Source organism: Mytilus californianus, unplaced genomic scaffold, assembly GCF_021869535.1.
Source record: "Mytilus californianus isolate M0D057914Y unplaced genomic scaffold, xbMytCali1.0.p SCAF_2, whole genome shotgun sequence".
Taxonomy (NCBI): domain Eukaryota; kingdom Metazoa; phylum Mollusca; class Bivalvia; order Mytilida; family Mytilidae; genus Mytilus; species Mytilus californianus.
Genome location: NW_026262668.1, coordinates 14270216 through 14342304, shown reverse-complemented (window position 1 = coordinate 14342304; position 72089 = coordinate 14270216). Strand labels below are relative to the sequence as shown.

Genomic DNA, 72089 nt, shown 5'->3' with positions numbered 1-72089 from the left:
GTTTTTATCGTGAAACTTTTGTTTTTTTTAATGACTTACTTCATCAAAACGAAATGGTTGATTCTGAGCGTGTCTTATAAGTTTTAATTCGAACTCTTAAAGTTGTAGGTTTTCTTGTTACACTTGAAATAAGTCTTTCACTTATGTTACACTTTTTTGTAGTTGACCAACATTCACTTGTACAATGTGGTGATAAAATATGTAAACACGGTGATGAGGTTAGTATTGGATTCAGCTAGCTATGATTACATAAATCGTAAAAATATTTCAAACTGCAAGTCATTGAAACATTCGAAATTCTATTGAACTGATCATATAGATTTCATTTTACGGGCCAAAAAAATCATTACAAAGCAACACCATTAATAACTCATTTGTAAAGTAGTTAAATTGTATGTTGCTGTTTATCATATTTGTTTTTATTGTTTATTGTTTTATACATAAATCAGGCCGTTAGTTGTCTCGTTTGAATTATTTTCCTTATTTTAGTCGGGAACTTTTATAGCTCCTTAATCAATATGGGCTTTGGTCATTGTTGACGGCTTAACGGTGACCTAACGTTTCTAATTTGTACGTCACTTAGTTTTTAGTGGAAAGTTGTCATATTTACAATTATACCACATCTTTTTTTTTCATATTATCTTAGATACAGATCATGATAGGAAAAGTCATAAACATTATTATCATCAAGTCTTATATTGTGATTGTTTTATAACTACCTCAAAAACAAATGTGTTACAATGTATCGGGATATTTTGATATTACGCCTGATGAATTTGTTTAACATACAGCTATTGATTATTCATATCTGCAAAGTGTAACACTGAGATTTCGTGATACACTGATTTATAAATATGAAAAAAATACATACCGAGGGTGATTCAAATAAAGGAAGTCCTTGAAACCTGACAAAAAGGTACGCTCGACTTTAGCCATAGAGGCGAAAAATACCAAGGAGACATTCAAACTCATAATAAAATAAACTGATAACGTTATGGCAAAAAGATCAAAAGACAAACAATAGTATACAGTATATAAATCACAATATAGGTAACTAAAGGCTGAGTAATACGAATCCTATCAAAAACCGGGGTGATCTCAAGTGCTCCGGAAGGGTACGCAGATCTTGTTTAACATTTTGGCATCTGTCGTTTATATCAACCAGCGAAACAAATGGAAAGCAAACTAATGTATTCCTGACTTGGTACAGGCACGTGACAAAAGCTCTAGCATGAAACAAGTTTGCAATAACTTACTATATTGCATCAGATTTTGTTAAGACCACTGGTCTACGTCAAATAGAATTAAATACCGATTATGCGTATTGGCACTGAAAAATATCACATACAAGTGACGATATGTTCTTTTGTATCTGATTGAAAGTTTTTTATTGGCATGATACCAAATCTTCTTATCTTTATATCTATAAGTAGATTTTTTGTCGATTGAGCACAACGAATAGATTTGAAAAGGCTTAACATTTTCTCGAGCAGCGGATATTTAAAAATATAAATGTACTTACGTAATTGATTGCAGTTTTAATTTTTTCTTTGAACGTCTGGTACCTTTGCAACAAAACAAATACCTAACCTTTACGGAAAAATATATATAATGTCAATTGATAAGATGAAGTAACGTGACCTCTGGAAGGATAAACAGTTCCTGTTCGTCTTGTTAATCATTGCAAGTAAAAATTGAAAATATGGTTTGGGTTGTGGTTTCAACATATAACACTCTTGGTTCCATAGCATTTTTGTGAGCAGCACCCTTATATCAATGAAAATATAATAGAAAACGTAAGCCATAGAATATCAAATTTAATGGTTTAAATATGTTCCACTTGAGGTCTTTGTTTAGTAAACTTCATACAAGTCATTTTAGGAGTAGGGTTCTTTTCCAAAGACGTCAATTTAGTTTGATCCTTGCTTTAATCTGTTCTAAATTCAGTCCTAAAAGGTTTCCCTTGGCTAGAAAGTGCTGGTTCTGATAGGTATGTATACAAAATTTCTGTTTACTAGTAATTTTGGCAAGGCCCTAATTTTTAATTGTTTGTTATTATGAACATTATTCTTTCAGATATGCAAACATGATGTTGACAGAGAAGGACGACTTCATTCACACTGTATGCCGGAACATGAAGCCGCAGTAAGATATTCTAATGTGAATGCCATTTATTTTTCGCGGTACCAGTTTTCTTGAAGCTTTTGTAGAGAGGTAAAATAGCAAAAAATACTGAAATCCAAGGACAATTCAAAACGGAAAATCCTTTATCAAATGGCAAAATCAAAAGCTCAAACACATCAAACGAATGAAAAAATGAAACACAGTTGTCATATTCCTGACGTGGTACAGGCATTTCCTTATGTAGAATTTAAAAGATTTTTTAATGAACCCTTTAAATTTTGTTTGGCCGATACCACAAACAAAACACGATAATAAGTTTCTGAGAATAGTAATCAATCCACAGTAAATACAGCAGTATATAGGTTCGACCTTGTTAACATGTATGAACACAACACGTTATAAATTATATGCATCCGATTAACTTCCACCGGGAACACTCAAAGCCGAATATTTGAAAGCGAAAGATTTATAAAAACCGAAATATGTCAAATCCATCTACGGTCAACTTTGCCTGGGGATTTGGAACCTTAGCTTCTATATGATTTATCAATTTAAAAACGTACAATCTAAGAAACGTATGTTATGAATCATGTCAGTACCAATTTATCGATTAGACAGCTGAGCTGATGATAGCCTCAGGGACTGATAGTCTGTCGGCAGCGGTATCGACCCAGTGCTATAAAAAAAATGAATATGACAATCTATAAAATTTTTGAGTCAGAAGCGCTTTTCTAGATATATCCTCACCAGTAACAGTCAAAGCCGAATATTGGAACGCCTGGATTATTGCTTGACCACATAATCGTGTTCACCTTGCTTCGCATATATATATATATATATATGTTTTTATATTTGATGTATATATATATTTGATGCGGCGGCACGGTAATTAACATTATCATCCTTTACGACAGAAAAAAATAGCTGATCTGAATGGTACACCATCTACTTGCCACTATACATCATGTACTGTGTTACAAGCCTAGATAAAGCCGACGAGGAAAGGCATTACATCGACCACCTAAAGCTATAATATAATGAAGCCTAGGTAGTCGAGTGGTCTAGGGCGCTGGACACGGAGCAGGCGGTGTTGCCACGATGTCACAGACGCAAGGGTTCGAATCCCGCTGAGGGAAGAACAAAAATTTGCTAACGTAAATTTGAAGATCTAACATTGTTGGGCTGAATTTGAGACAAATTATATATATATATGGTGTTAGCCCTGTATAACCACATGTTATCCGAAGGAGAATGTCTGTCATCAAGTAGTCACATGTTTAGACGTGTATCTTGCATTAATTTGTAGGATCCTTTACAATAGATATTTCAGCTGATCTGTAACAATTCCATCTTCATGCCTTATATATCATGTACTGTATTACGACGCTAGATTAAAACTGACGAGGAAAGGTAACACCCTGCCACCGAAATCTTTATTATTGTGAAGCCTAGGTGATTGAGTGGTCTAGCGCGTCGGATACAGTGCAGGCGGTTTGGTGTCACGATATCTCAGTAGCATGAGATCGAATCCCGGCGAGGGAAGAACAACAAATTTGCGAAAGCAAATTTACTGATCTAACATGTTTGGGCTGATGTTTAGACGAGTTGTATATATATATACAAGTTTAGATTGAAAACAACGTTCAAACCATGATTGCGTTGGATAAAAACCGCAATTTTTATACGTGTGCATGCAAAACAAATTTCTTGGTAGATGGGTCGAAAAATATATGTAGGACTCTAAAGTGCGATGGTACTCTAAAGTGCGATGGTCACGATAAAGTACAATGGTCTACGCTAAAGTACGATGGTGTCTCACGCTAAAGTGCGATGGTTTTTTGTTTGCTAACGTACGATGGTATATCACGCTAAAGTGCAATGGACCAATAGGGTAAGGTTCGAGGGATTAAAACGTTAAAGTACATGGATGTTGAAAAATAGTCTTTTAGCAAAATCTAGTATGCTAAGGTATAACATATAATTTACCTGTAGGTTAAAGTGATTGTTTCTAAATTTAGAAGACCGACCACGTAATAATTGCTAAAAAGATAATTAAGGTGTCACAAAATACTTTATTTCCTGTAATTGAATTTTTAAAAATCGGGCGTATTAAATATTTGGATAATTGGTGTAGCTTGCCGTTCACACAGTCTATCACTAATGTGAACATCTTCTCTTACAGTCGTCATCGTAAATTACAAATACAAAATTCGTTCATTGTCGGAATATGTATAACATTTATTTGTGTAAGCTTTAATTTGAATGAGAGAGAAAGACGATGTTCGCCGAGCTTTCTCCTTTTTCGTAGCGATTACAAATACATGTTATATTTTCCTACAATGTACAAACTAATGTTTTAGCCGACAATTTATAATTTACGCTTAAAACATGTACCTTTATTTACCGACGTTACTTTTGAATAAAATCGACAATATTTTAACGGGGACCGAAAAGTAAACTGCAACGTAAACAATGATTTAAAATTAATGTATTCATTCGCTTCCAATAGAAGCAGGATATAGGACACCTATGCGTATACTATTTTGTATCTATATAGTAAAATGGTCGGTTTAAAATTTGTCAATCAAATATTCTTAATTTATTTTCCGGCATATTCATTTTTGGTTTGTATAAACGACTGTTAACGTCATAATCCAACTACGTTTCTTACGTCTATACTTTCGCGGACCATCGGACTTTAGCGTATGGAGGCATCGCACTTTAGCGCATACCATCGCACTTTAGCGTGACCATCGTACTTTAGCGTCCCCATCGCACTTTAGAGTCCTACATATATATATTTATAATTACTCTAAATATCAGCACAACAATGTTAAATCTGCAAATTTGCGGAAGCAAATTTTTGTTCTTCCCTCGCCGGGATTCGAACTCATGGGATATCGTGACAACACCACCTGCACTGTGTCCAGCGCTCTAGACCACTCGGCAACCTGGACTGAACTAAAAATTCAGCTTTCGGTGGCCTAGTGTTATCTTTCTTTGTCAGTAGAATTTAGAGTTGTAACACAGTACAAGATATATTAGGCATGAAATTGGAAATTGATTGCAGATTAGCTAAATTATCTGTCGTAAAGGATCGTAAGATGCAGTCACAGAAATAATTATTTGATAAGTACGTCTAAACAAGTGACAACTCTACGACAGATCCATCCATCCATTGGATCACCAGTGAAGGTGATGCACGACTAAAAGCACATATCATATTCATAATTAATATTTATATATTATTATATAACTCTGTTTTTGTAGCATCACGACCACAACTTACAGTTTGGATGTACAACTCTACCTACAGAACATCATCCTTGCTATTGTAGAAATGATGTGTGTAACAATAATTTATACAATAACCTTTACCAACAAAATCATGGTGACTATTACATTTATACTATTTTCAGCTATAGATAAAATAAACATTCAATATGTGGCATATAACGTTTATCAGGATGCTAAATAAGTTGAAATCGTTTGTCTCAATAAAACAATATTAGGTACTTGGCAAACTAAAACGCTTGTCTTACAAGTTTGAGATATAGTCAGATTGCAAACATATGTATTTTCCTAATCCTTCTTTTATAAAGCGCCCAATTAGCATTACTTATCCCTTTTGTTTAAGCGCTGTTCGGCTACGTTACAAAACTGTAGTCAATCGAAAATGAAACAAGAAGGTAAACTATTGCTGATTCTGCATACAAGGTACATATACTTCGTTGCTCAATAAATATTCCTTCTATTTCAAATGTTCTTGTCATTTATCTTTACAACTGCCCAGTGAATTTAATGGAATATGATGTACAAGGTATTTCTGTTTCTGGATCGTAAATGAAGGTTATCACAGGATAAACCACTCATCGTAAAGCCTCTCACAACGTTTGTCTAATAAGTCACATACTGTAAAAGAGATAACATAGACCCCGTAGAATTGAAATTAAAGACAAACTAATTATGATGCTTACTCACCAGAATAAAATATTTCGAAATAGATACACGATGCTTTTAAAAATACGACAATCTGTACCAGAACACCGATGCTAAAAAATTCGACCAAGAAGAGACAAATCAAGACAAAAAACAGAAACCGAGGGAATATCGGTAATGATTTATAAAAAGAGACAAAGAAATCGATGGGCTAGATAAGGGCCAAATCAAAACGACAAAAATGACAAACAACAAAACAAAGCATTTCACGGAAAACCAACTACTGCGCAACACGAACCCAACAAAAACAGTGTTCAATTCAGGGGCTCAATAGGGTTAGCAGTTCCTACTGTACATAGTGTATCTGTCGTGTTCATGATGCAGGTAAATTACAGTTGCATTCGGTAATTCACAACTGAATATTAGAGAACAGAATTAAATGAACGACAGTTGGTCATCTTCGGCACAAATACTTCATAATTGACAACCATTGAAGGTAGCGATGAGACCAACGTTAACTGTTCCACTTGTTTGCTGCAATAGGTTGTCAATAAGCAGTAACTCTATATCAAGAAAATAATCACTCTTATATGAAAAAAAAAATCAAGGACAATGCTGATCGATGAAACAACGAACGAAGAATAGAGGAAGGGACATTTCATATGGAAAATTGAACTTTTGTTTCGTCTTCTGATATTTCATGATTGTGTTCTTGAAAACCAATTAAAAGTGAACGACAATTAATTTATTTTTATCACATCATTTATTTTCTTTTGTTGTTCTAAGAAAGGCACAAAAGAAGTTTACCATCCAAGCGTCTAGAACTACCGTCAATAATGAGATATCATTACACAGAACTCCTGTTTTGTTTTATCGTGCATGAAGAAATCAGAGATAACTTTTGTTCCATTTTATTTCATTTTAGAATTTTTAACATCACAGTACTTTTCATCGGTTACTTTTTGTGTTATAAGCGAATCCTTTAAACCATAACTTATATCTTTTACTGGTACATATACTATGTATAATTGGAATGAGTTTAAATTGTTAGAATATAATGTGTCAGTGAATTGTTACTATCATTAGCTGACACTGTAGAAACAATGCAGTCAACTAGAAAACGTAGTTGTTGCATTGTAACAATACGAATTGTATAGGTCAAATTATGTTGTTTTTTTTTCAGTTCAAGTTCATAACCAAGAATTGCTTTGTGGAGATCATGTCTGTCATGGGCATCAGGTATCTGATAATACATTTTTAAAATTACACTACTACTGCTAATACTGATTATAACAATGCAAGCCAAATAATTTTTTCTGCCAATTCATATGTGCGACACTCATCATCAATAGACTAACGCGAATATAAATTGTCGAGAGTATATTAAAAAAAATAAAATGTTATATGAAAACACCAACAAAGTAGAATTTTGTAAACTTCAACTACTGCTAAAGAAGCTACAAAAGAAAAACGGAATGAAATAATGGGAATACATTCCAACGAGAAAAAAAAACAATGTCCTAATGTTTACTAAATCAATAAAACACATATGGTGGTCAGCCAGTTATGATATCCCAAACTTAGGAAAGACATTTACATGTACATTTTGTAAACAGCACAAAATAAAACAATCGTTTAAAAAGAACTTGACATTAAGCTTAAGTACCAAAGCACTACTAACCTTACTTTTTGGTCTTGTGTGGACAAGACGCACGTCTGGCGTATTGAATTTTAAGCCTAGTACCTTCTGCTAGCTATTATTCGTGTGTTTCTTTGTCCTATATGTTCTCCAATTTATTTGTATTGTGGTCCTGTCATGTGATGTTGTCGTTTTGGTGTTGTATTTGACGTTGCCATAAAAGCGGGATGTTTGGCATGCTTCAAAACCAGGTTCAACCCACCATTTTTTTCTTAAAATGTCCTGTACCAAGTCAGAAAAATGACCATTGTTATATTATAGTTCGTTTCTGTGTGTGTTACATTTTAATGTTGTGTTTTTGTTGTGTCGTTGTTCTCCTCTTATATTTGATGCGTTTCCCTCAGTTTTAGTTTGTAACCCGGATTTGTTTTTATCTCTATCGATTTATGAGTTTCGAACAGCGGTATACTACTGTTGCCTTTATTTAGACGAGTAACTATAACTACATCATTCCCAGAAAGATAGTTTAAACATTTTTGCATGTAAAATTATAAAAAGAAAAATCATATGCTCAATTATGCCATTTGCAGAGATGTGTAATAGAAGAGAATTGGGAAAAACATTTACATTTAAGATGTGAAGACCATAAAGATGTAAGTATCCATATATACAAAAATGATATACCTTAACAACAATATATACCAAACAAAAACAGCTTTCGGGACAAACCCAAAAGCAACAAAGACATGAAAAAAAGACAACGATACAATCTATATAACAGGAAATGAAATATCCTTTGTGAAATTCTATCACATTAGAACAACCAAAACAAATTATGGACACTTTTGCCCTTTATTTCTCTTTTCTAATTTTTTCTTCTTACCTCGGTGTGAAGCACTTAGTTTCATTTGATATTCATGCCATCTTGAAATTATTACTTATCAAATATCCTTTTTTTGTTGTGCCTTTTGATGTAGCTTACGTAATATTGTCTAGAATGAGATATAGGAATGGAAACACGTCCCGGACAGGGTAAGATATTAAATACGGAAAATAAGGATTAGGATTACAGTATTTGTATTCCAGAACAGATCAATCATAATTGCTTCATTTTATGATTCTGTGAAACACCCCGTACCTTTGTAGAACAATTAAGCTTGGTCTTTCATGTGTTTCATATGTATTTTAGCCTTGGAATTATATCCAAGAAAGATACTTATGCAACTGTTACACATGAAATCCTAATTTACTAAAAAAAAAACTGATTTAATTGCACATTTCATAAATGAATTATTCGGTTAGCAATCACTTTGTAAGTTTTTTTCTTATTTTCAGCATGACACACCACATTGTTTACCAAATCTATTAAGCATTGGCAAACGCTGTTTTTGCGACACAAGAACTTGTGTTGACCACACTCTTATTTCGCTTGTTTCAGGTATTTAATAATGCTATTAATATAACGTGTGTATTTTAAGAGGGATGAAAGATACCAAAGGGACATTTAAAGAATGCTTCAGTCGTCTTAAATTTGTTTTATCTGCAAGTGAAATTGAGAATGGAAACGGGGAATGTGCCAAAGAGACAACAACCCGAACACCCAGAGGCGGGCTTCAGCTGGTCCCTTAATATTAATGTATACTAGTTCAACCAAAAAATACGTCAAACTAAACTCCGAAACATAAATGAACCAAAATAAAACGAATTTGCAATTAAAATCACATCAAAGTAATATGACAAATTAATACAAATTGCGGTTGAATACAAACCAAAGCATAAGCAATTGAGTCCTTAATTCACAAATAAATTCTTAATCTTCTGATGATAAATGTCCGACTAAATCATCATTTCATTAGTGCTACGATCACTATCACAAATCAGTTGATTTACATTATTTCTGAACGTAATTATGATGTTTTGACTGCTTCATAGATCTAACATATTCGCTTTGTTAATCTGAATTGGTCAGTTTTGTCATGTTTCTCGCATAGACGCATACAACAGTATCGGAGGCAATATTATTTTACCTAGGTTAAAATCTCATTAAATTGTTTGCTGGATTATTCATGCATAAAGGTAGGTGCGTAGCCTGTGACACTCCTTATCACACTTCATTTGAATTTTAGTCAATTTATTTTCAGTCACTATTACACGTGGCTTCTGAATAATCGTTTCATTTGTTAAAAAGGATCGTGAGATACCAAGGAGATTTAAAAAAGTAACCTCATAATTCGAGATAACCTATCGTCGCCATGACAAAAAAAAACCGAAAAGACAAACAAGTACACAAACCACTCCAAAAAAACGATAGATTGCGCTAAACTAGCCCAACCATAAATCGAGGATGGTTTTATATGTACTTGGCACGGGAAAGCAGATCCTGGTCCACCTGTCATGTACCTTCAATGTTGATCATGATGAGTACAAATTGTGTTATTCTCATTCGGTAATGTCACAATCGAGGAAAAGTGGACCGGATTTTTACCGAGATTAGAACTTGGATATCCAATTTTGCACTTTCTTCAAGATATATAAGGAAATCGATCAACTACATGTGTTTTGTATACTTTATATTTAACTGACACTTTAATTTGCTAAGGGATTTCTGTAGTTGTTTTGTCTGTTTTCTCTGAAAATAAAGGAAATAAAACGCACCAGATTATATCGAATAAAGATAACAAAACAGAAAATAGTATAAATCATATATTTGTTTTATTCCGCACCGGATACTTAATATATCGATGTATATATTATAGGACATGAAGTTACAGGTCTTATTTGTGATCATAGAGAACATGTTTGTCATCCACACGAGGTAATAATATATTCATATTGATGTACTTTTAATGCATTCATATCTCAAAGCAATCTACATATTTCAGTAAAAGTATATAACATAGATTTTAAGAAGCTAAACTTTACTTTATTACAGCAATTACTTATTAGAATTTTAAAGAGGGTATTTGTTGATACTGTGTTTATATGTGTAATGATTTCGTAATGAACATAATTTACGTCACTGGTTCAGGAAAAATATTTACAACGTTAGAACATGAAAAAGTTGTGTTGCAAATTTGATAACACTGTCACTGTTAAATAATTCCAAATAAAAGTACAAACATAATATGGACTTCTTCTTTAAGGCACATGATAACTTTCCTTAATAACTTTTTTTCAGTAGTATTTATGATTTGAGATATTTTTTGTGTTTCTGTTTATTTAAGAGTAATTTAGGATATTATGTAAGCTACAGTTCAAGTTAAAAATAGTTATTGAAATAAGTTTTACAGAGGCTTTGATCAACTGTGTGCAAAAACTCAGTACACTGATTCCCTCGTTTTTTGTTTTTTGTCTTGATTTGTTGTTTTAATCGATTTATGGGATTTGAACACGGTAATTCAGACCATTCAGGACGCTTTTTCGACACAAAGTAAATGCGTTTACAAAAAGAGAAAATAATCCTGGTTGACTTGAGGTTGAACATACATGTAGCATAGAAAGAGTACAAAACAAAATGATGCACGTCGGGTCCCCTTGACAACGACTCATACACGTATGACTGATATCTAAATTAAAAGTTATTTGAAGAATTAAAATCTAAGTAGCGGAAAGGTCGGTACTGAGTATGTCCTAAGCCTTTGTGATTATAGTAAACTGTGTTATATTTTAGGTGTGCGAAATCTTCCATGAACATAATGGCCATTTTAGAAAACATTGTGCGGATCGACACCATGATGTAAGTACTATGCATATATTAGCCTAAAGTCATAACTGGTAATACGATTTATATTGATTATATGCATATATGTATTTGGCTATTTGTAGGTCCCTTTTTGTCATATAGCTCTTCATGTGTTTCAGTCTTATACATCATTGGCTTTCCAATGTCAAGAAAAGCGCTGCGGACGCACGAAATTAATCAAATGTTATTTCCATTGACATTTACATAACCTCTTATACCATGTATTTACATAACCTAACATAACCAAATACACATGCTACATCTTATCAGATATTATTCCTCAATTCTAACCTATTCAAATGAATACTGGTAATAGATAACATTAAGAATAAACTGAATATCCGAGAACACATTTGATGTGCCACAGAGTTTTGAATATTGTATGATGTAATATAATTTGAAATAATAAAGAATGAGAAATGTGTAAAGTACATGTTAAAAATGATCCTTTGAGTTATTTTGTCGACTGTTGATATTACCTTCTACATAATAGATAGCACAATGTTTGTGATCCAAAAGAGAAGATACTAAAGTCATTCGAAAATAATAATTCTAATAAAAACAGACAACACCATATCAGTAAATAAAAAAAACGACGAACGGATAAAAAAACAAAACATAGACTCAACAAAACACCGAGGGTAAACTCATGTGCCCGAGAAGGGTAAGTTGTTTGTGTTCTGCGTGTGACACTCGTCTTGTTCCTCCAGCAAGTTAAAATCAGATAATAAGTAGCTTTTAGTAACGCCAAAACTGATAAAATGAGTACGGGATCGTGGTTACGACAAATTAAAACTAAAATATTTTATGTATTATATTTTTTTAGTTACATAAATGTCAGCATTTGCCTTATTTTGAACAACGCTGCTTCTGTACTACACAGGAATGTGTTTTTGGTCAATTTACTGGTATATACATATATTTATTTATTCTATTACTCTATTGCCATTTATTATTGTAGAAGCATACCCTATCTCCTTATTTTTATCGCCGCGATATAGCCTTTTTGTGCTGATGCGGTGTAAAGCAATCCCCAATCAATCAATCAACCTTATTCTTATTTGTTGACATTGTTATGCTTTAAGAGAAGGGACAACCTGTATACTAGTAATATATGTATATATGAAAAATATCTAAGGAACTTGTTATAACGGTTTCAACTCTCATCATTTCTACTTGCATTTTCACTACTTACATTGATCTTCAAATATAACTTACGTGCACGAAACATATTTTATAATCTATTTTCAGTTTCATATAGGTTTGTATATGACAAGCAACAAATAAAATAAATTAAAATAATTCCACACGAGAATCAAAATTACACTTAACGATTCAGACGAATTATGTTTAATATGAAGTCGCAATCGTTAATTTGTGTTACCGTTACATACCGGGAGTAAACTGGATGTTCGTTTGTTGGAAGACTTGAGCTACGAATTTTATTAAAATTGATGTCTTGTTTCACCTGCATAATTGGTTTTGTTCACGTTGAAAATTTAATCTGAAGCGCTTTTTTGGATTTACCTTCATCAAGAACGCAAATCAACCTTATTTAAGTGACACTTAAATCTCATATATTTGATTAACTAATGCGACAGCAGTTTACCGACGATGAGATCTCGTAAATCGATTTAAGGAAAAATTGAGGGAATCTCATGAACTCCAAAGGGAAAAACAAGAATAACGAAAGGTCCAGACCGGGTGTGTCGACAGCCTAAGTAAGCGTATCCTGCTATTAATGCATACATCACTGGCCATGGAAATTCACACTCAAGTCAAAATGTCACAATCGGGAATAGTTAGCTTAAAATCATAAAAGGAACTAAGATTTGTTTTACCGAAAAGAACGACGATATAATACAAACGCAAAACATTATTTTTTCTCATCGATAACTTGTATTCCCTTAATTGGTACAACAATAGTACCAAATAATTACCAAATATCCTGCTTAACTCATGCTTTTGTTCATGTATCTAAATTTAATGTAAATTTACTGCATATGATCTTCATGAAACAAATTCTTCGTCGTCATATTGCCTTCGTATGTTGATGTAAGTAATTGAGATGTGTTTTCAATTGAAACATAACCAACCGTCATCTAGAGACCAATACAAGTTATGCAATCAACAGTATCAAATTATCTACATAAAATATAAGGATTTAAATCATCCCGTATGTGCTGAATGAACTATCTTGAAGCTGACAATGATCTTCAATGAATCATAATTCCGTTTCCATTAAGGTTTGACGAAACAGAATCATTGCTGAGGTGCCTGACATATCACAAGAGGCTGAGCAAAATGTTATGTGGTACCGACTGTTTGAAATCTAATGTTGTTTTCTTTGTAACTTGACATGTGATATTTGTACTTGTTATTGCATTTTCATATTTCTACATGTATATCTGATAACCTTGCTCTTTTAGCACAAACAACCGTTCAACCAACAACCGTTCTGCCAACAACTGCAATGCAAACGAACGCTCCCACCACAGCCACAATTACCAATTCACCATCACCAGCAGCACAAACAACAAACCAACCAACAGCTGCACAAACAAACACACCAACAACAGCTATGCTATCAAACGCATCTGTAACAGCTATGCCATCGAACGCCTCAACAATAGCTATGCCATCGAACGCTACGACAACACTGATGTCAAACTTAACAACAATTGTACCATGTATGTGTTTTACTCTAAAAAAATATTCTTAAACTTCCAAAGAGTTTTAGTTTGCAAAAACAGATTTTAATGTAGGGTTTTTGATATTTAAACTGTCCTCCTAAAAAAATTTCAGCATACTAAGAGTACTAGTTTACAAAAACAGATTTTCCTGTAGGGTTGATGATATTTAAACTGTTAGGATTTTCTTCAGTATAATTAGCGTCTGTATAAGTAATAAGTAGTACCAAGGGCTGCAGAAGTATTACCTCTCAATGCATTTCAACAACCAGATTTAAAACCAAATCAAATCTAAGATTTCATAGATGACAACGGATATGTTCCAATTGTCGTAACTACAATCCGTTTCCTTTTCCCCGAATGTGAACTACCGAATTAGACTTATCATTGGGTTTTGTACTAACATGAACAACCAGACGAGTACCGCATGTGGAGCAGGATCTACTTACCCTTCCAGAGCACCTGAGATCATCCCCTGTCTTTGGTGGGATTCGTGTTGCTCAATCTTTGGTTTTCTATGTTGTGTTTTGTGTACTGTTGATGAATTTTATTTTCACACCATGCATTCAAAGCTGATTATTTTGTAGCTACTACCCAGTCTTGTTCTGACGATGAAGATGCCAATTTTTCTTGCGTTATGTACGAGATGATGTACAGTCTGTGTACTGCTGCTACAGGAACCTTACATGCCATTGCACACAAAAGATGTCGAGCGTATTGTAACATATGTACTAGTAAGAACGTTTTTTTTTAATATTTAGTTCACTTTCAAACCAATATATAGTTATTTGATTTTTAAAATGATTTACTGGTGTCGATCTTGCCATTATCACATAATACCGTAATTTTTCCGTGTCAGTTTTGTTTTTATATAATTGAGTAAAACATTTCGAATTTGATTACCTGGTATATGTTCTTATTTGGTGATTGTTATGAGATGTCGGAAATCCCCGTCTTATATTTCGCAAACTGTAAGACTTACAAGACATTTTTGTTTTTGCTGTTAACGAAAAGTAATTTGTTGTAAACGTCAATGAGGCAGTATCCTAGCAACACGAAAAATAAACATGGTGAAAAAAAAACATTTTGACAGTAATATCGAGATAGTAAAAAGGATTTTTTTTTCATGTTTACACAATTATTCAACATTTTTGTTTCATTCAAAGTTTGCAATTTTTCAATTGTGAATTTTAATGCATTTCCATGTGCCTCAATTTCAAAGGCGGCAGCAAAAATACATATCTCCAGGTTGAAATGATAATCTGAGGCTTGCGTTTCCTGACATGGAATATTTTTTTTTAAAATAGTTGTTGTTTACAATAAAGCTGTATAAACAAGTGTTCTTAACCGTAAAGATGAAGTCATCTTTTTGAACGTTTTACTAACACCTTCATTATTGGCCATTATGTAATGTCTTTTGAAATTGTGATATTTTATTTACTTTGGCGTTGTCCATTTTCTAAAACTTATTAACTGTGCTATGATATGTGTGTTAACACATTTGATTTGAAATATATATTAAATATTTTATGGAAATTATACAATATATAAATTAATTTTACAAATGTATACGTAACATCATTTTTGTTTTCAATTACAGGTGGTAGCACATCTGGAACAGTCAGCGGTAAGGCTAATTTTAGTAAAATTAACTAAACATTTTAAAGGTAAAGAATTAAGTTGCCATGCATAAAGTCCGACAGTGTATGTCCTAAAGGGATGGAGATCAAAGAAAAGCCTGAAAGTATTGACACAAAGAAAAACAACCTATGATAAAACAATAAAGAAATATACATTTCATTTAAATATAAGGACAGGTTCATTTACGGTAAATAAAGGGACTAAATGAACATCCACTAGAATGTACCTGTGAGTATAAAGGACACTTTTAATAGTTATATATTTATAGATAAAGCCTATTACAACGAGATAACAGATATGGCAACCTCCTTCAAAAAGCTATCGAATCCAGCATTATTTTAGTAAGAAAAAAATCAGGGGCCTATAGTTCAGTGTTTGTCGTTGGTTTTCTGTCATTCATGTTTTACCTTAATTGTCCTCACAATTTTAGCGCAGATTTGACCCAATATTTATGCTACAACAAAACCCGTATCAAAATCTTTTATCAAAATAAAATGTGGGATAGGCTTTATATCATCGAGAGTGTCAAATATGAAGTCTGAAGTTTGAATGCCCCTTTGGTATCTTTCGGCTCTTTTTCGATATCATTGTTTGATCTTGTATGTATGTTTTGTTATTGCGATGGGCAAGATTAAACAGAAAAGGGATTTAGAATTCAAAATACTAATGTTACTCGGCATTAAGTCAGGAACCTCGTTGAAATGGTTGTCTTTTATCATATTTTAATGTTTTATTTTGTTATTTTTAAAATTTAACGTTGATAGCAAATATTTGCTAATCCTTTTACATTATTCACAACTTTTATTAGACTCGGAGGCATTTAGAGCTTAACATAGGATATCTGTCCCTTGTATATACCCGTATGATTAGCATCTTTTGTTTGTGTAGTTGGATTTTTTTCACTTAAGTTGATCCATACTCCATTTTCGAATGTTGAATGTTACCAATTACAGAGCGCTCGATACCTGTATCTCAAATAATCTATATCTGGTACGCTCGGAAAAAAGTTTTAATAATCAAATATGTTACACATTTAGCCTACCAAGGAACTATAAACAACTGTCATACAAGTGGGAGGTTTGGTTAGCTATAAAACCAGTTATACCAACAATTTTCATCGCAAAATGTCTGTACAAAGTCAGTTATATGATAGTTGTATTCCATTCGTTCCGTACTGTTTGTTAATGTTAAAAAACCATCCAAAACCCTCTATGGTTAGATTTGCAGGATAGAGTATTAAGATATGATAAAACACTTGTAACCTTAACTATTAAATCCTACAGGTTATATTTTAAAACTTTTTGATTACCGAAACTAGTTAAATTAGTTTATTGTATATACTTTATTTAACAGTTAGCCTTCCAACACAGCTGACCTGTATAGATCATGACGTAAGATGTGTTCAGTATCAAGCCAATATCTGTAGTTCTACTGTATCCCAGACTTATGTCATCTCCACATGTGCAAAGACATGCAACAAATGTGCTGAATATTTTGGTAAGTTTATTTTTAGAATTATACAGAGAATTGAAGGACTCTTTCTAGTTGAATTTACATTTTTGCTTTTAAAACATGAAAGAATAAAAAAATACCAAGCTCATAAAACTTGTTTATCGTACATGTGATATCGAATTCACCAAAACAGAAACCAAACGGGAAAATAAAAATATAAATTAATTACCTTTCACATGCAATAACTGAATTAAATATTTGACTCAGAAAGATCATACACGTATTATCATAAAACATGATTATTCATGAATATGCAAATTAGTTATACCATGATTTTATATCAAGTGGAGTTAGTGAAGGGGAAACAAAATTGACAAGAGATAGAAACTGAAAATGAAACAAGATGTCCATAAACAAGCGGCTTTTTTATATTTGAATCCACGCACGAACAATTGAACAAACAAAACGTCGTGAGAGAACACGTAACAACAGGTAACAACAGGTAACACGAGTCGTATAAAGCATCAAAATTACGAAAAGAAAAATTCCAAGACTTTTATCAATTCAATAAATCAATGAAATTCGTATTGTTGAAATACATCCAGGAATAAAGAAAATGCATATGGATGATAAATACTTCTGTATATAGATGTATTGCTCTGATTCGTGATCATTGGAATTTGTTCCCAGGGGCTGATCCAGCTTTTTTGAAAGGGGGCGTTATTTCATAAAATTGAAGAAATATTGTTGGACAATTATATGCTGACAAATGTTTCCCAATCAAAGGGGGCGTACGCCTTCTACGCTTCTTCCTGAATTCGCCACTGGTCATTTAGAACTTATTTCTGAAATATCCCTATGAATATGAACATAATATTTTTTTTTTATTTCACAGCATCGTTGCAGAGTAAGTAGTTAGTTCATGTTTCTTCACTTTGATGCCACAAAAAAAACCCTTCAAATTATGTTTAACTTAAAATCATTGATAAGGAGTCGAATAACTATTGTGCCTTCTTGTATTTTTTTTTATCAATTTAAGATAATAACAATGTTTCCCCTTTAATCCAAAAGGCCTTGGGTTGCAAGAAATATTTTATAAATTAAAGAAGCGATGAGTATACGTCTATGTAACTGCAACAAAACACATTTTGATTTATGGTCATTTATCGTTATGATGTTCTCTGTCTTTTCCAATTCTGGTTTGTGATTTCACATTGATATTTTCTCACTGTTTTGTATCTCTACTGATACAAACACGTACATGACCCATGATATATATTTTTGCATTCTCTCTTTTATTCGTACTGATGTGTTGGCTTACAAACTATTATCTGAAATTGCTCATGATAAGCAAAAAACATGTCTCATTACATAATATCATAAACTGGGAAATGAGCAAGGAATTGAGACTACGAAAAATACAACAAACTTCGTTTTTTTATTTAAACAAATGAAAGTTTATTGTTCAGGTTAAATATTTTGAAAACAAAGCAAAGATTTAAAATTGTTATTTTATTTCGTTGATTTATTAAACATATACTTTATCGTTATTGTTAACGAATGATATGATTTGCTTGCGCAAAACAAGTAACATTTGTATGTTTAACATATTGTGTTTGTATTTTACTATTTTATAGCCCCAACAACAACAGCTCGACCAGCTGCTCAACCAGTAACAACAGCAGCAGGTTAGTTTTGTAACAGTTCCTCAAGTTAGTACACATATATTTTCCTTCACGTTTTGTTGAAGGGCATTTGAAAGTCACCTTTAAAATTGCATTTTTTATAACATTGAAGAATATTGTTATGAAACTCCTCGAAGAATAGGGAAATCCTAGAAATTTTATTTTTGACCTGCAGTAAAAATAATATAAGAAATAACATGTCTTATTAACCATGACATCATAAACAATACTTGTTTTGTATCACGGAACATTCCTTTGAATCTAGGTGACTTTGTTATAATTTTTAAACATCTTGTATGAAAAATTTCTTTTGCTTGATTCTACCATACTTATTCGACCATTTACATCCAGATGGCTTTTACTATTATGTACACATGGTTTACAAAACAAAACGATTTGGTGAAAATTTTGATTATCTAATAAATCATAATTGGTTTTGTTTATTGTTCAGACCGTACTGATTATAAGAAATATGTGAATGACTATTGCCTATTCGGACGATACGACCTTATCTTCTTTGAAACACATTTGAAAATGACATGTGTAAAAAAAAAGGCAAAACGTGCTTTGCAGGCAGATTTGACCTAAATTATGAAAATTGCATTCCATAAACTTCTAATCCATTTAAACCTTAATCAGACGACCTACAAAAATAGAAAATAAAATGGAATACAGATATTGTTTTCTTTTACATCTATAGCTTATCAGGCTCAAAGGACCAGTGTAATAATAATTAATTCCTTAAAATCTGTTTAAGATACATGTAGGTGAAAGCCTTTGCTATCATACAAGAAACTTTAAACTTCTAATAAAGGTTATCAATCAAACTATTAATTTTACCTTTATTTCATGACAGCTCCCCAAACACGTTCTATAACATGTAATACATGTGGAGATTTTGACCAGTTGATTCCCTGCTACAGTAGAGACGTTTACGGAAACAGTTCTACCTCAGTATGTCCTTCTGGATATGACTATTGTATGACAGATGTTTATCAAGATACCAATGGCAATACAGATGTATTTAAAAGGTACTATCTTTCTTTTGAATCAACTCTTATGTTTGTTGTTTGGCTGTTGTAGCGCTATTAAACTTATTAAAAGCTATCTTTATAATAAATACCAAATTATCTCTTCTTAGCATTTTTGGTATTCGAGTTGAAATAAAGGTATGTTAAATTTAGATACAAAAGTGATCTCATGCATTAGATCACTTTTGTATTGGTTCTTTCACAGTAAACTCACAGAAAACGGCATGTTTTATAAGAAATGAAATGAATAAAAGAACAAGAACAAAATTACATTTCAACCTCAACAATATAAAAAAATAAGCTGTAAAATAGTATGTGAAGTATTTTATCACTAAGTATAAATATGTTGTGAATTCAAAGAGACAAACATTTTAATACAACTGCAAATAACACTGCCGAAAGCCTGATTTAGGAGAGTCATATGATCGTCGTGGTACAATGTAAATATTTCGTTTTTGTTATCATTTTTATAGAGGTTTTTTTTGAAAATTATACAAACTGGTTAGAAATAAGTTTATAAATATAAGGTTTTGAAAACCAAAGATAAAAATAAATACACTGGAGCATTTGTAAGAACGATCTAAGCTTTTAATTGTAAAACATCTGTTCACTTGTTATACATATTTTATTATCATAAAATATTATTTTGTATAACATTTTATAATACTAAAATATGTATAACAAGTAAACAGATGTTTTACAATTAAAAGCTTAGATCATTCTTACTAATGCTTCAGTGTATTTATTTTTATCTTTGGTTTTCAAAACCTTATATTTATAAACTTATTTTTAACCAGTTTGTATAATTTTCAAATCTTCAAATTTTACTATCTTGGGTGGATAAATATCGTAATCAACAGGTTATATGGTAGAATCCATATTTACATTACATGGTGAAGATTTTTTTCTATTATATTATTGCTAAAAAGAAATTAAAACAACATACCTGAAGTGAATTGTATACGTGTAATTGTTCTTTTTAGGTGTGTAACAAAACAAGTATGCGACTCAAAATGGACAAATGATTCTGCCAATTATAACTATTGTTCGCAATACGGGGTTGTTAACAATCCAAATGCACATGAATGCCACTTTTGTTGCACAGGAGATCTCTGTAATACCAACATGAAGCCTTTATCTTCTTCGTTAGTAAAATAACCTTGAAGAAAAAGATATATATGAACATTATATCTCAAATAAATTATTTTTCATACATTACCTTTGATCTGTTATTTCTTATAGTTTAAACGACTGTCTATTTCTAAATTAAGAATATATTTTTTGTAATTGAAAGCTTGTTCTGAAGATTGTCATTTAGAAGCAAGGCATAAAGAAAAAAAGACAGAAATTCAAATTATCCGTTCATCAATTAAGAAAGTAATACGATACAAAGTTCCAAACTTTCTCTAGCAATATTTACCTTAGATGATTGTTCTTTTTTGGTCCTTGTTGGTCATATAGGTCATAACGTTTTCAAGCACTTATGTTTCATTGGCTTTCATTTTTTTGGATTTGAGCGTTACTGATAAAGGTAAATCCAGAAAAGTCCTTTGAACGGAACTTATATATCGAGTGTTATTTTCAAAGTCCAGAAAACTTAAGGGTGTGAATAAAAACAATACGCAATGATATATATATATATATATATTAAAAATACATTTTACAGTTTAGCATAACGTATGTAATGACAGTACCCTGGGATAATTCTGTTCTATGAATACATCCTAGCGCTTTGTCGGGTACATGCTGCATTATCTTTATTTCTTCTCTCTGCTGTGCTGCGCTGTGCTGTGCTTTGTTTTTTTTTTTTCTTCTTTTCTATCAAAATAAGAAGATATGGTATGACTGCAATAAGACAACTCTCCATTTCAGATAAAATGACGTAGAAGGTTGGCAACTATAGGTCTTCAACAATGAGCAAAACCCATACCGCATATTTTTTGTTATTATAAAATCCACATGCATCCAGTCATCCCATATTGTCTGATAGAACATATACTGTTTTATTTTTTCTGCAATTAAAGCTTGGGATGGTCATCTTAAGATGCATTATTTTAAAAGAATAAAAATAAAAATTATTCAAGCATATACTGATATATTAATTTTTCGAACCCTTCATCAATAGATATGCCATCATTCGGGGTTCAATCATCAATTTTATGTTATAGTCTTAAACTTGATCTAGTAAGCATGTCTCCTACACTTCTATGTTTTCCATAGGCAACTATTGCTTCAACTTTGAACACTTCTGCACATTCGTCGTCAAACTGCAATAAAGGCCAATATTTCATGATACATTTTTTTTTTACTTTTCCCTATATATGAATTATATTTAATTATAAAAATTAAAGGAATATTTTCTTTTTTTCTTCAAATGTATATTTGTTTTTGTGAGGTTGTTTTCAACATTAAATTCTTTAGGAAGAAATGATAATTCAAGCTTTGTTAAATTGATATAATTTTCCATAGTATGGCACGTAGAAACAGGTTTATATCATGTGTTGCTACGAGATGGCTGAAGATCAGTTTTTTCTTTGCTGAACATATTTCGACATCGTAGTTTTCTTGCAATTTCATCATATTTTTTAAGTATAGACAATTTTACTTGATGACTCTGGTATAGATTTCAAGCCTTTCGCCAACGGAATATATTTCTGATTTGATAGTTGGCATTTTGATAGATTAACTACATCCTTTTTTGCATGTGCAGCTTTTTCTGCATATTATTTTCATTCCGTCCTTTTTTATTGTAGAATCGGAATTTTTGCTTTTTAGTATTTCTTTTAAGACGACGTGTCATTATTGAGTTCACATTTAGTGATGCTCTTATCTACGTGCCTTTATTGAACTTACATTTAATGGCTGAAGAATATTAAGGTTTACACATGACATAAACCTTGAAAAGAGATCCGTCAACATTTACGTGGGTTGATAGGGGATATAAGATTGCAATTATTCGCTTTGGTTATGTTTTTATGAGTTACATTATATTATTGCGTGGATTTATTTTCAAAATATATCTGGCCATAAAGTATTTTCAACTTGATTGCAATTGTGGTTAACGTTGCAAGGGACGCTTCAGCTGTCGTGGGACCCAGTATCGCTATGTTTGTAGTTGATATGTATTTAATTCCCTCAGTTTTTTCACTCGGTTTGATTGCATCGATAACCTACTGGTGCCTCTTATTTTTTCAGTCCAATTTTTTTATGGTGCTAATTGATTACCAATCTCATTCCATCATTCTTTCATATATTGCATGTGTTAATTTTAAATTTACCGTGTATGTTTTGAAGATCAAATACTTCTTGCCAAAATGGATATTACAGTATTGTATAAGGGCTAAGAAATCTGGGTAGTTATTCCAGATAGATAAATTTAGTGCGTAAAATGTTTTTGACTAGGTATTGATAGGAATAAAGAATTTGATAGGGTAAGTGTTTCATTACTGTTATTTTTTCCATTTGTGTTTTCCAAATTTCTTAAGTATTTTCGATTTCTTGGGATGATAGTTTAAATTTTCAATTTCATTAGATATACGGAGAAATTTATCCCAAGAAGTGTAAATATGCTGGGACCTCTCTAATCACCACTTATCACATAGAATTTTGGCTAAACGTTTTCGTCCCACTCCAAACAATATTTGTCTTGTCTAAATGTATATTTAATATGGTCGTATAAACCTGCAAATTTGTCCAGAGTACAGATAGATGCATCCGAAGACTCATCAAGTATAAGAGAGAATTATCGTGTGCAAACTGTGAAATGAGATACTCTTAGTCATATTTAGTGATTCCTTTAATTCGGTCATGATTATTTCGTATGAGTATATCAAGAATTTCTGCACATACTGAAAATATATACAGCATCTTATAATCTAAATAAACCTCTAAAAGATGGAAATTTTATGTTACTGCAGATTAAATTGTAGTATAACAAGTCATGGTCCGATGTTTGATAGTTGGTCCGAAATTGAATAAGTCCAATCAGCTTTTAATAAATATCCAAGAAAAAGAGTCGAACGCCTTTTCAAATCAATAAAAAAGATAAATCAGGCATTTTCTTCTGAATACAATAACATATCATATATTAATCTTGTATTCTCACCAATATATCGTTAATATATACATCTCGTTTCATTACTATTATAAGAAGTGACACGATAGACTTAATCGCTCTACAATACAGCTAGACCTGAGTTTCGTGTGTTTAAAAGACTCATAGGTCGCCAGGTATTCATATATTGTCTTGATTTACCCCCTTTGGTATACAAGTGATTATTTCCCTTTTTAGAGATACTGACATTTCACCCATATCATACCCATAGTTGATTGACCGTAGAACAAATTTACCAAAATTTGTGGAAAAATTCACTGATATATTCATCTGTTCCCGGACTTTTTTTTATGTTCCATTCTTTTAATTGCTGCTGTAAATTCAGAATAAGATATTTTCCCCATCAAGATATCTCGAATCTCATTTTTTAGTTTTGGAACTCCTCAATTTAGAATTACCTTATTTAAATCAATATTTTCGATTGTTTCTTCTTTTAAGATATCACTTTTCGGCATCTGTTAAAACATGTGCTTGATTATTTATACAAAGACCTTCATTATTGATTGTTTTTTTAACAAATTATTTGTTTCTAAATTGAGGAAATATTTTGAGGATCTTTCTCCTTCCTGTACCTGTTGCATTTTTGAACGTACATAAATATTTACATCGCATTTTTCTTCGTCCTTAACATTCATAGTTCAGATTGTGTTGGTGATGAAATTGCCAAGAGTCTCTTTGAATTTGATGCGACTGTTATAAAAGTGAGAGTTAGCTAGCTTTAAAACCAGGTTTAATCCACCATTTTCTACTTAAGAAAATGTCTGTACCAAGTCAGGAATATGACAGATGTTAGTCATTTGTTTGATGTGTTTGAGCTTTTGATTTTGCCATTTGATTAGGGACTTTCCTTTTTGAATTTTCCTCGGAGTTCGGTATTTTTGTGATTTTACTTTTTTTTTTGTTTAGTATATTTTCTGCGTAGAACTCTCGGAAGGGATCAATTAGAATTTTTTTCTTTCGCAGATTATTAACTTTTTAAATAGTTGCAAGTACATTAATCTAGTGCTTGATTTAGGTCAATTCAATTTGATAGTTGCAAGTTTATAATGCTTGATTTTGTAGGGTAGTCATTATTTAGTCCATATAAATTAACTACTGCTATTTTTCCCCTGCATTCTTAATATTCACGCCCAAGACATTTTCAATTTTATTTTTCGTTATTTTCTTTATTCATAATTATTTTTATTTGATAGTAAAATGGCGACTCCTCTTTTTAATACAATGTAAGTGGCAAAAGAATTAAAAACCGATTCTTCTCCACACTGGTTCTAACAAATGATTTATCTTTTTCAGTAATGTGCTTGTCTTACAAAATGTAAATTTGACAGATTTTGATTTTAAGTATTTGAGCGCATCTCTGTTCTCCTTAGTATTTAAACCTTGAGAGTTATATGAGAAAATTTTATTGTATCCTCAGTCATTTGCAAATTCCTCTGGTTATACTTTGACTCATATGAAAGTCTACGAAAGCAAAAAGCTATATAGTATTGTACATGTAAAAAACTTAACAAAGTAACAATTTACCGTCATGCATGAAGAAAACCTTTGTAAAACACTGAAAAACATAAAAATAATAAATAAAAACTTAGCACTTTTTTCAAAAGAACATATTTAGATGATATAAGGTTAATAAACTAAAAAATGCGAAAACAATTGAGTATTACAATTGAGTATTACATCCACTTGAAGTATTCCGTTGGAACTCTTCAGGAAGACCTGAGAGCACGCCCTCTTTTTTATGGTGGGGTTCGTGTAGCTAATCCTAAGTTTTATGTGAAGTTCTTTTTTTTTTTTTTTTTAGGGGGGGGCATGGTGTTGTCGGTTTAAAGAGGAAACTTTTTTCACAGTGACTTCGTTCGATTAGTTGCCATTCTGTATATAAAGACAGTGCAAATTCCATAGGAACTCCTTTTACAGCTAAATCTATTGCCTTTTTTCTTTGAAATTTCGTAAAAAAATATAACATGAAATGGACAGTTCACATGCAATTCTATTTTTCGAAAAGGTCAACATTTATATGCCTCGAACTTCTATGAGTTTAAACTTATACTACAATTCTGTACTACCCCTCTACTTACTTTAAAGGGGCATAAGCTGTCAAATTCATATTCAGTGATTTGATTCAAATTCTCATATTTGATTTATAACATACAAAAACGTATATTCAAACTACAATAAGTCAAAAATACGCAATTAACAATGCAGGGAGTCGATAATATTTATCAGCATATCGTGTGTAATTTTCGTCTAGACTTCATCTTTTTAACTATCGAAGTGACCTCCGAAGACTGCTGACGGTTATCTAACCCGATATAGACATAACATTAAATAAGAAAAGATAGCGACCAGATTTAAATAAATAGGTTAATCATCATTTATACCTGTATAAGAATGTTCTTTTGTGGATCGAATCTGTCAACGAAATGGTTGATCCTTGTTTCACTTTCAATGTTGACATTCTTTTCGTTTAAATAGCTGAACACGCCCAGTACATGTGAAACCCAACTCCAGCTAAATGGTTAAATTGAAGTTCACATGAATACGGAATCACATGAGGTCGAATTATTCACTTGCAATTGAAAAATACATCAATTATGTTTCTTAGCTTATTTTGACAAATTTAGGCCAAACGACATATTACTTAAAAAATTCGTCTTTTATTAATACTTAAAACAAAAGATTCGTATTTTAAATTTTTGTATAAATCGTATTTAATGCCCCTTTAAGTCTGCCTGAGAATTCATTTTTTATACAAGTAAAATTGTGTCTCTATGGAAACATGGATATCATATCTGGAAAACAGTAGTTTAAGGATGTACACCTCTGAGGAGCCCAGAATTTCTAGAATTAAGCTTTTTTTCTTACCTGATTTTTTAGTTTATATGACTGTAAAAAAAGTAATTTATGAAGAAAAAGTTATATGGTGGTGCACTTCTATTTTTGCTTCGGCCATTTGAAAGTACCCAATTTTAATGATTTTTTCAGTTTTCATCAACTTTTACCCATTTTTGTGCTATTATCATGTCCAAAAAAAATAACAGTTTAAAAATTAAACTTTTGTTCATACTTTCATTAAGGGTGAGGTAGACCAATCTGAATAAATTTAACTGAAAAAAACCATAGGCTGGTGTTAATATTAGAAAGTTTTATAACATTTTGTTACTTTTTCGTGTCAAATTGACCATGCTGTCAATTTGTTAATTTGGGAGTTATAACTTTTTTTTACAACAAAATGCATTTTATTTCAACTTCTTTGTTAAAAATTATTGAAAAAATACATATCTTAGAATTTTGAAATGAAAAAATTGATATGGAATGTACATATTTTTTGTCGAATAATTTCTTTGTACCCCTGATCCCTTGTCTCAACATTTTGGCCGATGACACTGACCAGATTGGTTATAAAATTTGAAAATTTGATTTCTCAAAAACTACCTGTTGTAATTACACATTTTTTTCACAATGTTTAGTTTGATTATAATATTTTTTAAATTCATTGATAATTTCCACTTGTATAACACCGTATCAGATAGTCTTCATAAATTCGTTTTTGTTCATCTTAGGTTTACCATGTACATTTAACATAGCTCAGTTCTCATCACCAATATTGATTATTTATAATTATTTTGATTGTTTGTTTAAATTGAAATAAATTTGAAGCTTCAATTCAAATTTTTACCAACTCTTCAATTTTACGAAGTCTCCATTTTTTGTTTCTTTTTTTAACTCATTATCTTTTTTAAATCTTCTGAAATGTACCAAAAATCCATATGCATTGATAACCTTGGATAACAGTTTTCTCTGGACTACAGCCGAAACTCAACATTTTTAATCGTATCACTCGATTGAATTTGTCATAAACATATTGATGTTGAAGTGGAGGTTTTACCATTAACAGTTTCGATAAAATCTGGCGTTGTAAATTGGGCACGTTCGGCAGATTAAAATTGTCGCATACGTTTGGACGAGGTAAGAATTAGACACGTTTTGGAGAAGTGAAACTGGACAAGAATGAACTGGACATGTGTGGGCGATAATTAATTTAAAGAACATGTTTGTGCGAAATGGACACTTTTCTGCGAAGCAGACACGTTAAGGGGAATAGACACATTTGTGATTTTTACACATTTAAGGGAGTAGGCCGCGGTAACCCCAAAGTTTTCCTCTCGTTTAATTTTTCTTTTATTTATACTGAAATAGGAGGGGGTCCATGCATCATCTGCCAAACTGTTGTTGAAATTCACCCTTGCATTTTATGTTAAGGATATATTGAATATGACCAGTTTTGGGTTACCCTAAAAAAAACAGCCGAAATCACTAGTACGCATATATTATTGTGTGGTTTTGCTCATGTTCTCATTAGGAATACCCTTGACTGTTAAAATGCGTACTAGAAATATATTTTAGAGTAAATCTGAAATGTCATTGTAATATTTGTAGCCTGAATGTAAATAAACGGTATAAAATTATTAATAAGGCGAATATTCTGGCCAGATCAAATGACAAATTTATTTTTGAAACTTTGGCAGAAAAAAAATGGCCTTTAATTCCAGCAAAAAATTAGTTATACAGTTATTGTTGATTAGCCTTGAAACAAAAATGAATTTAACCGTTTGAAACCTTCATACACGTTGGCTTAAAGGGACAAGAAAAAAGGAAAACTTTTAGACAAAATTATTTTTTTCTGTTCAAACCTTCTACTGTCTCTGTTTACATTATTTTCTTGGGGTTAAGGGAAAATTGTATTGTCCCAATAAATATTTTAGTCAATTTTATATGGAATAACAGTAATATTCAGTATGGGACGAATACCCTTGGGACGATTGATTTGATTTTTGGTGTTTTAACGCCACTTTTAAGCACCGCTTTTGGGCTATTTCGTGGCGGCCAGTTTTTTTTGGTGGAGGAAGCCGGAGTACCCGGAGAAAACCACCGACCTTCGATAGGAAAACTAACAATCCTAGTCAATCAAGATTGGAGTCGAGTGCACCCGCACGAGCGGAGTACGAACTCACAACCTCAGTGTTGACTGGCTAGTGATTACAGTAGTAACTACTTTCCCTCCCTTGGGACGAATTGACATATCAATATTATTATACATAATGTTGGTTTCTCTCTCCAGACTACAAATTGCCTAGTAATCAGTTAGCAGACGCTAGAAAAATTCAATGTTTGGCAGTCTGTCACTATTTAAGTACTATCTTTGTGCTAATGTAGATTATCTGTTAGCATTAGCTTGTACGGGGATGGATGTTCATATCATATCTTCTACAATAATGCCGTTTGTATTTAAAAAGCCAAAGAAATACAGTTAAGTACAGCCTATTTACCAATAGTTTAGCACTGAAATCTTATAATTTCTTCATTCAATCCATTTTTTTCCAATTCAATTTTTCTCAAACCTTCCAAGATCATATCTTCTACAATAATGCCGTTTGTATTTAAAAAGCCAAAGAAATACAGTTAAGTACAGCCTATTTACCAATAGTTTAGCACTGAAATCTTATAATTTCTTCTTTCAATCCATTTTTTTCCAATTCAATTCTTCTCAAACCTTCCAAGGTTTTGATCTAAATGATATTAAGACACTATAGATGTTCCAAAGACTCCTCAATACATACTAGTTGTTTTTAAAGCATTTCATGTATGAATGGTATTTAATTTTCTACCTTTCAGTTTTTGGTTATTTAAGCTGCACAAATGACTTAAAATAAGTTGTCTCCTATACCCCAGGTCAACCCCATTAAGTACAAGTTATCTCCTTAAATGTTAATTATTTCCTTTTGTATGGTCTTACACTCATATATGTGTTTTTCTAGTATGTCACCGACTTAAATATTTCATATTTTAATTGAACATTATCCATCTTATCGTTCAAGTTTGTTTTTTTTATTTTGATATTATGTATTCATTTTAGGAAGTGGTCCAGTTGCAGATCGTGTATTAGTTATTTTACATATACACATTTAATTAAACTGGAGTACTTACACGTCAGAAGTCTTATAAAAGATGTACACTTTCGAGGAGCCAAAAATTTCTAGAATTAAACTTTTTTTCTTAACCTAATTTTTTGGTTTATATGACTGTAAAAAAATAATAGGTGAAGAAAAAATCATATGGTGATGCACTTCTTTTTTTGCTACGGCCATTTAAAAGTACCCAATTCTGATGATTTTCCCATTTTTCATCAATTTTTACCCATTTTTGGGATATTATAATGAAAAAATTCACAGTTTCACAAATCAACTTTTTTTTCATACTTTCAATAAAGATGAAGTAGACCAATCTGAATATATTCAACTTAAAACAGACTATAGGTTGGTGTTAATAATGGAAAGTTTTATAAAATTTTGTTGCTTTTTTGTGTAAAATTTACCATGCTGTCGATTTTGTAAATTTGGGTTTTTTCTCTTTTTTTTAGAACAAAAAGCATATTATTTCAACTTCTTTGTTATAAATGATTGAAAAAATACATATCTAAGAAATTTGAAACGAAAAAATTGATATGGGATGTACATGTTTCTGGTAAAATCATTTCTTGTAACCTTCACCCATTTTCTCAACATTTTGGCTAATGAGACTGACTTGATTGGTAATAAAATTTGAAAATTTTATTACTCAAAAACTACTTATTGTAAATGCTCAATTTTTTCGCAGAGTTCAGTTTGATTATAATATATTTTAAATTCATTGATATTTTCCACTTGTATCAGATGTTTTGGAAATAATTCACGAACGAGATTTCAATAAGACTGAAATATCAGAAGAATACATCCTTAGCATAACAAAATATCAATGAATATTAAGCATCTCCCGAAAAGAATCGTGTTTTTGAAACAGCTGTATTTACATGGTGTGATCAACTGTTACAATCAATTGCTCTTATTTAAAGATAAGACTACAAACTGCATGACTGTACTAGCCTTGTCACAGATAAAATTAGGCCAATGCGTACAACACTCTTATCTAACAAAATATACGTATATTGAGACTTTGGAAAATGTGGCTTTTCTTAGGAATAATTCAGTTTTCTTTTGGTAGGATCAACTGTTCAAATCTTTGCTTATATCAATTTTACATAAACACTTAATTATGTATCTTTTTCAAAACAGGATAAAGAAATTAATAGATTTCAGGAAAAAAATATTTAAAACTAAATAGACTTAAACGTCAATTATACACATTCATACATAAGAATCTTTCTAATGGTATATAGATCAATCAATTGTCATTTTATTCGTTTGTTCGTTTGTCCATCCATCAATATTTTTTTGTAAATAAAAACAGTCTCCGTAATAGGAACAAAATTTTCTTAACTTATTGCAATGTATATGTTCCGCACCATAGGAGTATTTGGATCATATATTCATATAGTCCGCCTGTACATGTATGGTCCTGATATTTAATACGACGAAAGCTGCATTAGGTATGAACCTTCGATGTGTCATTAATTAGAAGTTTCTAATTGTGACTTATCTGATCAAATGGTAATTATTGCTACATGATTAATGAAATAAAGTGAATTTTACTCACAGTATAGTGTACGTTTTACGTGGTTATCGTTTTTTCCTTACGAAACACAATATAATAGAGAAACAAAGAATATGGGGTATCCATCCTTGAGACAAAATCAGTGCATGCACAACAAAAAAACACACAAAAGCAAAGGAACTGCGCTTTTATTGCTATTCTTCATATCAAAGTCATAGTGAGGCCTTCAACACAGCGAAATAATCTCTCACCTCACTGCAAGTTTAAGACGTCCCTAGTACCGGCTGGAGCGAAATTCTTTGCAATAATAATTTGGATAGAATATATCGATTTCGGCTTTAGAATATAACTTCAAGAAATATTCAAACGAACTGTTAAACAAGAACTCAACTGTTTACTACATATGCACTTAGGACACTGCACCGTCTTTTTATCTTTTGTTTTCTTTTATTTTCAAGTTTTTATTTGTTTTCAGTAAATGAAAATTCTTGAATAATTCAAATCATTTTTAGTTACTTAATGTGTTCATACTCCTTTTCGTACGAGTTTACAATCCCATTAGTTTATATGTGCTGTCCCTTTTTTCCTATGCATGTACTATTGTTACTGTTAGACCGTATGAGTTGGAGTAAAAACACATCAATAAAGTGAAAATAAGTAGAAATAAAAAGAACTAAAAAAAATAAAATAATCTAAATGACGGGTAAAGAATAAAAAATGCCATTCCCCAAGCGCCAGTGTTTTCACTTACGGACGCAAAAGTTGACAGGACAAATGCGCTTTAAAATGAATTGAATCTAACGAAGGCAAGATAAAAGATACAATAATGTTTAGACAAAATGTAAAAGATTAAGGATTTCAGTAAGTAAGTTGTGCCTTTTTTGGTTCGGAGGACGAGCTGTGTGTTCCTGAGAAGGACAATTATTCGAAAAATATCTATACGGTCTAAATACTCATATGATCCGGCTCGTTAATATCCAAACGAATATATGCTCATATGGTCCGGTCATACGCGTAAAATTTATAGCGATGCTTTTAAATAGCTTGTTTAAGTCCTTAATTCTTATCAAACAGAAAACTGAACGATTTTTTAAATATTTATATAGGGTATTTTAATTGTCTATATTTATAGACGTTCATAATTATAGAACATTTGAAAAATTAATGACCGTGATTATGACTTACAATCCTATCTTTCTTTACCTGTAATGAAAACACAGCATATGGATGTAATGAAGAAGACAAATATCAAAGACATCACATTTTGAGATGATCATTTTGCCTTACGTTAGTGTCACCGTCAGGGATTTTTATACTGAAAAAATAAACGACAAAAGTCTACAAAACTAAATCGTTTTAAAATGAAAGAAAAGGTTTGATTTTGTTCTATTCGTTATTTTAACAACTAGCATTTATATATTATATCGTCCTCCACAGTCTTTCATGATTAACCCTTTCATCTTGCAAAGATTAATGAATGTACACGAATGTCTATATTATCTTAATGAAAGCATTAGAATCATGAACACAAAGTAGGTTTCACTTTAAATTTTACAGCTGTACTTATTGCGGCAGGAGGACACGATAACCTTCTTTGCTTGACGTCTCTATGTTTTCATGATGATGTAAGTATACATTCTTCAAAAAGCTGCATGTATGATTGTTAATGTTTTAAATACTTCAGTAACGGCATGATTGAAATAGATTTTTTTTTCTAATTATCTTATCCTTATATTTTAAATTGCTTATTCAAAGAGACCTACAAACAAACTATATAAGGAAAGGACATAATGATAAGTGGGTAAGATAAAAATCAGCTTACCTGTGTGTGTTTGTGTGTTAATTATTACATTCAGATTATTTAACAAAAACATTTTTCACAAAAATACCGAACTCCGATGTAAATAGAAAAAAGGGAAGTCCATAAAACCTTTCAGAATCAAACGCTCATTTATATCAACAAACAGAACGAATGGAAAACAACTTTTCCTGACTTGGTACAGAAATATTCCGAAAAAATGGTAGTTTTAAAGCTAGCTAAACGTCCCACTGATATGACAGTTGTTTATAGTTCTGTTATATTGACAAAATTGGATGAGTATCATAGACTTACAACATATCTGACTTTAAAGTTAAGTTATTCCTAAGAATATACATGACGTAAATTTGTATATATAAAGGACATTTAACGAAGAATGTTAAATCATGTAATTAAATTGAAAAAGGTTGAAATATCTATGACCTTAGATGGTGAGGGTATTCATTCACACCTTTTTATGAAGACATGAATCCAAATTGAATAAACATTATGGGTATTCGATGCCCGATCGATATACAATGTGGGATAAGCGCTAATAATCTAAATTGATAATTTATTTTTACGTTTCTCATTTGCTTTACCCCTTGCTTTCACACCGGTCTGTACCGCTGAAGCAAATTTTAAGACATTTTTTCGCGTTAACTCTTGTTTCATCGACATTCGTTGACGTACAGATGTGACAAGTGGTTTTTTTTCTGTAAAAAGAGTAGTGTATAGAATACTGTTTTTTGTTTGGAAAATATGACTTTTTTCAACAATTCAATGTGTTTTGGAAGAATAATATCAAAATAACAGTTCTAACTTGTACACTTGTTAAAATATGTAATTCTTAGTGTACCAGCGCAATCACAAGCTTGAAATGCGCTAAAAAAATCGTAGTCATTTCTTACAAAACTTATTGAAAAAGCGACAAAACCACTAAAATATTCTAAAAATGTTCAGCAAATGTGAAATAGATGTACCAATACATTGTTTCGTAATGCTTCCTTATGATAAAGTTGAAAACACTTGTTTAGATGAAAGAACATGAAAATGTCAATGAAAAAATGACAGACTGATGTATGGATTCCTCCTATATTTGCTTAATATCATGAATTTGGCAACCAAAATATATCATCTCAACACATAATCTAAAAGAAAACAAGCTGAATGATAACTTTTTTTCTCTCACGTTTTGAGTATTGGACTTTACTACTAAAATTTCAATGATTTCTCCAAGGATGCCAGTGGTGCAGGTTATTTGCTGAAACGACCAACAGCGGCATATCGTATGTTCGAATCTCATAGCCGTTGGTGGAAAATATTTCCTATATTAAATGATTGATTGATTGATTGTTGGTTGCTATCCTGTATTAAATGAAACTCAACTTAACTTAACTTTACTTTCAATTTCAAGATGAAAACCAACTACATGCAAAAGTCTGATACATAAATATTTATGTTTGTTTTTAAATGAATGTGTGTGCCCAACTGCATTCCCCTCCTTTTTTCTCTTTGCTCCATTGGCCTCGGTCCAGGGAGCGCCACATCAGATCATCATTTGTAATTCAATGAATTTTCTCTTGTAAAGGTCAAATTTAGTTTACTGCTTGACTGAACACGATTTAGACAAAAACTTGTGTCAGGGATTGGATTTGGACGAAAAAGCTTCTAAAATCGTTTTTGTTTTTTAATGCTATTGATATCGACATTTCAAGGCTTTTGCACGTATTTCCTCTTCTAATACCAAGATGGCAATTTGTCTCATTGTCAACGTTGGTCATTGTTTTTCCATCAAATTTATACCCTATTAACGCAACACTATGTCTCTACCATGAATTTCGTATTTTTTCACATTTTCCCCAAAAGTCACGTGACTTTTGGAAATATACCACATGACCTAAAAAATACGAATTATCTTCAAATTAAATTTTCTGAAATATTAAATTAATTTTCTTTCATATGATTCCAATATGGCTAGTCAATGACCTTAGTGCGAATGCAGTATTCAATTGAACTTTGGTAGTGTATTTTCATTAAGTAAAGGTCTAACATGCATTAAAAGGACAGGGTTAACGGGCATGTTATACACGCTCAGTTATATTTTCATATAAAATAACATGCATTTTAGAAAGTATGGGTCTAGAACGTGCAATGTTGTACTATAAAACAAAAAGCAAGTAAATAACGTCAACAATATATTTGTGTAACCCTTGGAACATGGTGACGTTACAGAATGTTTAGCTGACGTGTTAGTTGATTATCGATCACTTTAACCTAAACCACTTCATTATTGAGAGTAAAAATATTTTAAAACTAACTGCATTGCATGTCAATCCATTCATTACGAGGTCTAATGGATAATTTTGTTTTACTTTTACCTTTGTGGGTTTTATTTCTTTTCACAGTTAAGGGTAATTCCTGACCCCCATAACGGGTGGCGCTCACCTTTCTTCTTTAGCCTGTTCCCTGTTAGTTCACACAATTACAAAAGCAAAAGCTCGCATAATGCAAGATACTGAGAAGCACTATGTACCTTTTGAGAAAAGTTAAATTTGTCTCTATATTAGCTTTATTCTAAAACCACTATAATTCCAAGACACAAAAATAATTTGTCAGTATCTTATCAATAAGGGTCAACATCAATTTCTGATTCAGTTTCTGGCTGCTCCATATTTAGTGAAAATTGTCTCATTTTATTTTCCTTATCAACTCTTGATCTTTAACTGTTCTATCGACGTTTGCAGTTTTAGAATATAACTATCTCCACCAGATACATATCATAACCTAAATTATATTTTAGCTCATGTATTTACTTGGTATACTTATCATTATATCAATATGGATAACATTACATTCATCCCTGTGACATATTGAGTTATATGAATACGTTATGCATTCATATATTTTATTGTTTAACAGGTTTGCAGATTGGACAACACTAATGGTCAACTTTACGGTCAATGCATGTCAAAACATAGTGTGCCACATGGTGTAAGTTGCAGAGAGCTTTTTGTTGTAAAGTCCTAACCTTGCGAATGACAGGAAAAGAATCAGAGAGAAAATTAAAAGTGATAAAATTTAATGGGTTCAAAGTTTGAACTCTTATTAAAAGCTTGCATCATCATGGGGTTCAATTAAAAATGACTGTGGAAATAGCACAATGGCTAACTGTTTTGTATTGCAAAAAATTCGAAAACATCGCATTTGGTTTTGGTTTTTTTCCCCAAAGGAAGTAGCAAAACAGGTTAACACAAGAATGTAAAACCAATATTTAGTTAATCAATAAACGCACAACATATCTATATTCCTGTGTGGCTACATTGTAATTAAACTATTGTTTTGTATATGATTTTAATCTTTAAATAGTCTTCAGGTTTACTTGAATATGTGAAATGTTAATTTGCATGGCGGTTGATGCATGCATAACAGGAGACATTCCTTGTCGACGAACCCGGTCTTGCAGTTCATGCGATTCCCTCCGTTGTTACCTTTATTTTACTCTTCCTGATTGTAATAGTAAGCGAGCTTTGAACATCGGTTAACTACTGTCGCTTTAATTAAGTTGATATAAGAAGATGTGATATGAGTGCCCATCTGACAACTCTCTATCCAAGTCAAAATTTATAAAAGTAAACCAATATAGGTCAAAGAACGGTCTTCAACACGGGGCCTTGGCTCACAGCGAACAGTAAGCTATAAAGGGTCCCAAAAATTACTAGTGTAAAACCATTCAAACGGGAAAACCAACGGTCTAATCTATATGAAAAACGAGAAACGAGAAACACTTATGAACCACATCAACAAACGACAACTACTGAACATTAGATTCCTGACTAAGGACAAGTGCAAACAATTGCAGCGGGTTTTAACGTTTTAATGGTACGAAACCTTCACCCTTATCTGAAACAATAGTGTAACATCACAACATAGAAAGACACACTATAAAATATCAATTTAAATGGCTTAACTCAATCAAAAGACATGTTAACACCAGTGAACATACACTGAACAAATAAATTTGATCTATGATACAATGTAAATACAAAATAAATAAACTAATGGAAGAATAATTAAAGTAACATGTTATACCGCTGTGAAATGTTAAACAATTTAAAAAAAAACAATATGCTTCAACAAAAATATCAGCCATTTGCAATTACTTTAAACACAGGTAGATGAAAATAATTTTGTTGTTAGGTATACGTGTACAGTTCAAATGGAGAAAGGAAATATTTTTTCAAAATAAATAATTTTGATGTTCATAGTACAAAGAAGTGAAAATTTATAGTAATACCAAACACTTATGAAAGCTTGTATATAGACCAGATATAACCCTGAATAAGTAAACAGTAAATAACAGAAAAACGTTACAAAGAGCATCAACAGGTCAAATGAACAAGAAAGTACGATTTTAGAGAATTCGCAGTTACTGACAGCTAGTTAAAAGCCAAAAACAATTATTTATAAAAAATCATGCATCTGAGACTAAAATCACCTAAAACACATCCCAGGGATTTAGTATTTTAACGTCATGGACAGTCTTAAGAAGACATGACTAGTGCAATGCCAAAAATAAATGTATCGACATGCAGTAGGATAGTTAGGAGGTAACCTCTTTATAGATCAAAATGAACATGGGTGTGTCTTTATACATCCCGTTTGAAAAGAATACAAATTTAGTTATGTTTTAATTTGCTGATGACAAAATCGATATTAGTGCCAATGTAAACTATATTCAAAGATCTAATTACAACATTGGTAAGATAACCTTTACTAATAAGTTTGTTTAAAGGTTCGATGAGTTTACACGGATCACATTGTGATTTCCGCACTTTAAGTACAATATTACCGTAAAATTTATGATGTGAAATACCGTTTTTAATCAGTTTTCTACAGGTACAGCCAAATTTACTAATCAAATCTTTGTATCTATGAAAGAATTTAGTAAAAGTTTTACGTAATTTATGGTAACGATATCCCTGACTTAATAATTTACCAGTGATGCATTGATAACGTTCGTTAAAATCTATGTCATCACTACACACAAGGGCATAACGAGCGAGTTGGGATATATAAACACCGTATGATGGAGCCAAAGGAACATCGCCGTTTAAAAACGGAAAATTAACAATAGGGAATGAAAAGTCGTCACTTTTGTCGTAAATTTTAGTATGGAATTTTCCTTTAGAGATTGAAATGTCCAAATCTAGAAAAGGACAACTACTGCTGTTTATGTTAGATTTAGTTAAAGTGAGTTCTTAAGGGTAAATTTCGGTAGTATATTTAGAGAACTCTGGATTATTTAACGAAAAAATATCATCTAGATAACGGAAGAATTGTTGAATGTATCAACCAAATGTAACAATGACGTGTCTTTACTGAGTTTAGTCATAAACTGAGATTCATGGTAATACAGGAATAAATCAGCTATTAAAGGGGCGCAGTTAGTGCCCATAGGAATACCTACTACTTGTCGATACACTTTATCGGCAAAACGTCATATATGTTGTCCAGGAGAAAATTTAAAGCTTCAATCATATCTTCACATTCCAAGTAAGTATATCCAGCATACTTTCCTTTTTCGTTACAGACAAAAGCTTTAAACGAGTTACAGCAAATAAATTTGCAATGAGATTTTTCAAAAGACCATTTAATTAAATATGAAAACTTTTTCTTGATTAGATTGTGTGGAAGTGTAGTATAGAGAGTAGAACAATCATAGCTGTCAACAGAATTAAAAGGACCATCAAAAGCATGTATTTTATCTAAAACCTCTAAAGAATTTTTAACACTCCAAAAATAATTAATACCATTATTTTCATAAGCTTTATTACAAAAGGTAATAACAAGTTCTTTGATAGTAGTAAGGGAGGTAGTTAGAAGCACTGATAGATTGGTAGTTGAACACTTACTAGATACGGAGATGAAACGGAATTTAAATGGTTTTTTTTTGTTGTGCAATTTAGGTAACCAGTATATAGTAGGGACTTTCAAATGTTCGGTAGAGGCTTTAAGCTGGGTAGTGGCAGTGATATGCTTGTTTACAATTTGACTCTCTGTAGAGAGTACGGACCTGAATGTAGAAGAATTTATAATTTCGTTTTGGAGAACTTCCGTGTAGTATATGCGTCACACAACCACTACATTATTTGCTGCTTTGTCTGCCGGTACGAACACAAACCGCTTTGCGAGTACTTGGAGTTTATTTTTTATTCTAGAAATGGGAATATCATGGACCCTATTACTAATTTCAGAATTGTTTTCAAAATGAGATATACGAATATTAACAGTATTCATAATTTTATTCAAATAACTGTCTAGAGATTTTTTATCAGATTTTTCACGTTTACACCAATTTTTACAGTAGACAGACATAGCTTCTTTAATGACCTGACGACACTGTTTCCCATGTATTTTAGATGGAAGACGATATTTCGGTCCTTCCTTAAGAACATTTATGACCTCACGGTCTTTGACGATGTTGGGGTCTCCTGTAAGGACATGACCATAGGGAACATATCTAAGACTAGATGTTTCACAGTCTCAAGTGGAAGGAACATTATTTTATATATTGACGTCTGATGTAACTGGCGTATAATTAAAAATCAAACTTCTGGTGGTTTTTTTTATAAGAATACGAAATAATCAAACTTAACTCTGTGAAAAAATTGTGCATTTACAATAAGTAGTTTTGGGTAATAAAAATTTTCAAATTTTATTACCAATCAAGTCAGTCTCATTAGCCAAAATGTTGAGAAAATGGGTGAGGGTTACAAGAAATGATTTTACCAGAAACTTGTACATCCCACATCATTTTTTTCTTTTCAATTTTCTTAGATATGTATTTTTTCAATCATTTATAATAGATAAAGTTGTCTGTTTATATATGACATAAAAAAATATGAAAAAAGGACCGGAATTGTGTGGGTTGCAAGATAAAGAGATAGATGCCAAGTGCGTGCAACATTATAATACCATGATTTTTTTTAATTAAACAAATTAATGTCTACACAACTTTTATATTTATACAGGAACACACTGACGGATGTCCAAAATATTTAGGCGAGGGATATGACTGTTACTGCAAACATCAATACTGTATTGAACAGACACAAGGTATTGATGCATAACATATGTTGAATCATACTTATGGATGTATTCTTCTGACGTTTCAGTCTCGTTGAAATCTCGTTCGGGAATTATTTCCAAAACATCTGATACAAGTGGAAAATATCAATGAATTTAAAATATATCATAATCAAACTTAATTCTGTGAAAAAATTGTGCATTTACAATAAGTAGTTTTTGAGTAATAAAATTTTCAAATTTTATTACCAATCAAGTCAGTCTATTTAGCCAAAATGTTGAGAAAATGGGTGCGGGTTACAAGAAACGATTTTACCAGAAACATGTACATCCCATATCAGTTTTTTCGTTTCAAATTTCTAAGATATGTATTTTTATCAATCATTTATAACAAAGAAGTTGAAATAATATGCTTTTTGCTCAAAAAAAAGAAGAGAAATAACCCAAATTTACAAAATTGACAGCATGGTAAATTTTACACAAAAAAGCAACAACATTTTATAAAACTTTCCTATATTAACACCAACCTATAGTTTGTTTTAAGTTAAATATATTCAGATTGGTCCACTTCATCTTTATTGAAAGCATGAAAAAAGTTAATTTGTGAAACTGTGAATTTTGTTAGATAGGTACAATGGATAAGCGTGGATTCTTCAAAAAGAAACCATGAGCCCGGAGTGCGAATGGTTTGTTTTTCATGAATCTACGCTTATCCATTGTATCTATAACTTAAACTATTGTGTTAATTTCTTTTCAAGTTAAAGCCTTACTTAATTAGAAGGTATTGTAAGTGAGTTTAAATAACCATGTTATCGTGTCCAACGATGCATTGATAAATCTCAGATCACAATTAATTGGTTAATAAAATACAAATATAACACTTCTACCTTGAAAGATCTTTATATTATCAGGCATCTGAATATTATCTATTTTTACAAAATAAGACATATTCGAACTTATTTCTAATAAAATTGAAAATGGAAATGGGGAATGTGTCAAAGAGACAACAACCCGACCAAAGAGCATATATAAAGTATATATAATAAGTATGTTACCGAAATTTCTAGCACTCTAGGCACATCACGATTTTCTCGCATAGGAATTTGCGAACAAACATTTGTAAAATTATGTAGTAAAAGAGATGAAATCATACTATATTTATACAACAAAAATTGACAAATAGAATGTAATCATTTTTGTTTCAAATATGTGAAATAGCCAATAATAATCCAAAAAATAAACGGTAAAACTAGCTATTATAACACAAATATCCACTATAACATGCAAAATCAGAAAAAAAACAGAATTGGGACAACAGAGATAATACAGGGATTCGAACCTAAACCGACAAATCCCTATCTTTTAACTCGTTGATTTTAAGCACGCTAACCTCGCGGCTACCAACTTATACTATACGACTGCCCATTGTGTATATATAAAGGTACAGCCCATGTGTTTCCGATGTTCATTTATATATATAAAATAGACATCTAAGTTGTAACTCATTGGTAGCCGAGAGGTTTTGTCGATGTGTTGATGTCAGTCATTCATAACATATTTCAAGGAAGGGTTCGATTCCCAGTGAAGGCATATACAAATTACAAAATTAAAGGTTAGTTTTTAAATTAATTCCATTAGTGAACAGAAATCAGTAAATTAGCCAAGTCAAACTTAATGAAATTAGACACACAAAAGAAACAATTGAATATAATTTGGTGAGTCCATTTCAGCGGAAGATTTAGGAGGGTTGATTCTAGAAAAAGAATCCACGGTAAAGGAATAGGCTGACGTCACAACAATGGTTAAATTCATGATAATAGCCCAAAAATGGGAAATTCATCAGAATTGGGTACTTTCAAATGGCCGTAGCAAAAAAAGAAGTCTACCACCAAATATTTTTTTCTTCGCCAATTTTATTTTTACAGTCATATAAACCCAAAAATTAGGTTAAGAAAAAAAGTTTAATTCTAGTTGGCTCCTCAGAGGTGTACATCCTTAATAAGACGTCTGACTGTAATACTCCAGTTTAATTAAATGTGTATATGTAAAATAACTAATACACGATCTACAACTGGACCACTTCCTAAAATGAATACATTATATCAAAATAAAAATAAACAAACTTTAACGATAACATAGATAATGTTCAATTAAAATATGAAATATTTAAGTCGGTGACATATTAGAAAAACACATATATGAGTGTAAGACCATACAAAAGGAAATAATTAACATTTAAAGAGATAACTTGTACTTAATGGGGTAGACCTGGGGTATAGCAGACAAATAGTTTTAATTCATTTGTGCAGTTTCAATAATCAAAAACTGAAAGGTAGAAAATTAAATACCATTCGTACATGAAATGCTTTAAAAAAAAAACTAGTATATATTGAGGAGTCTTTGGAACATCTATAGTGTCTTGATATCATTTGATCAAAATCTTGGAAGGTTTGAGAAAAATTGAATTGGAAACAAATGGATTGAATAAAGAAGTTATAAGATTTTAGTGCTAAACTATTGGCAAATAGGCTGTACTTAACTGTATTTCTTTGGCTTTTTAAATACAAACAGCATTATTGTAGAAGATATGATATGAACATCCATACCCGATCAAGCTAATGCTGACAGATAATCTACATTAGCACAAAGATAGTACTAAGATAGTGACAGACTGCCAAACATTGAATTTTTACAGCATCTGCTAACTGATGACGGGGCAATTTATAGTCTGGGGAGAGAAACCAACATTATGTATAATAATTTTGACCTGTCAATTCGTCCCATACTGAATATTACTGTTATTCCATATAAAGTTGACTAAAATATTTATTGGGGCAATACAATTTTCCCTTAAGCCCAAGAAAATAATGTAAAGAGAGACAGTAGAAGGTTTGTACGGAAAAAAATAATTTTGTCTAAATATTTTCCTTTCTTCTTGTGCCTTTAAGCCAACTTGTATGAAGGTTTCAGACGGTCAAACTCAATATTTTTTGTTTGTTTTAAAGGCTAACCAACAATAACTGTATTACTAATTTTTTGCTGGAATTAAAGATTTCAAAGTTTCAAAAACAAATTTGTTTTCTGATCTGGCCAGAATTGTTCTCCTTATCAATAATTTTATACCATTTATTTACATTCAGGCTTCAAATATTACAATGACATTTCAGATTTACTGTTTTTTTTTCGTAAAAACAACTTTTCATGTTTTTTGTTAGAAACTGCTTTTCGTGTTTTTTGTACGAAACAACTTTTTATGTTTTTTGTTAGAAACTGCTTTTCATGTTTTTTGTACGAAACAGCCTTTTATGTTTTTTGTTAGAAACTGCTTTTCGGGATTTTTGTACGAAACAGCTTTTTGTGTTTTTTGTTAGAAACTGCTTTTCGGGTTTTTTGTAGACAACTTTTATGTTTTTTGCACGAAACAGCTTTTATGTGTTTTGTTAGAAACTGCTTTTTGGGTTTTTTTGTACGAAACAACATTTTATGTTTTTTGTTAGAAACTGCTTTTCATGTTTTTTGTACGAAACAGCCTTTTATGTTTTTTGTTAGAAACTGCTTTTCGGGATTTTTGTAAGAAACAACTTTTTATGTTTTTTGTTAGAAACTGCTTTTCGGGTTTTTTGTACGAAAAATCTTTTTATGTTTTTGTTAGAAACTGCTTTTTGGGTTTTTTGTACGAAGCAACTTTTCATGTTTTTTGTTAGAAACTGCTTTTCGGGTTTTTTGTACGAAACAACTTTTTAAGTTTTTTGTTAGAAACTGCTTTTCATGTTTTTCGTACGAAACAGCTTTTTATGTTTTTTTGTTAGAAACTGCTTTTCGGTTTTTTTTTTTATATTAGAACCAACTTTTCATGTTTTAAAGTAAATAATCGAGAGAAATCCCGTTTTAATTAAACAGTTATGATAAGTAGTCGTTGCATTTCTAATCATAACTATAACGTTGTAAATAGGCTTTGACAAAAATAAGCCAACATTCACAAATGGTTCAAGACGCTACGGACAAAGGTTATTTTCCATTAAAACCAATACTAATTTCATTGACTGAAAAACTTGATAGTCGTTTGAAATCCAGTATAATAAGGGGCTTATAAATTAATGACCATAGGTGGAATTTACTGCAATTGGAGAAAATATGAAATGTTTGGTAAAGACACGTAATCTATCCTTGTATACTCCTCTCTATTATGGTCTCATCACAGAATACCACCTCAAACACTACGTTCATGTTATAAGACAAAACGACATCGGAAACACAACTCCCTTATTTGTGAATCAAAAAGAGCAATTCATTGATAGATGTCTGATGTTCAAATTCTGGTTGCAAATATTGTTTGCATATTCAACATTAGAACAAGTAATTAAGGGGCATATACAATTTTAATACTACCTAGAAAAGGGATTCATTTATAGAGAATTTCTATAGTGAATCTTTCGAAATCTAAAAAAGTTTTTTTGTCCGTACGATGGAGCGTTGTATTCAACAAACAGAATGTCCGTATTATGATATTACAGTAAATGTGAATCTCATGAGAGAAACACAGTAAAGATAAACTCTGAACGCAGTATTATGCAAATATGTAGCAAAATTAAAAAGGAAAACCTCTCATTTAGTATGAAACTATAACTAAGGACATATAAACTACCGCACTTCAGCAAACGGACCATCTCATTTCAGCGCAAACCACCGCACTTCAACGTGACTATCACACTTAAGCATCCTCATCGCATCTCCAAGTCCTACATGTATTATAGGGTTAAATATATGCTCTTCTTATAATCTATGTCCTTCTATCAAATTTGGACCCTTGACATAACGAAACTCAAATATGTGTTCTTTGTTTCTTCAAATATATGTCATTTTGATAAGGTACATGTGCTTTATTATTACAGAGCAAGCTTTTATATCTTAAGATATCTGAATTATGATATTTGATTCTAATCGCTTTTATTGTAACCCGGATTTGTTTTTTTCTCAATCGATTTATTAATTTCGAACAGCGGTATACTATTGTTGCCTTTATTTATTGTATAAACTCAGATTTAATTCACACTTATCATAATTTTGTAAAGAAATACGCTACAATGTATGTCTCACAGATGAAAATGAATTGAGAGAACTCGAGATCGGATAATGTCTTAAGTCGTACATATCCTACTTAAATCCTCAATTTAGGTTTCAATTCCTTCATGCAAAATTGATCATAGATGGATTTGACTATTCTTATATTCTTTTAAGTAATATAGTTCTTCACTTGTTTCAGTTCTTATACATCCTTGGCTTTCAAATATTCGTCTTTGAGCGTTCCTGATGAAGGTAAATCCAGAAAAGCGCTTCGGACGCATGAATATTATAACGGGTTGTTTTCATTTTTTACAGCACTGGGTCGATACATCTGCTGGTGGACTATCAGTCCCCGAGGGGATCATCAGCTCAATAGCCAGTAGTTCGTTATTGACATGATTTATAACAAACATCTCTAAAGTAATGCGTTAATAAATGTTGAAATTAATAGAAACTAAGTTTTCAACTCCCTCAGACAAAATTGACAACAGATGGATTTCATTATTCTCAATGTCCTTTTTAGTAATATAGCTCTTCAACTGTTTCAATTCTTATTTATCCTTGGCTATAAATATTCGGCTTTGAGCGTTCCTGATGAAGTTAAATCCAGAGAAGCCCTTCGGACGCATGAGACTTAAAATATAATGTTCTCATGTTTTACTTATACTTACAGCAGCAACAGTCCATATGCATCATACTATAACAACCAATCAGAATGAACTGGTGTGTGGTGATCATGTGTGTCACGGACATCAGGTATTTACTTACAAATATCAACTATGACAACCAGTCAACATAACTTACTTATGAATATTGAAAGCGCGGGTATGTATTACTGAACAATTTGATTTGATATTTATTAACACCGCGCCCTCAATATTATCGATTCAGATGATTTGATTGTGTTTGATAAAAACAATGAGGCTGTTGTGACGTCTTTCAGTATTTGTTAAGCATTGAAGTTGAAATCAACTGATTCACTTCATTTTCTAGGATGTTAGGGTCTAGGAGCCAGAAATATGATCTGCTGTTAAACAGTAGTTTAATTTCAGCTTATTACATAATTTCGTTACTTTTTGTATAGCTGTTCTTCATGTGTATACAGCTATTCTATAACAAAAACTACAAATAGAATGTTATATTCGGTTGGTCTTTAGAATGTTGATATCACATCGTATGGTCTATGAAATTAAAAACAATATATATATGGTCTTTTCAACTTTCTGTATTTATTCATAACGGTCTCGAGAGATCATGCTATACATCCACATAAAAATAAACAGCTTTAAAACAGAGTAAACAATCTTATCTTTTCTTTATAGTATTGTATCATTGAAGAAAAACTAGACGGTAAATTGCATCTTAAATGTGCTGATGTACATGTAAGTCCTTATTTTCACTTGTTTGATAAAATTATGTTGGTTTTTGTCCAGTGCGAAGATTTTGTGTCATGAATAAATCAATCATTCTTCTTTCTTTTTATTTCCATAAACTTTATTTTTCAAAAATTTTAATAGACCTAATAATATCTTATGTTGTCAACTTTAAAAAACAAAATACGGAATCGAATGTTACATGTTAAATAATGATGGTCATTTCTTCAAATTGTTTTTGTCTACCTTTTAACTTGATGCATATGATATTTTTAAGCTTTATTTCGAAATCAACATTCAAATGTTTCAAAGGACTATAGATCCTTTTCCTATCACAATCTATTTCAATTTTAACCGAATTCAACTACATTTTTTATATTTTAAGACGTGTTAGTATGTCAGTGAATAACACGCTTTATCCTAAAATTAAAATAAAGACTTTTAAAGGAAATTGCGTATATTTTTTTTTATCTTATCTTTTATCACTTTATTTTAGCATACACAGCACTGTCTGCCACATCTTTTGAGCCTTGGGTCTTTGTGCTATTGTGACACAAAAATTTGTGTAGATCACACTCTCATCTCCCTTGTTGCAGGTATGATATGTATTCTTAAATAAATGAGTTTGATGTGTATTCTTATGATTAACTTCTTTAATATGTTTTTTTTAGTGATAGATGAACTATATAGAAGATTTCAATTTCCCCAAGCTAGTTTATCACAGAGGATTTCGCCCAATCTGATTAGATCTCGTTGATCCTATGGCTCTTCTTATATTATTAGAATACAACACAACTTTTCACTAATTTAGTTTTCAGCCTTTTGAGATGAAGGTGAGTTCAGAAAAGCGCTCTAGAAGAACGAAATTAAGAAAATGTTTAAAATGGATAAAACTCGATGCAGCTAAACATAAACTAGACATTTTACCAGAATGGTTCAATGCTGTTTGGTCATGCATGTAGAAGAACATTCAAAAGCAACAACCTGCTGTTACCACACTGTTTAACCTTTAAAGATAAATATGGTTTTGTTCAGGGTAATAATGAAATTAAAATACCTATTTTTCTGAAAGGAAATAACTTCATATGTGTATTTAAAGTCAGTCTAGTTATTTCGTGAAATATTTAAACATTTCAAATCGCATAATATATAATGCATACAATTTTTTGTAGGACACCAAGTTGCAGGCCTAATTTGTTCAGATAACGATGATCATACTTGCCATGCAAACAAGGTATTATCGAAATGTGTTTATCTTATGCTTTTTTTTATAAATGATAAAACATGAATAATTCATGTTTTCTTTATGAAATATGAATTTAATACCAATTTAAAAGTGCTAGCGTATAATTAAATAGATTTTACCGAAAGTAGTCCAGGCATTTAACATTAACATTTTCAGTTGGAAAAATTGATTGATTTAATTGTTGTTGGTTGCTTAACGTCCAATGGGGAAAATTGACGTCATCAATTCACATGCTTTAAATTGATACTAAAAACATTGGTGCTTCGGAACCCTTATTCTGGATTTACTTTGACCATGAAAAATCCATTCACAAAATTTGGAAAGCATTGTATTAATAAATACTTGAATTTTCGTCTACATTACGATAGTGACTATAAAAGAACAGCCAAGATCCGCCTAATGTTAACTCTGCCTGGGGAAATTTGGGTCTTAGTTTCAAAATGAGTTATAAATTTCACAAAGAAGAATTTAAGAAAACTATGATTAACATGTTTGTTAATCGTGTCAATATCGAAGCATTTACTACAGAGCTCATGATACCCTCCGGGATATAGTCCAGCAACAGTAATAGTCTCGGCCTATGTAAAATATGATATAAATTGTGTCAATTTCGAAGCACAAAAACTGAGTTAATAATACCTTCGGGAACTTAGGTTCCACCAACAGTGTTATCGACATGATGTGAGAAATTAAAACAATACTTTATACATTTTGTACGTACTTTTCTGGGCTTATCATCTTCATGAACGCCTACAACAAAAATTAGGAAATCCGTGGATGTATGAATACTGGAATACTTTAGGAGAAATTTGACCAAAACGGATAAAAAAGAATAGACAAACAAACTTCAAGTCAATTTGGTCTAAGTGCGTATTACCTTTGATTGAAATCAGCATCAGAAGTCAATGATCATTGAGATACAAACAAAGTGCACATTATTATGTTTAAACAATTTAAACTTAAAACTACGTAGAAGAAGCCAAACGATTCTATACAAATTGACTTTCATTTCATTAAACCAATAGACCATTGCAGTTCCTAAATCATATAAAATATGGTTAATTCAGTATGAATATGAGAAAGATGCACAATAAAAATAGACCCCAAAAAAATACAAGTCAAAATGTGCATTAAAGAGTTGTTACTTTATTTATAATAAAATATGATGTCCTTATAATATAAAAGTATTGAAATATTCTAAAATCATAGTCATGAAATCCTTAACATATATAATTCCATATTCGTTATTTTAAGCATTATAACAATAAAGAAAGATATATTTGAACTATAAGCAACTGTCATACAAGTTAGAGGTTGCGCTAGCTATAAAACCAGATTTAACCCATCATTTTCTTCAGAAAATGCCTTTACAAAGTCAGAAATATGGCAGTTGTTTTTCCCTTGTTCCGTTGTTTGACAGCGTTTGATTTTGTCAGTTTACATAGACTTCCCCTTTCTGAATTTCCCTTGGAGTTCAGTTTTTTTTTGTTACAGTTTTTTATAATTTATTCAGAACATTATAGACTGGGGCGATTTCTCATTTAGATCATGACATGTTCAAAGGTTCATGTATGGCTAACGACTATATGTTGAGTATCATCATTTTAGATGTCTTTTGTTGATTTATTCTTATGTACCTATACATTTGAAGAGAATAACGCATGTCACAGATGGTGCAGACCAGGAAATTTTAACAATTCTTAAAGTTATTCATAATTATATAGACATATGTTAATTTAACTTCAATTATTAACAAATGTTGATAATTCAATACGACATTTCTAACAAAGATGCATAATACTCTAAACTAACATTAAAAGAATAAACATATCAACCTACCTTAATTTAATCACCATCTTTGAGGTCCTGTAGGCATTAGATATTCTAAGGTGTTAATCTTTATTTAAACATGTTTAAAACGTGTAACAAAAATACCGAACTACAAGGTCAATTCAAAAAGGGGAAGTGCACAAAACATGACAAAATAAAATCTAATCAACCAACGGAACGAATGGATAATAACTGTGTTCAAAAGAATATAGAATTGAGAATGGAAATGGGGAATGTGTCAAAGAGACAACAACCCGACGAAAGAGTAGAAAACAGCTTAAGGCCACCAATGGGTCTTCAACACAACGAGAAAATCCCGCACCCGGAGGCAGGCTTCAGCTGGCCCTTTAACAAAAATGTGTACTAGCTCAATGAAAATGGACGTCACACTAAACTTCAAAACATATAGTGAACTGAAATTAAAAAACATACAAGACTTACAAAGGCCAGAGGCTCCTGACTTGGGAAAAGGGCAAAAATGCGGCGGGGTTAAACATGTTTTTTGAAATCTCAACCCTCCCCTATACCTCTAGTCAATGTAGAATAAACAAACACACAGCAATAGGCACAGTAAAACTCAGTTTAAAAGAAGTCCGAGTCCGATGTCAGAATAGGTAACAAAAGAAACTAAGCAAAATGACAATGATACATAAATTAACAAAGGACTACTAGCAGTAACTGACATGCCAGCTCCAGACCTCAATTAAACTGATTGAAAGATTATGTCTTCATCATAAGAAAATCAAGCACAATCCCTACCGTTAGGGGTTTAGTATCATATCATCATAAAATATATGAGTAGAACATAACCCGTATCATGCCAACAACTGGTTTTAGAATAAATGTGTGTTTATTTCCGATGCAAAGACCCTATGAGTGAATCAATATTAATACCAAAATAATGACCTCACAACAGTATCGTAAATATATCCCTTCTGAATAAGTCTGTTTAAAGCTTTGGTTAGCTTTTGAGGTGAATGTCGACATTTTTGTGCTTTGTATAGAACATTACCATAAAAGATTGGATGTGAAATACCTGAACGTATATTTACGAATGATGTCCTTGAACCGATGATAAAATTTAGTAAATGTTTAGACTAGTTTGTGATATCGAAAACCCTGGTGTAATAATTTTCCAGTAATACAAAGGTTTCTTTCGTTAAAATCAATTACGTTGTTACATACACGATCGAATCGAACAAGTTGAGATATATAAACACCATAAGATGGTGACAAGGGAACGTCGCCATCTAAAAATGAATAATTGACAATAGGAAATGAAAGAAAAATTATCTCTTTTATCATAAATTTTGGTATTAAGCTTCCCGTTAAATATATAGATATCAAGATCCAGGAAAGGGCAGTGTTCTTTGTTAGTATTAGCTTTATTTAAAGTCAGTTCAGCAGGATAAATCTCGTAACTGTACATACTGAAGTTATTGAGAGCCAATATATCATCCAAATATCTAACAGTTTTATCAAATTTTTGTATCAGATGTTGTTTCAATGGGTCTTTGCTGATTTTAGTCATAAATTGTAACTCATAACAATACAGACACAGGTCCGCAATAAGTGGTGCACAGTTAGTCTTCATAGGAATTCCGATAACTTGACGATATACGGAATCTCCATAGCGAACAAAAATGTTATCAAGTAAAAATTCAAGGGCAGTAATCGTATCAAGCAGGTCCAATTAACATAGTTCTTTTGTCTGTTGTTACTAATAAATGACATAAAAGAGTTAGAGCATATATATTCGCATTCTGACTTTTTTAAAGCCCATTTGATTAGGTGTGTGAAGTTTTTCATAATGAGATTAGGAGGCAAAGTGGTATATAGGGTAGAAAAATCAAAACTTTTTTTTGAAATCACCAATATGAGCATGCAATTCATCAAGTACTTCCAGCGAATTTTTAACACTCCAAAAGTAATTAATTCCACTATTTTCAGAGGCTTTATTCGAACAATTCATTACCAGGTTTTTGATTGTACCAAGTGTACAAGTAAGTAGAATAGACAGTTTAGTAGTGGAACAATGGCTTGAAGACGAAATAAATCTATATTTGGAAGGTGGTTTGTGCAGCTTCGGCAGCCAGTACATAGTTGGAACTTTCATTGTATTTGGTTCTGCTTGTAAAGAAGTAGCTAAAAGTTTTTGTTTGTTATAGATGTCATTTTTCCGAAAATGGAGTCAGTTTGACTGTTGGTGAATTCGTGATTTCCTTTTGGAGAACCTCAATGTAAAATTTACGTCAAACAATAATAATATTATTAGCAGCCTTATCAGCCGGGAAAAAAACAAATTCCTTGGCAAGTTTTTTTAGCTTATGTTTGATACGAGAAATAGGGCTATTATGGTTGTTGTTGGGAGTAAAATGTTCTTTAAAATGTTTAATACGAATATCAACTATGTTCATTACTGAATTAAAAAAAGAAGGATTTCTTGTCAGCTTTTTCTCGTTTTATCCATTTCGAGCAGTAAGTACGGAGTGAGTCTTGGATGATGTTATGACACTCATTTCAATTAATAATTGGCGGGGGACGATATTTAGGTCCTTTACTGAGGTTTGATTACAACTCTCGATCATAAATGATGTAAAGGTCTCCTGTTATAACATGGGAACTGGGGCCATAAATGTATTTAGAATTACTGCAATTTCATGACGTAGGTGTATATGTCGACATTATATAGGAGTTTCAAACTGCTTATACATATTGTCTACAAAGTCATGTTTTGTTACAGACAACATGGTTTAAATGGACTACACAACTCTCGTTAAATTGTAGGTTACTGATGATACTCCTTGTCAACATTTGTTAAGAAGTGTTTAAATATCATACCGTGTAATCAATTGGCTGTTCTTGTGATTGAAGAGAATACAACAGCTTTTACCTTACTATGAAAGTACTTTTTGATGTAAGCACTAATTGTTTTCATCTGCATCTTCAGGTGTGTGAAATCCAGATTGACGAACATGGAAAACATAAAAAACATTGCGGTGATGGAAACCATGTAAGTGACGATTTATTTGAAATTAAAAAACAAATATGTTTTAATCACCATGAATAATTACAGCTGTGCATATTTTCAACTATTACCTCAATATACTAAATGGACATTTTCTGCCTTTCATTCGATCATTTCTTTCTTCTTCTCCCATTAATACTCTCAGAAAAGTGCTGTGAAAAAGAAAATAGTTCTGGTGAATATATATTCCTTTATCAGCAAATTTCAGGAATAATCCAATTACTTCACTGACTGTGCAAATTATGTCATCATTTACATTTTTTATTCTGCAAGAGACTTTTACCATAGTCATAAAAGGTAATAATTTATTACGTGAATAATCAAAATCATTCGTTGAAATAGAATGGACAATAATGACGATAACAAAAATTTGAAATCACAATAAAACTAAACAGCCTTTTTTTTTACACATTTTTGTCACGATTATCAAATAAATGTTTCGCTGTTTTCTAAATGCACATCAAATCTGTCTAAGTTTTAAGGCGTTTTTTACAAGACAACTATTTTCGGTTTCGACATATTCCTTAATTTGCAATTAAACACATCTGAAGATACTATTAACAAGGCATTGAAGTCGGGCTGTTTGGTGATCATTGAATGTCTTTTTTTCACATCAATTTTTGTCTGTATTTTATCTGGATGGACTTGTGTTACATTTCTACTTTTATTTTGTATATTAGCAAGAGAGATATTTATTTGTTATGCACATACAAATGAATAAGAAACTGAATATATAGTCCAGCTTTAAATATATTGTCAGATATTATGAAAAAATTTAAAGCTAAGGACATCAATTGTTCATACATAATATTCAAAGCATAGGGCTTACACAAATAACAGTTACGATTGTTTCAGATGGCGGAATGTACACGGCTGCCCAACATTGGTCAAAAGTGCTATTGTACTACACAAGAATGCGTTTTCGGGCAATACAATGGTAACTACATTTGTATATAGATTATAATCTACTTCATACAAACTGATCAGGGATGTGTGATTAAACACATTACATAAATCTCAAAGAACAGGAACACTATCTTAAATGGTTTACGGTTATGCTTCGACTATTGCAGCTTATTGCATTCGACTTGAAAAGAAGTTGTAATCATAACACAGTATGCTACGGGGGGAAACAAACCTGATAGTGAATGATTTTAAATCAAGGCGACAGTCTAATAGAGTTTGAGTTCGAATCTCGTAAATCGATTAGGAAGAAATAAATCAAGGCAATGCAACAAACAAAACCGAGGAAATCGCATGAACCGTCCAAAAGAATCAAGACATGATATACGTCTTCAGCTGTGCATGCATCTCCCGCCATTCGAATTCATACTCAATCAAAGTGTCACAAACTAGATTATGACGCACACAATCGGTTAAATTACATATCAGACGACTTTACTGGTAACTAAATATTCTAGGACCGCTTAATCAGTGAGTTGAGACAATGACACATCGTATCGGTAAACTAATTCGTGAAGGTTACCGTAAAACTTATGTAGTGTCGATTTCAGTCGTTCTTCCTCGAACTTTGCTGGAGCAGTTTATGTGTAAGGAGCACATCCCTGTAGATAAAGTCCATTTAATGTACAAATGCACGGATGTTACGTACATGTATTAATTGAGATATGCAAACACCAAAGGATGGAACAGATAGTATTTTACTGATGAGAAATGGATTAGCTTTTGACAATTGCAAAGTTAAAATCATCATGTTTGTCATAGATTGTAGTTTGAGGTCGTCCATCTATGCTAATATCGACGAAAAATCTAGATTTAAATTAAACCTTCTACTATCAGTAGTATCCTTAATCGCAAGTTTACTTGGTAATACGACATGTGCGTACTCATTCAAATGTTGGTTATTGAGTGACAAAATATCATCAATATATCTGGAAGTGAAATTAAAGGACTTTGCAAAATACTGTTAAGCTAAAAAAAAACGAAAGGCAAAATGAGCTTTTCTCGTCGCTTGGCGTCCGTCGTCCGTCGTCGTCGTTTATAATTTCACATAAATCTTTTCCTCTGAAACAACTAGACCAAACTTATCAAAACTTGCCAAAAAACAATCATTAAGGTATCAAAATTTTAATAAAAATGTTGACCCCGCCTGCCAACCAACATTGCAGACAGGGCTAAAAATAGAACTGAGGGGTAAAATGCCAGTTTTGTCAATAATCTTGAAGCTATGAATAGAAAAATCTGACAGGGGCAGAAATGTTCAAATTGATTTACATCAAAATTGTCAGACGACTTCTTATAGGAGTTATTGCCCTTTAGGTGTAATACCACCAAATTATAGTACGTCACATCCGGTTGCATACGAAAATAGGTCGAAAAAAAATATTCCCTTGAATTTGACAGTTGTAGGTAATTGATCCTACATTTCATTGCAGTAAAACATTTCTGAGTCATAAACATATATCTTGGGTATTTCAAAGCACCATTATTTCTTTATTTGGGGTTTCTATAGAATATTTTCGAAACTTGAGGTTACATGGTTACTAAAGCTTGTACACAGGTTAAAAAAGGGGGAAAATTTGATTGGTTAACTTCCAGTGATGGTTATTTTCTTATATGCAATGAAATGTTATGTGAAATTTTTTCTATAGTACTGGACAGGATAAATCTTTACTCATGCCAAGTATTTCTTTATTTGAAACAAAGATAAATTCTGCACAATTTTTTGAAAAGTGCAAATTTAACAAAGACTAATAGGGGGAAATCAATGGTGGAATTACACCTTAAACAAAAAATTTTAACATTTTTTTGCATTTATGCCTATAATCAACACAAGTCGGCAAGTAGTGGTGCACAATTTTTACCCATTGGAATACCGACTGTCTGTTTAAATCCACCAAACTCAACAAGTATGTTGTCGATAAAAAATTCTAACATTTTGATGATATTATCATTGGTGTGTTTGTTTTTAAATAAGGGTAGTTCTTCGCAAAGTTAGATATCTCATGAGCTAAAAGGAGGAATTTGTATCTACATTTCCAATTTATTTAGATGAAGCTCCGTTTAAAAAGACGATGTTGTCGATCTTTCAATTGAGCAAGGAAATCAGCAGTGTAAAGCGTAGAAAAACTAACGGTTTTGATTTTACTGCAAAATTGTAAATTGTAGCATACGAATTCAATTTTGAAGGAATATTAGCTGCAATAAGAAAATGAAATTTGAAACAGTATATTTAACAACATGAACAAAGAATGATAAAATGAAGCAACTTTTATTTGCTACAATCATAAACAGGGTAAATCTACACAATTTCATATCTTTAGCATTGTCAGTTTATTTTGACTTTTGACTTTGAATGTCCCTTTGGTATCTTTCGCCTGTATTTTAATCAGATTTATGTTAAGGTTTTATTAGTATTTGTGTGTTCATTCTCATGGCAAAGGTCGTGGCTAACTAAGTATTTGATCTATTTGCATCGTAAAGCAACATATGATAATATAATTAAAATTTTATTAAAGAACTTAACTTCTAAAAATGATTAATTTAACTATAGAAATAGAAAAAATGACCCGCCTTGTCATTTAAATCAAATTTCAGGAATTTTTAAATTAAATTGATAAGCAAAAACGTCATCTAAGTTTAAAACTTATCATATTGAACATATATATATATTTAGCTATGAGCTTGTTTTTCTCTGAATTTTTGTTAAATGCGAAAATTTTAATTTGAAAGTAAAATTGTTCAAGAAAATTATAGCTTTCAGTCGTGTTGCCTGACATCGACACAAGACAACAAGACACTTACCAATATTTGTAAAAGACAACCGACACATGTTTTCATAGGAAGACTCACATTTTTTAAAAACATTGATAAAAATCAAAAGAAACAAATTAATCGCATCTTAAGTTTTACAATGATGAAAGTCAACAGAAAAAAGAATATTGCGTCAAAAGGTTGTCAATGATGAGCACGTCTTGTTGAAACAATCTCATATGAAGTGGATTACATGTAACTGTCATGAAACGGCATACATTTATGTGGATTCATTATTGTTCGTGGAGTACTTACTGGTTTAGATAAAGGCAATAGTAGTATTCCGCTGTTCAATAGTCATAAATCGATTAAACTGAAACAAATCCGGGTCACAAACCAAAACTAAGGGAAACACATCAACTATAAGAGGAAACAAAACGTAACAATAGAAACACTGAACTGCTACAAAAACAAACGCCAACATACATAGAAACGGACTATGTGATAACAACTGCCATGTTCCTGACTTGGTACAGGACATTTTAAGAAAACATACTGGGTTTAACCTGGTTTTATGGCTAGCCAAACCTCCCGCTTATATGGCAATGTTTCAAATACCGCTAAAATGACATATTACGTGACAGAAATACAGTAAAAATAAATGCAAGAACATTCAGGACATAGAAATTCATTAATAATAAATAAATAATATAATAGTACATTTCAACATGTAAACCACAGGATAACAACGAACACTTAACATTAATTTAAGACAAAACACAAATACAGGACAATAGAATAATGAACTGTGCGTCACACGAATGTATCAATGCCACAAAAAGGGTAAATTTGTAAAAATAGAATATAAAATTTGAATTAAATTAGAATACATGATTCACGAATTCCACTGTTCTACGAAATACGAATTTCCTATAGACTTGTATACAGAATTTTCAAAAACAACGAAATCATGTTTCCAATAACTTACGATTATAATTCGAATCCCTGAAAACAAGTACCTACGAAAATGAATTGAAAAATGTAAAATAATAAAATACCGAACTCCAAGGAAAATTCAAAACGGAAAGTCCTTTTTCAAATAGCAAAATCAAAAGCTGAAACACATCAATCGAATGGAAAACAACTGTCATTTTCCTGGCTTGGTACAGACATTTCTTTGTGTAGGAAACGGTGGATTAAACCTGGTTTAATAGGTATCTAAACCATTCAATTGTATGACAGTCGCATATAATTCCATTATATTGACAACAATGTGAATCCACAGTAGCATTATATGTTAACGTAATCTATTTGATGTAAACAAAATAAGTCGATTCATTAACAGCTACTAGTATCTACAGTATAACATATACAATTTAGCAGTCAGTCAACAGAAATGATCTAACAAAAAAAATCAAATACGCATGAAGCCGAAAGTGGAGAAAAAAAATTAATTGTAGCTGCTAGGGAAAAACATAAAGTATTACACAATATGTAGATACCAATCCTTTTATATAGGTTTCGTCCTAATATTTAATAAACGGAAACAAATCAAAGATGGCATAGAAAAGTCGAAAAAACGCCCATTTGTCCTTGAACCAGGCGACGACAAACATTAATCGGAAGCATCTCTATTTCAATATGTGCCTTTATGATTGATACATTCATGCATATATCCATATTACATTGTACAATAATTTACATGAAGGCCAAATAAAGTTTGAAAATAGAATAACAAAATCAGTACTTGCACAGCAAAAATCACACAAAAAGCAAAGGAACAGCTGTTCTTTATCTCAAAGTCACAGTTGTACATTAGTTTACACGAAAGCCAAATAAATAAAATAACTGAAAGATATGTCCATAATTTGTTAATAAAATCCTTCATCGTAGATTATAAACTATTTAAGCACAAACAACTATGTCAATAACTTCTAAACCGACGACTGTTGGACCGACAGTTGCTGAATCAACGACAATCCAACAAACGACTGTGCAACCAACAACTGTTCAACCAACAACTGTGCAACCAACAACCGTCCAACAAACGACTGTGCAAGCAACAACTATTCAACCAACAACTATGCAACCAACAACCGTCCAACCAACAACAATTAAACCATCAACTACGTCTATTCCAACGACCGCTGTAGTAACAGTTGTTTCGACATGTATGTACATTATTATTTGTTGTTAAACGATTAACGGTCGGTCTTTCATTTGATCAATTCTGATGCTTCTCGGTATGATATACGACAAGAAAAACTTTGAAATATGTTTTATCTATAAAAAATCGACCGGATAGTAGAACAACTTGTAATATATTCCTTAAAATAAGAAAAGATTGATTTACTGTAGTTTGCTATAGAACAGTTTAATGCAAATGAAAAAGGTCTCTTTTCTGGTTTTCCTTGGTTGGGTTTCTGTCTGTCCAATTGGTGTTTACTGACAACTCATTGTATTCATAGGATAAAAACACAAATAAGACGTTTCAATTTCTTAAATTGTCTCTTTATAAATTTAAAAATTATTACGAAACTAAGGTTTGAACTCCCTCAGGCAAATTTGACCTTAGATTGATTGTAATATTATTTTAGGTCTTTTTTGGTCATATAGCTCTTTATCTGTTTCTGTTCTTATACATTTTTGGCTTTCAAATATTAAGCTTTGTGCATTCCTGATTAAGGTAAATCCTAAATAGCAATTCGGATGCATGAACTTAAAAAAGTTTTTTCTTTCATTTTTAATATTTTTCAAACCAGTCATGGTCATAAAGATGGCAAGCCATTCTCGTGAAAATTATGTTTAAACCCCTTTTTTAATAACAAAAATAATAATTATTCCGAAAAAAAGTCAGGATACCCAAGTTGTATTTGTAAATTTTAATAAAAATGTTGAGTTGTCTCCTGATGGCATATTTTTCTTTCCATACTACACTAATACACAAAATACCAAAATCTAAGATTTGGTGTTTTTTTCTCATTGTAATTGTGTTCTACCAATTATTTGAACCAAGTACATGTATGTCGTAGTTAGGTGAAAGTCCATTATAAACAGTTATATAAACGGTTTGCGTGAAACAGACCGTGACTCTTTGCCGCAACAGAAAAAAAAAATCTGCAATGCTGCAATGATTACGCATATGACACTAGTGTCAAAAAAGGGATAGGCAGCTAGCATACATATTTCTTAAGAACACAAAATGTCGTTCCAAAGTATAAGACTGGTATCTATAATGAGTTTCACAACCACTGGTTTGATACCAATGCTGGTTTAAGTTTTGTCGCCGAGGGTAATCCCAGCCTAGTGGCCTCTTTTTAGTAATTTTATTTTGAAATGTCATTGATAAAATGTTTTATGTATCCTAGGCATACATAATCGTAGTAGTATTTCTCTGCATTTTCGGTTTATAATGCTTTTGAACTAAGTATTTGATTCAGCCTTCCAGTTTTGGTGATTCGAGTTCCACTTATGAGATTTATATAGAGGAAACGCAATTCTGGTGTACTAAACTATAATCCTGGTATCTTTGATGTGTTTCTACAGATGTTAAAAACTCAATATCACAATCACATATGTCTCTCAAACTATGAAAAACCGATCATTGCGCAAAAGGACTTCAACAATACCTTAAAGTAAAGTTACACTTTTTAGGGTTTTATTTTCGCCATATATTGACACAATGCATTCTAAACGTTTTACACGACTTTGGCAAGTCAAATTTCTTATTGAATATTACTTTACATATTTAAATTACATGGATTTGATAGCAGAATTTATAATCCTACGTTTAAGAACACTTTTATTAGCGACAATTCCGATGGTGAACAGCTGTTGTCTACACCGTAGTTACTTTTGGATATTAAAAACCGTCATTGGGCTGTTTGTTTAACTTACAGGTTGTTTTGACAGTTTTGCATAAGCATTGGACCTATATTCCATTAATTTCCAACTACTCTTTAAATTTTAGCAACAAATAATGCATGCACTAATGATGAGGATTCCAATTTTTCTTGTGCTTTATATGAAATGATGTACGATTTATGTAAAGCTACTACTGGAACCTTGTATAGAATTGCTCACAAAAGATGTCAGGCATTCTGCGGAATATGTTCAGGTAATTCAACATCTATAAATTTGATCATGTGTTTTACATTTCCGTGAAATATGTTGTTGACTGTAATTTATTAATTTTTTTACCAATGTATTTCTACATAAGGAAATGCCTGTACCAAGTCAGGAATATGACAGTTGTTTTCCATTCGTTTGATGTATTTGAGCTTTTAATTTTGCCATTTGATAAGGGACTTTCCGTTTTGAATTTTCCTTAGAGTTCGATATTTTTATTATTTTACTTTTTTCTGTCTTTCGTCGATTTTAAGAATGGCGATTTTATATTGTTATCAGAAATGTTGTACATGTTTACTGGGTACAGTCTAACGGGCCTATACAAAACATGAATAGCTTCAGTTGTATTACGCTATGTCAAAAATGGGCAGACGATTCAAAGGGGAAATAAAAAAATTATTAGTCAAAAGAATCACTATGAGCAAAGGAGAAAGACGAAAGGATAAACAAAAGCTTAAGTTCACATAACATTATGCTTACTAAACCAAACATTAACATTTGGAACCTACAAATAACAGGTGGTTAACTCAATCGCTCTGGAACGTTTAGCAACCCAAATTCATTGACATATATTTCGGTAAGTCCTGAATTGATTAAAAAAGGACAACTTTTAAATTATTTTTGTGTATTTTTGTGTCTTGTCTTACAAATTTTGTCATTACAAATAGCAAATAGCTTCTTGTTAAATTCAAACTATTATGAATTATCACTGATGTATACTTATCACAGTTTAAGAATTGACAGGCAGTGTGTCTTGATTTTTTTTTCTTAAGTAAAGCGATTGGTGCCGCTAGTTCAAAGAACCAGTTGACCAGAAAACAGAAAACCAATGGGTGTTTCTATTTTGTAAACTAACAATATTGTTTTAAAAATGTATTCACTGTCAAAAATTTTCATAATTTGTATTTAATTGCGGGTAGTATATTTGTCGCTGCTTAACTTTAGAAAAAAACCTGTGTCTGTATTACGCAGATTCCATATAAATACAAATGCACGTACTTTCAAGAATTTGCTACTTAGTTTAAAAAAAAATTTATGTATTAATTAATCTACTTTTTGCATGGCAAATTACATGCATTTTGATATGAAGATCATTGATAGAAGAGAGACGAAAGATACCAAAGGGATAATCAAACTCATTAGTCAAAACCAAACTGACAATGCCATAGAAAAAAAACGAAAAACGATAAAAGACAAACAAAACTAAACTTAGAAGCCTTAGACTGAGCAACACCAACCCCATCAAAAACTGAGGGAGAAATGAGGTGATCAGCAAGATGAAGCAGATCGTGCTCCACATTTATAAATTGTATGATAAAAGTCTACAAATGGACAATAGTCAATTAACTATTATATATGTGCATACATTACTTTAAATATTTAGAATAATCTGGATTTACAAATACATGTCATCTAAATACATACAAAAATTGTTTAAAATATATATTAATAAGTGTTTTGTTGGAATTCCATTAAATTTAGTCGTCAACTGCGATACATATACACATGTGGTTTCTGTTGCTAAATATATTTATTTGCTTTGCGTTCAGCCTCTTTGTTATATATTTTATTTTGTTGAATGATTTTGTTTATAAGCCTATAAAAAGTAAAATATCAAAAATGCAGAACTCCAAGGAAAATTCAAAACGGAAAATCCGTTATCAAATGGCAAAATTAAAAGCTGAAACACATCATACGAATTGAAAACAACTGTCATATTCCTGACTTAGTACAGGCATTTCCTTATGAAAATGATGAACCAAACCTGGTTTTATAGCTAGCTAAACCTCACACTTGTTTGTGACAGTTGCATAAAATTCCATTATATTGACAACAATGTGTAAATAAAACAAATAGACATTATAAGTAAAAATGCCAAAAAGTTTGGTACAGCAGTCAACATTGTGTTATAGTCTTAATCACTAAAAAAAACCAACTATGTCAACAAAGAAAAACAAAATAGCGTATATACACTATAGACAAAGAACATAAGCAAAAACGAAAGACAAAACTACAAAAAAATGACCATAACACAATAACGCGTTGGCGGGAAGTATGAATACTGAGTCACGTCAAAAGGATGTTACCAAAAATGGACCAAACAGTAAGGTTAACAATATACAATTATGGCCCGTTGAAAAGGTGAATATCCAAAATTTTCAACACGAGAAGGTTATTTCACTGAGGGCGCAGCCCGAAGTGAAATAACTTTTAAGGGTTGACAATTTTTGGATATTCATCGCTTCTAAGGGGCCATAATTGTTTTATTATACCGAACTAACAGTGGAAGGGCATTTTGAATCATTGTAAAAGCACTTACCCTTACTTGAGTCAGTAACAAACACAAGTTGACGTTCAAAAATACGTGTAATTTGTGTCTTAGGATTCTCGTATGTACAATAAAGGTAGATTCTTTTTGTAAAATATTGATGGCCCTGAAAAGGACCGTTATTAGAGATATCATCGGCACAAGATGCACGTCAAAAGTCATATTTCCTCTTCTCTCGATCAATGGGCTTCCTGTAACTTTAACGTTGCCATTTTGTTTATTTACGTCTGTGACGTCATTTTCATGAGTACAAATAAACAAACTAAAAAGGTTATTCGCCGGTGAATAATAGGGTTATTCAACGCTGGTGTAAATTTTTATGGTTATTCGTTCTTCCTTGCAATTGAATGAAAATTAACTGAATTATTCCATGTCACGTGATAACGTTTTACCCAATAGAATTGTTTGAAATACATGTAAGGTATAATAATATACAAAGACAAATAAAAAGAACGCTATAACACTTAATTAAGATGACAAGAAAAGACCATTATGTATTATGTGTGAAGTTGATAATCAATCTATTGTTACCATTCATGGTAACATGTCTTCTACATGTTCATGTATGACAGTAAATAATAATGCAATTTTTACAGGGAATGGCACTTCAGGACCTCAACTAGGTAAGCCACTGTACATAAATAAATAAACGCCATGGTGGTTTTATTATTAGAAAATAATATACGTTCAGATGGGTTAATTATAATTATCATTATTATTAGATATTAGCATACTGTTTATTTTATACTTAAAATAAAAATATAATGACAACAATTATGGACAAAACATGGACTGTAGGCACTAAAAAAATAATTACAAAATTTTTTTCACGTTCATATATCGTATCTTAAATATTAACAAGATAAAGTAAAAATAATTTTATAACATTTTAATCAAATATTTCGTTATATATACGGATCAACAAATAAAACGATACGCAATTTTTTCAATTAATATCATTTTCAATATGGCAAAGTCGTCACAAAAAAAAGTCAAATATAACAAAAAATGGTCAACAACAACATACACCTTATCGCTATTTGGAATTTGCGCCGGTTGACCCGAAAATCTGCCCTGCTTGAAATATTGAAGTCATACAACAATCGCTTCTCCATTGTGGCGTCAGATATTTTCTATTATGACCTCAAAATTTTACGAGAACCTTTGTGATGTCCAGTAATGGCGGACAAATAGCAATAAAGTGTATTTCATACTGCCGGAATGCATAAAATCCAATAATATACCCCAAAAACAGATGAAAGTTTCAATACTATTACTCAATATCAACTTGCGGAATTTAAACACCGCGTATGATGGTATAACCGGATATTCGGTTTTTGTTAAGACGATATGTCATGCAGATGACAATTTACGCATGTACACGGCGATTTCGGAGATAAATTAATCAGATGAGTATGTCTTGAGGCTTTGATGTCTTATGTTTTCCACAACATTGCGGCCGGTCGATGGTATTACTTGTCTACTTCTTGTTAACATGGAAACGTTACCTGCTGTACGTTTGCACACCAGCCTGCACCATACCCACTGCACGTGCACTATTCCTTTAACGCAATCGTGTCATCACATTACTTATGACTGTGTAAAATTTCCTAATGATAAAATGCTTCCTTATGCGGACAATTCATTGACATGGTGTTATATAATAGTATCAAACATTTAATACGAAAATTTTTTTTTATTTTAAGATATCATCATTTATTAACACCAAAATCATAAATAATCAATCGTGTTCTTTGTAAATGGTTAATACAGCATTTGAATACAATCTTATCACCTGTATATTTAAGGTATAAACTACGTATACAGAAATGAAAAATTACTTATACAGTAACAACCTATGAAGATGTACATTTAGAATTTTAAGATATATCTAACACTTTTAGCCAGTTATGACAGAGACACGTATAATCACTTTGGAAAATATTACTACACATTGGTAAACTATCGTAGCCTAAATGTGACATTAAAATAAACACATATGACTATTAAGAAAACATTTATATGTCATGTTTTTTTTTATAAAGATTTTCGATATTAATGTGTAGTAATAGAACGAAAAGTATCTGATACTGAAGTACTGGTGTTGATTTATTTAAAATGTAAATTACAGCTTCTTTACCTACACAGCCTACTTGTATCGACCATGATCCAAGATGTTCTCAATTTCAAATTAACATATGTTCATCTTCTGTGTCTCAGAATTTTGTTATTTCTACATGCCCGAAGTCATGCAACAAGTGTGCAGAGTATCTAGGTAAGTTTGTATTAGTATAAATCTTAATTGAATTCAAACTATCTTTACTTGCAAACAGTAACTGTAAACGAGACGGTATGAAAAGATCTATTGTCGAGCTGGCTCTATAAATCCAAAAGAGTAAAATTGTTCCATCCTTAACGACATACATGATATACATTTGTATACAGCTTAATTTGAAGAGAAATATAATCTAGAAATGTTAGAACATAAATGTTAGTTTTGATGTCAATATGACACCATAAACATGTTAAACTTTACATATTTGACCAAAACTGGCATATTGTACATAGCTATAGGCAAAACTATATATAGGTCTAACCATTACTCAAAAATACAATGCGTCTTATACAAAGGCTACTAAATCAGTGTTATGAGCAAGACCTATAGAAATCGACACTACGTACATCAGTTTAAAGTCACCGCCACGAACAGGTTGACCGAAACGATTTGTCTATGTCTCAATTCACTTGTGACATGTTTTTGCTGTGTAATATCTTTAGATACCCTAACAGTCGTATGATCTTTAATTTTGCGATTGTGTCCTATTCATGATTATAACGTTTTGACTGCCTGTGAATTCGTATGATAGATTATGCCTGTATAGCAGGACACTCTTGTTCTGTTGACTCGCCAAGTACCGCTCATTTTAAAGTTAATGTGATTACTTCACTTTTGTTTGTTACTTTGCTTTTTATTTTCTGAAGCCATGTATGAGATTTTAAACTACTGTTGTCTACAAATTAACCGAAATACCATTTAGTATTAGAAATATTGTGGCCAACTATGTTTTCTGCATTTCTTAATATTAATGGCAAGATCTTAAAATCAGTCTTTATTTGAGTTTTTAATTAAAGGCAAGAAGTTTGAAGCACAAAAGCCAGCTTGTGAGACAAGACTCAAAAATAAAAATAATGTATGGCAGCCGCATATCGCGTAAACATCTGAAGAATGTTATTTCATACATTTTTAATATTTAAAAAAAGAGTATACCAGTGGTCGTATCGTACTTTTCTTTTTTTTTAGATATTATCTTGTGTTATTAGTCTTGCAAATTAAATGTACGTAATACAGCTATTTTTGAAATGAGAGTGCTACTATGCGATTTTACGAGATAGTGAATGTGTGTAACAGATTTTACATGAGACGTGTGTATTATTTTCTTTTCATTTCAATTTTTGTTTAATATTTATCTTTTACAGCATCACTGAATCGTAAGTAAACTGAATAATATATATTGTGATTGCCGACCTTAACATATATATTATTTCTTACATACATTTGTAATAGATAAAATAACACTTATTATTGTTCAGTCTTTTAAACTTTTTAACAAAGGAGGTAAAGATACCTATTAGATGTTATGCTTTCTGTGAAGGGGTTAAAGAGAAATTTACTAAATTGCATGCATAACACTTTACTTGTTTTGTCCTTGATATATATTGTGTGGTTCTTATTATAAAATAGTATATTCAATTATTATATGTTTTTACAATTTTACTATCACAAAGGTCGTCAGCGTTTTAAATCGTCATATGGTGATGTAGCTATAAACGTGTCGAGTTATTTTATATCCTTGGCTTTCTTATTTGTTTTGTCGAGGGTGTTTCTAATGAAAGTAGTTCCAGACGAGCTCTTCGGTCGCAACAGATTTGTGCGGTGTTTTTTTTTTTTTTTCAAACCAAGACATTATATTTTCCTGTATGTGTTTTGCTTCAATAGAATGAGATTAGGGATGCATATGCCTAATGAAGATATCTTTTTTGTAGTTTTTGCGTGCGTAGTTTTCACAAGTAAAAACAATTCTATTTGATGGTTTTATACAAAATCAAAAGTTCTCTTCCGAGTTAAGATGTGTGACCGTAATGCAATAAATCTAAAGAACCAACTTAAACAATTTAATCAAAATAATCAAAAGGTGTTTTTCATGCTTACTGTCTATTTTGTAATTTTTTTATTATCGATAGCTGCTACGACGCCAACACCTTCAGCTGCTACGACGCCAACACCTTCAACATGTAACACGTGTGGAGATATAAGTAATGGCATTCCTTGTTATAGTAAAGATGTGTACGGAAATAGTTCCACAAATATCTGCCCTTCTGGTTACAATTACTGCATGACAGATGTCTTATATGATGGTAATGGTAATTCGGATGTCTATAAACGGTAAATTATATGATAAAGCTGATCTTACCAAATTCAATAATATGTTGGATACTTTGATACGTTCTATGTTTCATATCTGGATCTTATATAATATAAAATTAATAATATGGAAAATGGAAACGGGGAATGTGTCAAAAAAAAACAACAATCCGACCAAAGAGCCAAGGCCACCAATGGGTCTTCAACACAGCACGAAAATCCCGCATATAATGACAACATCAAACTAGGATCTATGACAAACATGGAGAATTCCACTTTCACATTAATAGAAAAGAAAGGATATGGGGTATCCATTCATAACACAAAATCAGTACCTACAACGCAAAAAACACAAAAAGCAAAGGAACAGCGCCAACTTTCTATTTTTCAGCTGAACCACACCATATCCATTCGTTAGGGGTTTATAATTCTTGTTTTATACGTTAAGAGCTTCGATTGACAGATAAGATATGACAGACATATTAACGTGGTCTTATATTTTAAGATACCATAAAAAGTCATTTATCCTATTCTATTGAGAAAGTTAAGCAGAGTTTGGTAAACATGGTACTAGTAGGCGATGCATTCATAGCAAGAAACGCGTATCTGACCTTGCTCTGCCTGCAGTTCTTGCAATGTGTTCAGGATTTTTCATCTATATCTTTAGGGTTTATCGATGTTCTGACTTCATAAATTCATTAGGAAATACAAATGAAGGTAAAATACAAAAACTCCTAAAGCATGGAGACTTGATGTCATGCATAAGACCACAAGAAAACTCATACTCGATCAAAGATGGCCGAATTAGGAATAAGACACAAACAGTTAATTTTCAGATCAGACAAATTTTTCTTGTATCTAAAGCTACAAGACTGTGGAAACATGCCACTTGTTCTTGAATCACAGAGTCACCGTATCGGTCAAAGCCCCTGGATTCTCCCGGTTTATGTTACTCAATATTTAGTTTTCTGTCTGACAATTTTGTATACTGTTATATTATTTTCGTTGTTTTTTTTTTTTTTTTTTTGTTTTTGTTGTGCATTGTCAGTTTTTCTTTGAACTTAGGTTTTTGATCTTCTACCTCATTTTTCGCCGATTTCTGTATTGTCGTCAAGATTGTTAATTGTCAAATATTCCACTTCTAATTTCAGTAATCCAACAAGGGTTTGCTATATTCATTTAACTAGAAAATATATTTAAATTTATATGGCTTTGAAAACAAAAAAAATAAGAAGATTTGGTATCGCTTCGAATGAAACAACTATCCACCAGAAAACAAATGACGTAGTTTTAAGCATTTAAAGGTCACCGTTCGGCCTTCAACAGTGAGGAAAACAAATACCGTGTATAATAAGCTATGAAAAGCCCAGACATTACAAAATATGAAACAATTCAAACGAGAAAAAATGAACGGTGCGGTTCATGTTCAAAACAATAAACGAATAACAAATATGATGGACAGAATCAAACGACAATTATAAATTACAGGTTTCTGATTAGGAACAGCTACATACAGAATGTGAGGGGGTTAAACCCGTTTGCTATCGCTTAATCATTCCTTAACCTTGCTAGTTTATATGTATATTCAGCTAAATAATTACATAAGCCTATTGCAGTTTGTTAACCGATCAGTTAACTGTTCTTGACATAATTATATTGTTTTTGACCTGCTTATTTCAATTTCAAATACCATATCTAGATTTTCTGAAAAGGATTTTACGTGTTGCTCAATCCTAAAACTTTCTGTATGATGTTATGCAGACTGTTGTTTGTCTTTTTGTCTTTCTTCCTTTAGCAATTGTTTCGTCTATCGTTAGAAGTCTTTGATTTTTCTTGCCCTATGTATATTATCTCCAATTAAAAAAAATAGAAAACGGAAAGAAAAAGAAAAAAACGAAAGTAAAAAAAATAAAATGTAAATACTGTATTAAATGAAGAATTGAAGGTCATGTGAAACAGACCAGTAACACAACAATTAACAGTGAAAATGATTTGACTTTAACAAAAATATCAATTCAAATTTCGAATATTTAAGAAAAACAGTAAGCCAGTCAACTGACTTGTACATATCTACAACTTTAAAAACATTCGATTTGTATAAAGGGTTTTTGTTTTAATATACCTTTTTTTGTTCACATTGCCAGAATACAACGGAAAACAGGCAAAATTCGTGATATTTATTCTTAGGGTGTGATCAATGCTGATTATGTGTGTCTTATAACATGAAAGATTAAATGTTTCAGCACATATTTTCTCTATAATTCTAGATGTGTGACGAAACAAACATGTGACACAAAATGGTTAAAGGAATCAGCTGATCAAGACTATTGTATGAGATATGGAGTAGTTACCAATGCTAATGCATTTGAATGTCATTTCTGTTGTACAGGGGATCAGTGTAATAGCGGTATTAAACCTCCATCTTCAACACTTTTATCAAAAACAACTGGTTAAAAATAAAAAACGTTTATTCATTGTAGAAATCTTCTTCAAACCTAATAAAAAAAAAGCAATAGTTACGCTTGTTTATCACTGACCATGCATTGTTCACCAAAGTCGACTGCAACCTTTCAAATATGTGGTATGGATAAAAGATGAAACGGTGTTAATGTGATAGAAAATCCAGTGACAAGAATAACGATAATACATATCAGAGAGCAAAATACAACATCAATATCATATGATAATCTCTTAATATACAATTTTCTATAAATGTTGGGAATAATTGTAACAGAAACAATGAAAACATCTGCCTTTAACATCCAAATATCATTATAACGATAAGCGTAAAAAATTGTATTTAACAACTAATGACGACGATTCTGTCATGAAATTGTGGCGGGTTTAAGCTGTTTCTTTAGATCTTAAATCTCCATTTCCAAACTATTGTGTCATAGGTCGCACGTCCATATGGCATCTAAATCTATTTCTATTTTGCCATGGTACTGACTTACTAATGAACGTTGAGGAAGAATCATTGGAACGTGTGACGCATGTACATGTTCATTATGATTTTTTGTATCTTGTCTATTTTTGTTTTGGATTTTACGATTTCGTTTCTTTTCCTTGGAGTTTTGGTCTATTTATTTTAAATTTGGGGTGATGCGATGTTCATTGAATATGCAAATACCTTAATATCTGAGATAAAAAAAACAGTCAGCTAAACTTGATATACGAAATCATATTTGGATTATAACTGCTAGCATTTAAGATCTCAATTGTTTCATATCAATCAAATAATTGATAAAACGTGCATAAAACAATACACAAGAAAACCCACTTCTGGAAAAAAAGCATTTAACTGTTAAATAATTGTAATTTAGATAACAAAAACACAACATAAGATACAAAGTATACCGTAGTAAAGTATGTTCACAGTAACTGAAGGGAAACTCGAAGTATCTTATAGTTCGTTTCTGTGTGTGTTACATTTTAATGTTGTGTTTTTGTTGTGTCATTGTTCTCCTCTTATATTTGATGCGTTTCCCTCAGTTTTAGTTTGTAACCCGGATTTGCTTTTATCTCTATCGATTTATGAGTTTTCGAACAGCGGTATACTACTGTTGCCTTTATTTATATGTTAAGAAGAAATCATGCCTCCCTATAACTGTTGCTCTCATACACCAACGTCATAAACAGAACAGGGAGACATTATATTGTGCAATGTTCAAAACAAACTATATGTAAAACCAATAGAAACAGTTATGTATTGATACAAACTATAAATAAGGGAATTGATACCGAGTATTTATTCTGAAAAAAAGTTAACAGATTTTGAAAACACTTTTTTTATTAAATTTCTGCACGTGGAATCATATTTCCACAATACTGCTCTTGTGCTTACTTTTATCAAACATGTTGATTGTAAGGTTTGCCGAGATGAATTTAATTCGTGATTCACAATTGTAAATAGATAAACTTTATGTAATGAATTATGTATGGAGTATTACAGTTTTTATAACATCATGGACAAAGTAAGTTACAAGTCAAAAGAATTAGGTGAAGCCAAAAGAGAGGCGAAAAATAACAAAGGGATATTCAAACTCATAAGTCTAAAACAAACTGACAATTCCAAACTACATACTAGAAAACTGAATACTGATCAACACGAACCCCACCAAAAAACGGGGATGGGGGTTTGTGTTGCTCTCATTTACATAAATCCGTTTTAAAAAAAAGATATTATATCATAACATAAGTAATGGTGGTATACAGATTTATATTCAAGATTAGGAGAACATCGTATTGCAGATTACTTACATGTATGTTTTGCTTTCTAAAGCAGATCTTATATTGTGTGATACTTTCCCAAGCGAATGCCCAAGATATCATGTTGACAAAACGAAAATTAATCGTTTTTATTAGTAAAGTGGGAGAGTTAAGAATGTTTTAAATTAAAAAATTATGCTTTTTAGCTACATTGAACTCTGTATTTTATATTTATATTTTTCTTTTTTGTATCAACCCTTTATATATATTCTAAATATTCATGACAATGTTATGTGGATCAAATTTCTTT

The 72089-nt window shown here is 31.5% G+C and overlaps 1 protein-coding gene and 1 long non-coding RNA gene across 2 annotated transcripts; both read left to right on the top strand.

The window, feature by feature from the left end:
* Positions 1 to 18843: 18843 nt before the first annotated feature.
* Positions 18844 to 21121, top strand: LOC127729303 (uncharacterized). Its single transcript, XR_007994581.1, has 3 exons — positions 18844 to 18915; positions 19769 to 19943; positions 20927 to 21121. It is a non-coding gene; the product is annotated as an uncharacterized LOC127729303 (long non-coding RNA).
* Positions 21122 to 58611: 37490 nt separating this feature from the next.
* Positions 58612 to 70024, top strand: LOC127728890 (salivary glue protein Sgs-3-like). The gene is made up of 5 exons (XM_052236476.1): positions 58612 to 58861; positions 63744 to 63770; positions 65279 to 65422; positions 67390 to 67461; positions 69960 to 70024. The coding sequence occupies exons 1-5, from the start codon at positions 58612 to 58614 to the stop codon at positions 70022 to 70024; spliced, it is 558 nt and encodes a 185-aa protein (XP_052092436.1).
* Positions 70025 to 72089: the final 2065 nt, after the last annotated feature.

Excerpts from the sequence above, each read along its gene's own strand:
- LOC127728890 (XM_052236476.1), top strand. The coding sequence starts at position 58,612 with ATGTCAATAACTTCTAAACCGACGACTGTTGGACCGACAGTTGCTGAA. Across the intron at positions 58,862-63,743 it reads AGTAACAGTTGTTTCGACAT|GGAATGGCACTTCAGGACCT; the intron begins GTATGTACATTA and ends CAATTTTTACAG. Across the intron at positions 65,423-67,389 it reads CAAGTGTGCAGAGTATCTAG|CTGCTACGACGCCAACACCT; the intron begins GTAAGTTTGTAT and ends TATTATCGATAG.